Below are 72,089 nucleotides of genomic sequence, written 5' to 3'. Positions count from 1 at the left end.
TACGCAGATTTTTTTTTTAGGTCACCTTAGTCACTCAGGTGACCTATTGCTATCTGTTTTCGTCCGTCGTCGTGCGACGTGCGTTAACATTTGAACATTTTTAGCTTCTTCTCTGAAACCGCTCAACCAATTTTAACCAAATTTGACATATAGCATCTATGGGTAAAGGGGAACAAAAATTGTGAATTTCATGGTCCCTTCCCCCCTGGGGCCTGAGGGTGGGGCTAAAACCATCAAAATTAATGCAATCTTTAAAAATCTTCTTCTTTACTTCTGGACATCAAGCAGTCAAACTATTGGCATGATTGCAATAAGCATTGAGTCCTCTACCAAAATTGTGAAATTCATGGCCCCAGGGTCAGGGTTCTGGTGCTAGGGTGGGGCTATATAGATCATATAGTGAAAGTGCATTATTACTTTGAAAATCTTCTTCTCTGCTCCTAGGTATTAAATAAAGTAACTAAGTACATAGTTGTGATGAGCAAGAGTGCCTCTTCCAAATTTGTGAATTTCATGGCCCCTGGGTCAGGGGTTCTGGTGTTAGGGCGGGGCTCTATTGATTATACAGTGAAAATGCATTAATTCTTTGAAAATCTTCTTCTCTGCTCCTGGGTATCAAATAAAGTAACTAAGTACATAGTTATGATGAGCAAGAGTGCCTCTTCCAGAATTGTGAATTTCATGGCCTTTGAGTCAGGGGTTCTGGTGAAGGGGGGGGGGGGGCTCTATTGATTATATAGTGAAAATGCATTCATTCTTTGAAAGTCTTCTTCTCTGCCCCTGGGTATTAGATAAAATAACTAAGTACATAGTTATGATGAGCATGGATGCCTCCTCAGAAATTGTGAATTTCATGGCCCCTGGGTCAGTTCTGGTGTTAGGTGGGACTCTATTGACTATACTGTGAAAGTGCATAAATTCTTTCAAAATTTTCTTCTCTGCTCCTGGATATTATTCAAACAAAGGAAGTGCATGGTTATGATAAGGAAGAATGCTTCTTCCAAAATTGTGAAATTCATGGCCCCTGGGTCAGGGGTTCTGGTGAAGGGGGAGGGGCTCTATTGATTATATAGTGAAAATGCATAATTTCTTTCAAAATATTTTAATACTGGTTATAAAGCAAAGTAACAAGTGTATAGTTATGATGAGTATGGGTGCTTTTTCCTTCCAGAATTGTGAGTTTATAGCCACTGGGTCAAATGTTCTGGTGTAAGGGTGGGGCTTTCTTTGTTTAATGATATAGTGAAAATCCTCTATGCTTCTGGGCATATTCGAGACAAACAGAGTAAATGTTTTAACATGCAAGGGTATTTTTACCAGAATTTTGAACATCTGGACCATTTAGTCAAGTGTTCTGGTCCTGCCCAGGGCTGTATTAACTTTTATCCTGCTGAGCAAAGTTATTCCCCTTTGCCATTCACCTTTGATAATTAATCACTGTAAATAATGTAATTGAAAGGTTAAGAGAATATGAGAATTATGCAAGAATATTTATTGTATAATACAAAAAGTACTTTCACAGTTTTAATGATCAGGTAGACTTGGAAAATAATAGATGAATAAATGAGAAAAATAACTTATCTTTTTAAATGTTCTTCAAAGGTCCTAGAGAGGCCAATGTGAGAAGTAATAATATGGGGTTAAAAGATAGACATTTTGTTAATAGTCTGCATGGTAATAGTGATAAATGGGGGACAGATAGGTACTAGTAAGAACAATTATTTTGTTGATGCTAATCATACTATTTTTCTTGCTTTTGGGCAACAAAGCTTCATTTATCAGTTTATGGATCCTCTAAATTGTTGTATTGTACTCAGGTGACCATTAAGGCCCTTGGGCCTCTTGTTTAAAATCGAGGTCAAGACAAAATCCGCTCAAAAGCTCAGGAACAAACTTCTTTAAACTATTAAATAATTTATAATGTTTGCATAAAATATAATATGACAGATAACTGCAAAAGATACACAATGTAACCAGTTAATATACTCAGTGGTGATTTAATTATTATCATTAAAAAAATGGGACAAGCTGGGAACGGCTTTATGTTTAACCCCGATCATTTTGATAACAACCATTATTATATAGTCTATAAATAGCCCCTATATAATCTATACAAACGCAAACAGTTCATAACACTAATATTCACCGGATTTGAAGCCGTATTCACCGGAGGGTGAGTGCGCGTGCAGTGGCATTGTGACGTCACAATCAATACCTCAAACAACGTTGAGCACAATGGTTGCAACGGTCGGAGCTAGCTAGATATTGAGCAGGAAAAATTGTTTCGCAAGTCTATGGCAGGATTATTTTCTTAACATTTTGATGTCTTACACACAGCGAAAAGAAAACACCGAAGATATAGGTTGTAATCTGGACATTTGATTATTTTTCTACGACAGAAGTTCGTTAATGAAAATGGAATCGTCAGGCAGCCTTCAATGTCTTATTCATTCAAATTCTGACTATATAATAAAACAATTATGGACTCTTTTGATGGTGAATATGGTTTGTTATTCACCAGAAAAATATCAATATTGACCTCGGCTTCGCCTCGGTCAATATTGATATTTTTCTGGTGAATAACAAACCATATTCACCATCAAAAGAGTCCATAATTGTATAATGTTCATTTGACTCATTAATTAATGATCAACTTTAATAAATTCTGCCTACCAACCCCAGGAAAAGATTTCTCCAAAGGTAAATTTGTTTAAAAATTGTATATCAGAAGTGTCATTTATTATTGTCCAAACATAATCTTATAAAATACTCAAATGGATGCAGTAATTCATAAATTATATTTAAGTGACTTGTAAGTCCAACTGGCCTGGTGCAAATTTCCATATATATTGTATCCTAAATGTAATGTATGCACAATGTCACTATAATAAACAATTACTTACTTACTTACTAAAGTTACATTGAATTATAAATTTTAATACAAGAATGCGTCTTTTTTGGTACCAATACTAAATTATCCTATTAGATACCCATGCATCCAAAAAAACACTTAACACCTATAAATCTATCCAAAGTGTTGAGCAAATCTGTTGTGTACGTCAATGTCTGTCAATCCTGTGAACCTAAAATCACGTTATGACACTTTTCCCATAAAAGTCGCGCTTGTGAGACCAGATCAGCACAAATGCACCAGTGTTAGAACGTTCGTTTTAAAACAGACGAGTCACTGTAACATTTATTCTTAAAGAACTGAGAACGATAGTATTGTTCTCCCGCCTACCTCCAAGTCAATTTTTAAAAGTTAACATATTTGAATGATTTTTCACATTTATATTGATATTTATATGATTTTTCATAAAACATTACTTATTTGGGAAAACAAAGAAAGATAACTCTATATTTTTGGCAAAACTTGTGTTTTTCACTATAGAAATCAACGGAAAACGGAAAATATTTTTAAAACATCTGTCCCCACGTGAAACAAAAAATCCTTTTTACAGTTAATATGGATTGTTATTTCACAAATTCATACCAAAGCTTTTTGTGTTTCACGGGGGGGGGGGGGGGGGGGGGAGGGACATATGTTTATAGTCAAAAAAAGGCAAAAATGCTCTTTTTTTTTTTTTTTTTTTTTTTTTTTTTTTTTTTTTTTTTTACAAATTTCGAAAGGATTTACAACTTATACGTTGTATTTTATCGATTACATATGATTTTTATATGCATAAAACATAAGAAAAGTTTTCAGGAACATTTATACATATCCAAGAATATTTTAAAATAAGCTGATGCTTTCAATCCCGCGCCGATTTCAATGGAAAATATCGTTTACCCCCCTTACAAAAAGAGCTGGAATTAAGAGTAATTAACTATTTAACACTGGTATCAAAACTATTAATCAATTACCACTGAACTCTTCTTTGCATTAAACAAAGATTTTATGGCCAAATTGTCATAGGTATTGAATTAAATGGGTGTAAAATGTAGGCGGGAATCGAGAGTTAGCGTGCGTAGTTCTTTTAAACACAGCGATTTCACTTACCTATGTTTATGTGAGAAAATACTACTTAATATACGAAATATGCCGTGTTAGAATAAAACCCAGTCACCCAGTTATGACAAACTTGCTCCGGTTCAGCTTAACTAATCATTACAGAGCTAGTGGGGACATGATAATAGCTAGGTCATCGTATTAAGAGTTGCAGTAAATTTTATATGCATTTTTGTTAATTACTATCTGAACTTCGCCACATGCTAAATAATTTACTTTAGATGTCTTGGGGCGATCATACTTTCTACTGAATTGCAAGTTGTGGTTAGACATCGAGGGATAGTGTGGTACATTCCATCGATTTAAATCAGATGAAAAATAATTCTTACTGGACAACAGAGACAGAAACTCCCACATCTGATTTTATGTTTGTTTTTTTATTAAGCCCAAAGGTTTGAATGGTTTTTCAAAGTTAATAACGAATTCAAATATACCCTTTTAAGGTAAAAGCGATATCATTTCAAACAAGAAATTTATATTAATGATTTAATTTTGTATTTCATTGGGAAAAACCAGTATCTACATGTAATTACTATACTCGTATAGTAATTCTCTTTCCTTCTCTCTCTCTTTTAAGAATATTATTCTATTGTAAGTTGAAAGTGGTCAATCATTAGTAACTTGCATATACTGATTTATAATCAGGCTAAGTTGGCGAGAAACCTGTGTATCCATATAATTTAGAAAATTATAAAACTCTACCTTGACAACACTACTGTTGCAATTTTTGCCTTACAAACTTTGGTAAATAAATGTTTAATAATATGAAAAGAATTTATTTTGTTGAGTATCAAAAGTAATTGACTGCATTACATAGGTAATTGGTCCAAGATTAAGTTGCATGGCATAGAAGGAAAACATTATTGCCACATTTTTGTAATGTTTTACTTCATATGGTCAGATTTGTTTGTTTGTTTGTTTAACGTCCCATTGAGAATTTTTCGCTCATATTGAGACGCCACTACTTGACGGTGGAGACCTGTATTCGGCTCTTACGGCTTTTGAGCAGTGAGGGATCTTTTTTCGTGCCAGCACCTCCTGCAATACGGGGCCTCGGTTTACACGTCTCATCAGAAGGACCGGTCCCAACGCCCCACAGTGCGATTCGAACCCGCGACGTAAGGATTTACTCCTAACTCCAACTCAAAAGCAAACGCTCTAACCACTGAGCCACGCGGACTTATATGATCAGAATTGCAAAATGAAAATGATGACAATAACAAACAAAACGAAGGAAGCAAAACACCAGTCTTTGGAAACACCAGAGATAGGATCAATAAAAACATCAGAGGTCGGACCAGGTGTCTTGGAGGATAATATGGTGGCAAAAATTTGATATATTATTTGGAATTTTTATCTAGTCTTTCCTGATCCCCCTGATGTTCTTTTTATTTTTATTTTCGTCATTTACTTGAATAAATAATATTTTCTTTGTCAAATCTGGTCTTAATTTTGTCTGCCTTCATTAAAAAAATCAAGATTAGACGCCCTGGTCAACAACAGTAACAATTTAAATGTATTGAATAAACCCAAAGTACAAGTACTATGTCTGATTTTTTGTAAATCAATGAAATATGGAGATAACAAACAGTATAATCAAGCTTAAAAGTCCATTGAAACAATACAAATCGGGAGCAGAGCAGACACGGACCTCTAATAGAGAGCATCAGAGGCGGGATCAGGTGCCGTGGATGAGTAGGCATTCCCTGTTGACCGGTCACACCTGCAGTGTGTTTTTATCCACAGGCACTTGTGGTATTGACCGCCCCCGCCCCCCCCCCCTCTTCCATTATATATTTTTTATATTCTAATATGCACTATATATTATCAATAATGTAACTCTTTTGTTTCTATATGCTGTTTTTAAATATTTATTTAATGTTTTTTATTATGTTTTCGACTGAAACACAAAAAAGACTCTTTTTTAAGTTGAAGTTATCACGTTTATCACGTCTACCGTTAAAGGCAGAGATTTTAAGCACCGCCTTCAAAAATACCTGGTCTGTGTACCCCTGTCAATCAAGTGCATTAAAGGCAGAGATTTTAAACACCGCCTTCAAAAATACCTGGTCTTTGTACCCCTGTCAATCAAGTGCATTAAGGTACATCACTGGGTGCTAGAACTTGATTGACATTTACTTACTAGTCCCTGTATATATCCTGTACACCTTATTTGGCACTCGTGGTGACCTTCAAATTAACTTTTAATCCTTTGATATTTGCCTCACATGGAATGAACAATAGAGAAGCTGTATTTCCATGATTACTATAGAGTTTTTAGCTTGATGATATATATATATACAACACCTTTAGTATTTATTCTTTATGATAATATATATCAAAATTTGGTATACATGTAATTTTTTGTCAAAGTTCAACAAAATACTTTGAATAATATTTTTTTAATGGGTGGGGATGCTTTGACACACATTCAATTACAAATTAATAAAAATTATTGAGATTAAACTTTATTTACACCTTTTTATTTCTTCTTTAAAATCATCTCAAAATCCCAGCACATGTAAAGTCTGACTTCTTGGGTACTCTACTGTGTATTGAATGACTTCCTGTGTACATGTATAGGGATTAGGAGACAAACGGCCACAGGTAGACTGCTAGCCCTCAACTCATTCACACCTGTACAAAATAAGCCCCTCCCTCACCTGGAATTTTCCACCCGATAAAAAATCTCTGTCTTTAACTTCGTTTTCTAGTAAAATATCCAAGTATGAAACAGATGTACCAGACCCTGTAGTATCTTTTATTTCAAGTTCACTGGGATATATCGAGTCAACATATGAGTGGAAGTAACTATTGTTAATTTATAATACGTCGTCGATATATTTTAGGAATGACTCTAATTCTTGGCCAAATTATTCGAGTATAACCTGGTTTGGGTCAGTTTACGCTTTATAATCCGCGAAGCGGATTATAAAACAGCGTAAACTGACCCAAACCAGGTTATGCTCGAATAATTTGGCCAAGAATTAGAGTCATTCCTTATAATTTAATTTTAAAATCATTAAATAAGTATGGGTGTAAAATTTCGTTGCTTTTTATTCGTTCAAATTTGCCGCTCAATAATACAATCGTAGTAACGGAAGTAATGGAAGTGATGGGAAGCGAGGGGAGGTAACAACTGATACATAGGCTTAGCAGCTTGTTTACATGTGGTAAGATCGAATTATTGTTTGAAGTTAAAGGTACATTTATTAAATCTGGAATTTTCCATGAATCCCGAGGACTGGAAATGAGAGGATTGTATGGATACAGATGATTCAGCTGGTTGTCAGGGGTGTGTGTCCACATACCAAACCAGGTTATGCAGAAATAATTTGTGTTCCTTTTTGGATATAAACCAATCAGAGGCTAGAATACAAACAAAATTAAATTATATCGAAATGTCGAGCTGAAGGCCACAGCAAGTGTTTCCTTCTCATGTAGAAGTCTTTAAATAAATTCTGCTTCATATGAACATAAAAATAGGTCTGCTACTAACGGGCCGCAATTGGTACCCGTGGAATTATGACAAATTGTTGGAAGACCTGAACTCCAAAAACTACTTAAAATTATGTATGACTTAACTAGCGACATCGAATAAAGCTGACTTTGGAATACTTGATAGATATTGAAAGCTAAATTGAATAAAATAAATTTACGACAGTTTTGTCGGTGTACAATAAAATTTCTTCTTTGAAAAGAATGACTTTGAGTTTTCTTTTCGTCACATAAGACAATATGTGACACAATCTGAAAAATTAATTAGATTAGGATTATCAGTTTTTAATACACATGTAGGTCTTCGATTGAACCAGAGGTTGCATGTACTACTAGTATTTCAATATCCAGTTCATGCAAAGTAAGGACAGGAAACCTGTTTTTAGAGATGATAATTAATAAGTAGAATACAAAGGAAATGAGACAGGAACATTTTCACGGACAGATATAATGGACTTTATAAAACATAACGACAAACTGCAAGTTTGCAGTTTCATCGTAATTAGACCTAAAGAAATTAGTTCAGAAATTTCATTGCGTAGATTAAGGTCGTGAAATGATATTACAATTCATAATGTTAATTATTTAGATAGATTCTACGGGTATATTATCAACTAGTTTCCAATTAGTTCTACTGGTACTTCCCAAACCTCGAGTAATAACCTACAGTAAGAAAAAAAATAATCACATCGACAAAAAAGGACTTGGTAATTAATAATGAAAAGATAAGATGTAAGATACCATTCAAAAATGTAAAGAGGTTTCCAGAAAGCGCAGCACATTTGTTATACTTTTTCAATAATCACACCACCTCCTCTGTAGAATGTGTCAGCGACATTCACTTTGTTAGATGCCAAAAGTGAGTTGTCTATTTTTAGTTTGAATAGTTACTAAAAATAGAGTATATTTTTCTTTTACATAAAAAAAACACACAATTGAGGTCTATAGCAGAGCAGAAATTCCACATAATTTAATGCATAAAATTTGGCTACATGCAAACATTTTGGATGTATATGAGAGGTTATATCTAACACTCATTGAATAATGAATAATGTCTTGAACTTTTAGCTGTCAGTTAATATATACAATTGTATATATTTTCATTAAGAAACGACATGACATGTTCGAAGAATCGATTTCAAGGAAACCCAACCAGCAGTTGAAGAAGACTGTACTTAATTAGAAAGCAATTATCACCCAAGATAACGAATGGTATATTTATAGTCTTAATTCATTGATATCGATTTGATTGATCGATATTGAGTGTAATCTCTAATTTGTATCTTTACATAACAATAGCCTTCCTTTTGCTAGCGGGCGGAATGAAGAACAAAGCGCCACTTTGTTCAAAATCGAGATGCACAGATGTCATTGGAGATATTAGCCACTTGTAGCGTTTAGTGGTGTTGCATTTCATTCATAAATTCTGAACTAAATGTGGTAGGCGTGTATTGATCCAAGAGTTTTGTCCATTCATATTCATGGAAGGTATTATAAAAGAATTCTTGACTTCAACATTATTGTTATAGAAACTAAAGCATTTGAACCATGAATTTACACATTGATAAGATAGAATGTGTTTTTATATTATTTAACATTTTAATTGTTCATATAATTAGTGCAAAATTGACATCTCCGTACAAATTAAGAAACATTATCTTGGAGCCGTACATTGGAAAATCACAAGGCGGAATTGACAAAAACGGTGTGTCGATAATAAAGGTAAGCATTGTTAAATGGTTTAAAATATTATTTTTTGATAAGACATTAAGGGTAAAATCATTTATCTCAATCCAGTCTTCTACAGTTTTCATGCTTAACCCAGTTCACAGAAAGCAGAATATCAGAATCATTATTTTCTTTCGATTTTGTTTAATTTTTTGTTTCAAGACATTGATTTTTTTAATTGTAATTTTAATTTACTTTAATCATCATTGTCAAAACTTTGAGAAAAAGTGATTTAAAAAAAAAAAAAGTAATCCTTCATTACAACTGCACATATGAAACGTTTAATTTCTGACATTTCATAAAATTAAAAACAGAAAATAAGAGCAAAATTAACTTCCTTTCAAAACAATGCCTTCATAAAAAAAAAAAAAAAAAAAAAAAAAAAAAAAAAAAAAAAACAGAGAAAAAAAAAATGAGAAAAAGAACCAAAAATATTATGATAATTCTTAGAGAGCAGGAAAAAAATGTAAATATGTATAATTAGGTCAAATTAGTAATTTTTTTTCTCTTGCTGGGTTCATTTTCTTTATTTTTTTTTTTTAATTTTCAAGGAGACAGTTTTCATTGCATATGCTTGGTTTTGAAACTTGCAGCAAACATTCATTTCATTGCAACATCGTATTTGACGTAATAGTCGACCTTAAATAAAATTAAACAGAAAACGAAATTAATTTCATCAAATCCCCTTATAGTCTTCTATGAGTTTGTTTTAAAAAACATATAAAAATGCTATTTTTTTTCTCAAGTTAATTAAATGTAAATATCTGAAAAGACACATAAGTATTCTTTTAAGTGAATTAAGCAGACCCCATGGGGTTCTGGTGTTAGGGTGGGACTTAATTGATCAAATATTGAATATGCATCAATTCTTTGCTCCTGGGTATGTAGCAGGCAATCCAAGTTGAAAGGAGCAATGCGTCTCTATCTGTCTTAATGAAACGAAACGAGCTCCACATCTGTATTCCTGAAACCTATTTATGCCCATAAAGATATCGTATTTCAACCCATATTCAATATTTTTATCGAATCTACCTAACAGAAATCTTTATTGGTTTTTAATACATTGCAGGTCTAAATGATAATATTACATGAGGTCCTTCCTACATGACTCCAATTTCAACTTATCTAAGTGCATTGATTAAAAAGTCCCATCTTATTACATTGAAGTACTAGTCTTATTTATCGATGCAAATGGATATGAAGACCATTGAATCAATTAATAAATATTACGATTGAAAGTGAAAGATCTGATAGAGTGGTTGAAAAAATCAATTTCCTGTTAAACTATTGTCATATCATTTGAGGGTTCAGAAACAAAAACGAATATCATGTTCTCACTTCTGGTAAATATTATTCATCAATCAAACAATACTCCAGATTCTTCCGTTTACTTCTCTCCGAAAGGATATGCAATCTTTATGAACTCCACATAGGTAAATAAAGAAATGTGGCATGTATCATTTTTTGAAGGAAAAGAAAAATTGAAAATAAACTTTTAACATAGTTTTCTCATTTCTTACAGCAAATTCTGCTCTCAAGAAGTAGAAACAAACAAAATAATGAACTAGCGGAAGAAAAAACACAGCTTATTGATAAGAAAGCTAGAGGATCTCTATTGGGATATCGGGTTAGTATTTTCAAAATCCTTCAATATATTCTCTAAATTAATCATCAATATTTAGACCATTTTCATACCCTAAAAAGCGTACTAGTATTTAAAAGAATTGGTTACTGGTATTTTAATTGTATTTATTCTTATTGAAATGCTCAGGAATCCGAGTTGAAAAAATACATGTCGATGTCCTGTACATTATCATATACTATATTCCTAATATTTTCCCGGTTCAGCTAGTTCTTCAAAGGGAAAAAAACTGTGAAGAATCTATCCTTAACTTCCCCCCTCTTGCTATAGCGAAAAGCACGAAACGTTCAATTGAACACGTTTTGATTAAACAGTGAAACGTTCATGTACTAAAATTTGTAAAACATAGTAATTTTACCAAATAAATATTCTCTCTCCTTTGAATAAACACTATACAATGTAGATACCTTGAAACAAAGTTTGTTTAAATTCGGTGTCGTATATAACTAAAGAAGTACGTGATAACAATTCGAGATGACAATGCATACCAATTTTATATCAATATTTAATTGATAGACATCCCAAAGTGATTATAACACTGCATGTAAACTGTAGCAAAGGGGTTAACATTAAACTACAATACAGTATTTCCAATATCACTTTTTCACATTAAACTACAATACAGTATTTCTAATATCACTTTTTCACATTAAACTACAATACAGTATTTCTAATATCACTTTTTCATATTAAACTACAATACAGTATTTCCAATATCACTTTTTCACATTAAACTACAATACAGTATTTCTAATATCACTTTTTCTACGAGATTATAGTTAACAATCCTCTCTTTTAAAAAAATTAAATAAAATATACCGAACATACTATATTTATGCCTGCAACTGAGTTGAGAAATAGTGTTTTTCCCATGGTTGTCGAACATTTTATTTTTATGCCTGCAACTGATTTGAAAAATATTGTTTTACCCACGGATGTATGCCTAATCTGAACCAAAACTTTATAATTTAATTTTGTTTGTATTCTAGCCTCTGATTGGTTAATATCCAAAAAGGAACACAAATTATTTCTGTATAACCTGGTTTGGTATGGGGACACACCCCCCTGACAACCAGCTGAATCGTCTGTATCCATGCAATCCTCTCATTTCCAGTCCTCGGGATTCATGGAAAATTCAAGATTTAATAAATGTACCTTTAACTTCAAACAGTAACTCGGATCTTACCACATGTAAACAAAAAACATGGCTGCTATAGGACTATGTATCAGTTTTTACCTCCCCTCGCTTCCCATCACTTCCGTTACTATGGTTGTATTATTGAGCGGCAAATTTGAACTAATAAAAAGCAACGAAATTTTACACCCAGAGTTGTTTAATGATTTTAGAATTAAATTATAAGGAATGACTCTAATTCTTGGCCAAATTATTCGAGGATAACCTGGTTTGGGTCAGTTTACGCTGTTTTATAATCCGCTTCGCGGATTATAAAGCGTAAACTGACCCAAACCAGGTTATCCTCGAATAATTTGGCCAAGAATTAGTGTCATTCCTAAAATTACCCTGAATTAGATTTAATATTCAAACTAGTACCTCTTGATGCTCGTGCCATTAAGATGTATCATCAGTCTAACTCAAGATTAAGGTCAAGAAAAACATATAATTTGCTCAAGAAATCTGTGTTTTAATTGAATACTCGCGAATTAATCATTATTATTTGTTTTAAATGGTAGTAGTTTGAATTTGTTTTTACGTATACTACATATTATGTATATACTGCAAATAAATTTGACTTCAGTACTAGAATTTAAACTGATGTTCAAAATGATTTATTTGCATTTACTAGCATCTATTTACAAATTGTATTAATTTTCTTTCATTGACAAGTCAAAAATCTTTTTTAATTCTCTGTTTTCTACAGCCATACGTCCATGTGATTATAGATGGGAGAACTGATGTTACTGACGGCCCCCTGTATCAAACAGACGTAGCTCTGTCTCCTGATATGACGCTGTACAACGCCATAGCGGAAGCCAGTGTACGCTTTCGTGTAGAACATCCATGTATACAAAACCCTTACAGAATGAACGTGCAGCGTATTAGTAGTAACTGTTATAGTGTAGAGAATGTGCCAGGTGTTACCACTGATAGGAATTACAGGTGGATAATTAAAATTGTACGGAGAAGAGGCAGGGTATGTCAGATTTATTTACAATTAAGGTTTCATCCTTAACAAGTTAAAAGGCAAATTAATATTTCTGTCGTGCCGAAGAATGCTCTTGTCTGAAGCCAAAACTCTCGGTTCCTATAGTTAGCAAAAATTAACCAGACTAATGGACCGTAACATCCGTATCAGTTAAAGTGCTTTATATAAATCAACTAAGGATGCGAAAAATTCCATATTGAGTTTATACATTGGGAAACTTTTTAAATTTCATTGGAATCCGTCTGTATATTTTGACCTCATTACGCAATTATTAATTTATTCATGTTAAATCCCAAAGTAATTCGGTAGCTTTTATGCCCTGCTAGGACAAATAGGTTACTAAAATTGTACTGGAATATTTATCTATCGTGAAAGCTTACTGGAATTTTCTGCTGTTATACAGTTTTTCGTAGCGGAATGCTATGTCCCTTCATAATAACGTATACTCTTAGAAAAAAATAAGCTGTATCATACTTTATTTGAAAATCAAATTACAAAATTTTCAAACAGGGTATTTAGCATATCCTTATCAAGTTCCATTTGATCTGACTGGATGAAAAATTAGTTTCTCTATTGCCTGTATGTTACAATTTGGTGACAAAATTGCAACAAACCATTTCATGTTTTATTAAAATTTTGTAAAATTTAATGTCATTTTAAAAGTAAAACCGTCTTGTTATTTTTAACTTGATAATGTAGAATTATATCATGAAGAATTAATTTTATAGTCACCCAAGTTAAACTTATATAACCTTGGTTGGAACACTTCGTGTTTTTTGTATTAAACGCTTCGCGGTTTATATATAGTTTATTCAGAATATTAACTTTGGGCAATACAGCCCATCAGTTTACAAAAAAATAGCCTATAATAACAAAATATATATGTATATCAAAATTTAAGACTGTCAATGAGCCTAAATTTGGTATAAATTGCGTATAAAGCGCAATTATATACTGCCCCAGGTAAAGTTATACAAAATAACTTGAGTATAACTATAGTAAATTCGTTCCTTAAATAATTGTCTTTTAAACGATGTTCCGTTCTGATATTCTTATCATCAAATTGCTAAAAAGAAAAAAAAGTCGCATCATGAGACTCCTAGCCCTAATTAAAAGTTAAATAAATAGATTTTAAAAAATAAAAAAAAAATAAAAGTAACTATAAAGTGAATACACATGTAAATTCAAATGAAAAAAAAATTATTATTGTTAACAGCTTCCATGACTATCAAAGTTTTGCAATTAATCGGTGTTTTATAAAGATGTACAGAAAAATTTAATACATGTAGTTTATTAATTTTGCCTCAAAGCTATGATTTACAGATTCTGTAGGTCAGTTTTACATATCAAATTTATTTTTAAAAGATATCTTTAAATCTATATTTAAATAACTTATTCATTGCATTTTTTTCATTTATTCATTTTGTTCCCTTTTCTGAGGTAGTTAAAATTAAATAGCTGTTAGAAACATTGTTTGAAATCACTAATCAAAAAGTAATAATAAAGATAAAAATCTGTCATTTTACTTTTTTCTAAACATCATTAAGTTTACCCTATCAAGCCCTTATTTAAAACCCTTTGCACATTCAATAAAATTTAGAGTCTGTCGTATTTGTTTGCACCAATTAAAAAAGATTTAAACATTTATAAATGTTTACCATCTTAGTTCTTGTTCAAGTGATACATAAAAAGTAGTTAGAAATGCAGCCATAGACTTCACTTACAAATGCAAGAAAGGCAAAAAATTCAACGATAAATGTATGTTATTAAAGAATTGAAACTACACAGATGAAAGAGTAAAAATTTATATTTTGAATATGAATTCATTATTTTAATAACTAAATCATTTAATTTATTTGAAATGATTAATTCTACGCGCATTGATGTTTTCCGTCCAAATTGTTCTTTGATACTTTTATCAAAGATTAAATATTACACTCATTTCTTAATTCAATAGAATCTCCAAAATATTGTTGTTAAATTAAGGAAAGAATGAAATACTGATTAAAATTCGGATTATTAACTCCAATGTGCAGCTGTTCATTGCATATTGATACACTTAAATTTAAAGTTTAAAAATATTTTACAAATGTTTCTTGATACTTAGTACAATGTAGATGATTGATGTCGTTACAGGTTATATACGAGAGTGAATGCTTACCAAGTGGACGTATTTCCATGAGAGGAGGCACGACGGTCACCTTCAAGAAAACAAGCTAGAAAACGCCGGGAATATATATCTGTGTTCACAAATTGTATTATTAAAATGTTTTAATGTTTAAAGAAACGTTTATAGGGTGTATATCAAATACCAGCAGATTACATGAGAGGTAAAGTGATGCGCCATGCGTCCCAGTGTTTTGAAACATGTATTGCATGTAATATAAATTATCAAAATTCATTGCTTCTGGGTAATATTTCAATATGTCCATTTTACATAAAGATAAGAAATGGAAACTTAAAGAAATGATGGATATGTCTTCACCAAATATGGATGATTCGCACTTATGAAATGTTATTCTACTTGTGTGATTCTACTTTTTGGTATATCTCCTCCATAAATCACCCAGAGGGAATGTTATTTCTCAATCAAAAATACTAAATACTCATACAATAATAGTGGAAGTGGTGTAGCCGCAAATTGTTTGTATATGGCTTTTTTATACCTCTTACCGAAAATTACTTTAAATATGTACAAAATGATTGTAACTCTTTACATATATAACGATATGTTTTAACTTCAAGCAAATGAATAATTGTTCGAAATTATTTTCATTAAAATAAGACGATATTGGATTAGACATTATGAGTTGTTTCGTGAAAATGAATTTATAATCCACTAATTTCATGAGCAGGGTTAACACAAAATAAAATGAGCAAGAAAATATTGTACATGTACTAACTCATTTTTGTCAGAATCATTCGAGGAACAGTCTCTTTCTTTGTATTATTGCATAATAAATACTCCGATACAATCGGCAAAGCCCACATTCTTTCAACAAAAGTGTAATGCTTCATTTTCCTTTCCAGTTGTGAACCTTAATTAAAAAAAAAAACAGGGTGGGGGATTTTAAAACAAGCAAGAACATTTGTTGACTTTAACCTATCGCAGATGTTGATGAGTTCAGTCAGCTCACACTGTTTATTAAAAGGGTCATTATTCAAATCATTTTTCTTCCCAAAATTAAACTTGATAAGCACTTATTGCCAGACACAAATTTAAAATTAACTTTTGTGAAAATTCATAAGTATTGGTGTACTTAACTGCTTTGGCTCTCTAAGAAGGACAAACAGCAAAGATTGTTAGAATTAAAAGACATTGCTACATTTTCATCCATAAAAACCCTATCATCTAATGAAATAAAGTTGAGATGTTTTGATACCCCCAAACCTGTTTAATATTCATAACTAAAACAAGGTACGTTTTCTAAACTGACCGAACGAGGTCGTGATGTGTTGTGAACAGTAGTCCCTGGACGTACTCTTTGTACAGATACATGTATTTATGTGATGATACAAAACAGAGAGATGTTGTTTAAATTGAAATAATACTTATCATTGGTGTTGCATCATCTCTGTATTTTTCCAGAAATTCAACAGTTGCCCGGTGTATTTGCACTGTTAATCCAATTATAGCCAAAACTCATTATTTAAAAACATAAAGTATAAATAACGGTGTTTTTAATATCAATCACCGTATTGTAATGCGTGACAAATGCTCTCTGACGTGAATTGTCTCTACAGAAACAAGTGTCTGTGATCCCAATTGGGTAGTTGTTATATAGTTGTTATATATATATATATATATATATATATATATATATATATATATATATATATATATATATATATATATATATATATATATATATATATATATATATATATCTATCAATGAAAAACAGATGAACACGGAATCTTTGATATGATACATTTGAAAGGACATTAAAACATGTATTTGAATATGGACGCCAAGCTTAACAAGAGGCCCAAGGGCCTTAACGGTCACCTGAGTATAATACAACAATTTTGAAGTTAAATACACTGATAGATGAAGCATTGTTGCCCTAAAGCAAGAGAAGTAGGAAGATCAGGATCAACAAAATAATTAGTCTAGTATTCAGTATCAACTCATAAATTAAGTTCTAATCTGTCCCCCACTTAACACTATCACCATGCAGACTATTAACAAACTATTAGTGCTTCTGTACTATTTTTAAACCCATATTAAGACCTCTAGCATTGACCTCTCTTATGGTCTTTGAAGAACTTTTAATAAGATAAGTTATTTTTGTCTCATTTTTATTTATCTATTACTTACAGGTCTACCTGATTATTAAAACTAAGAAAGTATTTTTTGAATTATACGATAAACATTCTTGCATAATTATCTTATTCTATTAACCTTTCAAATACATTATTTACAGTGATTAATTAACAAAGATGAATGGAAAAGGAGAATAACTTCTCTCAGTAGAATACAAATTAATAGAGCCCTGCCCAGGACCAGAATGCTTAGACGAATGGTCCAGATGTTTAAAAATCTGGTAGAAATACGCTTACTCATATCATTTAAACTTCTACTCAGTTTGCTTCCAATATGCCCAGAAGCAGAGAAGAATTTCACAGGTACAATGCATTTTCACTACAGATTCAACAAAGCCTTACCCTAACACCAGAACCCAAGACCAAGGGTCAAGAAATTTACAAATTTGGAAGAGTTACCCTCATCATTATAACTATGGACTTCAAAGAATTAACACTTTTCCACTATATTATCAAAAGCCCCCCCCCCCCCTCGTTATGCCAGAACCCCTGACCCTAGGACCACAAGATTTAAAAATTCTGTTCGAAGCTCCCATTTTCATCATAGCTAAGCAATTTATTTATCAAATCAACACTAAGGAGCAGACAGGATTAATAAATGATTAATTAATAGAATTAATGCTTTTTCACTATATAATCAAAAGAGCCCCCCCCCCTCCTCAAGAACCCCAAAAACTGAGGCCATATATTTAAAAATTTTGGAAGAGGCATCCTTGTCTATCATAATCATGCAATTAGTTTGTTTAAATAATCTCCAGTGGCAGAGAAGAAGATTTTCAAAGAATCAATGCATTTTCACTATATAATCAGTAGAGCCCCACCCTAACACCAGAACCCCTGACCCTGGGACCATGAAATTCACAATTTTTAAAAAGGCATCCTTATGCATCATAACCATGCACTTAGTTTGTTTAAATAATACCCAGGAGCAGAGAAGAAGATTTTCAAAGATTTGAAGCATTTTCACTATATAATCAATAGAGCCCCGCCCTAACATCAGAACCCCTGACCCATGGGCCATGGCTTTCACAATTCTGGAAGAGACCCACCTCCTCATCATAACTATGTACTTAGTTTATCACCTTAATGCCCAGGAGCAGAGGAGAAGATTTTCAAAGAATTAATGCTTTTTCACTATATAGTTGATAGAGGCCCGCCCTAACACCAGAACCCCTGACCCTGGGGCCATGAAATTCACAATTTTGGAAGAGGTACTCTTGCTCATCATAACTATATACTTAGTTACTTTATTAAATATCCAGAAGCTGAGAAGAAGATTTTCAAAGAATTAATGCATTTTCACTATATAGTTGATAGAGCCCCGCCCTAACACCAGAACCCCTATCCCTGGGGCCATGAAATTCACAATTTTTGAAAAGGCACTTTTGCTCATCATAACTATGTACTTAGTTACTTTATTTAATACCCAGGAGCAAAGAAGAAAATTTTCAAAGAATTAATGCTTTTTCACTGTATAATCTATAGAGCCCCGCCCTAACACCAGAACCCCTGACCCTGGGGCCATGAATTTCACAATTTGGAAGAGGCACTCTTGCTCATCATAGCTATGTACTTAGTTCCTTTATTTAATACCCAGGAGCAGAGAAGAAGATTTTCAAAGAATTAATGCACTTTCACTATATAATCTATATAGCCCCACCCTGGGGCCAGAACCCCTGACCCTGTGGCCATGAATTTCACAATTTTGGTAGAGGGCTCAATGCTTATTACAATGATGCCAACAGTTTGACTGCTTGATGTCCAGGAGTAAAGAAGAAGATTTTTAAAGATTGCATTATTTTTGGTGGTTTCAGCCCCACCCCTCAGGCCCTGGGGGGGGGGGGGGGGGCAGGGACCATGAAATTCACAATTTTTGTTCCCCTTCACCCATAAATACTATATACCAAATTTGGTTGAAATTGGTTGAGCGGTTCTAGAGAAGAAGTTAAAAATGTTCAAAAATTAACGCACGACGGACGACGCACGACGACGGACGAAAACAGATAGCAATAGGTCACCTGAGTGACTCAGGTGACCTAAAAAGGGTACCTGCTATGGTTCCAAAGTTGAAGTTAAGTATTTAAAGTTTTCACGAACACATGAAGGACACGTGATAAGATAATTTTGCCTCCAACTTTAAGAGCATAGAAATCTAAAATGAATATTGATTATATACAAATATACAGTATATAATAGCAGATAACTCTTCACGTTTTCTTCACCTCCACATCAATGCCAAACACATACATCATCAAATAGAATTGGTACGACAAACTGCTCATATATGGTTGCCAAATGAAGTCTTGCAAATGCAATATTTTGTGCCCACTTATGGGGTAAAGCTTCAAATGCATGCAAGAAACAGAGAAAATACATGCACATATATCATATTTACACATTTACAAATTAAAAATCGAAGCAATAGATTGAAATCATCATGCATTTTGAAAAAAAAACCTTGATTCAAATAATTATTGACTATACTATAATAAGTTAATTTAGATATTACAAATCTGGAGCGGAGCAAACATGGGCCTCCCAAAACATCAGAGGTGGGATCAGGTGCCATGGAGGAGTGAGCATCTCCTGCCGACAGGTCACACCCGCCGTGTGCTCCTTGTCATGATCGGGAAAAATAATCATTGATGAAATATGGAAATATATAACGAACATTAATCAAGCTGATAGGTTTATTTAACAATACAAATTTGGAGCAGAGCAAAAAAAAATTAAAAGTGGAATAAGGTGCCATGGAGGAGTAAACATCCCCTGTCGACCAGTTACACCCACAGTGTGCTCCTTGTCATGATCGGGCAAACAAAAGAATCCGTAGACAATTCAGTGTGAAAAAAAGTGGCCTTACAGTTTGTATGAAAACGTCAGTCAACGTCCGACTTAATGATAAATTTATTTGCTGACATGGTCATTTTATCGACTATGGAAATGGCTAAATGTTGACTTTAAACGCGACTGTTGATATTCTTGCTTCATATCTTATTGTCAATAGCTTGCCTCGTTTTAGAAATTTTTCGTACTACAGCATACTCTTGCATATGAAACTGGGGGACATAAACTCCATATGCAGGTGATAATGGAATATTGGTATAAAAATAAGGGAGATGACGAAAGAAAAGTTGAAGTCATCATATTTACCATAAAGTTTTGTTGTTACGTAAGCATAAGCGACTTTTTCTGGTAAAATATCCAAATATGAAACAGATATGTCAGGCCCTGTAATTTTGAGTTCCAAGGGATATATCGAATCGACGTAGAAATGGAAATAAATATCGACAAAATGTCATCGATATATCTAAATGTTGAATTGAAGACCATGGCAAGAGACTTCTTCTTTCAAGAAGAAATTTTTGAATAAATTCTGCTGCATGTATGAAGTACACTGTATAAAAAATACATTATGAATACAAAAATAAATCTGCTCTTAAGGGCGCAATTAGATAAAAAAAAAATTTTTCCGGGTAATTCTTGAATTGGCTGATATACCAATATATATAGGGAGAGAAAGAGAGATTCAATGTTATGTCAGAAAACCAAGACTTATTTTCTTCAATTTACAGAAAAAAAATGTTGAGATCTGAATTAGAGTCATTATACATGCAATAAAAAAAGAGAAAATAATATAAAGTTATCTGGTGTAAACTACCTACACTGTAAATCAGCTGGCACCTGATCCCATCTCTGGTGTTTCCAGGGGTCCGTGTTTTGTCCTGTTTACAATTAGTAAATATTTACAGGATTTATGAGACTGATCACTGTTCTTTATCTTTACTTGTTTTTAATTTTCATCACATGATAAGTCTTTTGATAAATGAATTCATTTGATTAATTAATTTTAATAACCGAAAATATTCTTCAATGCCAATTAAAATGGAAACAGAGGTTTTTAAAATGAATATAATATGCAATGTTAAAACAAGGATATGGTCGAAATTGAATTCCAATACTTTAAAAGGAAAAAAATATGTATGATTATGTGTAAAACTAAATCCTCATCAAAATATTATCGATGTCCAATGCATCTTTGTCATAATGATGCGAATACTAATTGTGGAGCAGATTAAAAGGATTGAGACGGATTAATTTTAAAAGTTTTCAAAATCGTTCTTTTTGCTTGTTATATTTAAATATAAAATAGCTTAAACTAAAAGGTTTAATATCATAGCATATTTGATAAAGCTCACATACTTTTTTAAAACACTTTTTATTTTATTTATTTATTTTTTTTATTATAGTAGAAAAAAAAGAATCAGAAACATCAGCATTTATTTATCAATTGCAGAAGGACTCTTGATACTAAAGGCATTAATTATAGTCGAAATTGTGCAAGGAATGGAATGATGTCAATCATAATCAGAAATTGGGAAAGCCTAAATGAAAAAGATAACTGTGTTTTAAACTGTTACGATTCTCTTTGATAAAAAGAGGGTACACCAGACATGTGGCATCGACCTAGAAAATTCTGTATATGCATTATGAAGGTTCCAGACCAATGTGACCTGTTTAACTTAAGTCATTAGTCTCTAAGCTCATAAAGAAACATTCTGGCATCTATCATCGAAGGTCTGTAAATCATTGAATTTCTACGCAGGCCCTATATCGTGTCAAATATTTCCTGCCCCAGAAAACCACGTGTCAATAATCAGTCCTATTAAGGTCAATCTTGATTAATCCAGCCTATAAATACCCAATAAAATACAATAGATTCCCAAATCTTAAGACTAAGGTCATCAAATCTCATTGATGTAGACTATGATTTAATGTTTCAGAAACAAGATCCCGACAAGAGAGGTGTGGGTGGATTGTCAGGAATAACGTGGAGGGGATTACTGGGTTTCGCCTCAGGATTTCTCTTGGGGGTGGCAGATAACGGTAATTATATGGCGTATCTCCTTAATGATTTAGCTTCAGATGAGGGAATACGCGGATGAGAGATCACCATTCAATGTTTATACAACCATTGCAAAAAGGAGTGTCATTTTCGAATTGAGGCACTTTTTGGACGAAATACAAGTGAATGATTATTTTTACGAGCACAAAAAATAGATAATTGACCAATATCAACAGTTTTGAAGAATGATTTCTCGATTGATTTATCGAGAAAGAGTATACGATTACTTTTGTTACTGAATGCTGTAAAGTAGGGATGGCAACGAATATTCGAACATTCGAATATTCATTCGATGACTTGATATTCGAATATGAATTTAAGATTCGAATATTCGGTGTTTTTCAGATTTCATAAAAAGAAGTACTGTGATTAATAAATTTTGATTAGAACAGTGCTGGAGTTATCCCTGTTTAATTTACTAGCGATCAATTTCGATCGCCTGATTTCTTTCACTACTTTCTTATCTTATAAATCTTCTAAATTACATGTATTTTGTTTTGAGTAAGGTGACGTTGTAAAGAATTGTACAATAATGCTTTATGTATAATACAAAACGTACTTTCATAGCTTTTATTAGTTAAAGATACGATCGGATCTAGAATCGAGGACAACAAATGAAATCTAAGAATATCTAAAAGGCGCGAAGAGTATACTTATCAAAATAAAATTAATTGATCATTGAATGAATCTCCGATAGAATTAATTTGTAATTAATATTGTAAAGGGCTTAATTTCAGAATAAATGTGCAAATTACTTGATTATCTCGGGTTGTGCATAATTTATATTCATTATCGGGAAAACAGTTAATTACCTAGGAAAAATGTCTATGGAAATATTTGTTTACATTGTATCAAAGATTATAATCATATCTCTTATCAGGCAGATAATTGTAATTTATTACACGTATTGAAATCTGAACAGTATACCGTTATGGCTATCTTGCCTTTTGTGAGACGACTGGTTCCTCAGGTGTAGCTACTATAAATACACGTTTCATTTGTTAAAATTATACTTTTCTACATTTAAATCAATTATTTATTTCAAACATTGACAAATATCAAATGGAATTTCTTATTTTACATCTAAAAAAGTCTTCATACAATTTTACTTCCTATATAAGTATACCTACGAGAGTAGGATGATGCATATTTAAAATAAAACAGATTTTATTTATTTTATCGAATATTCGAATATATTCGAATACTTTCATTGAATATTCGAATATGAATTATTGACAAAATTGACATCCCTACTGTAAAGTAATGACAAAATTTGCCATTTTAATGTAACAGGCATGTTTCTGGCAAAGAGCACTGCTGTACATGGAATTCCTTTCATCAAGAACAAATAAGAAACATACATGAATGCAGAATACTAGCTAGTATAAGAGATTATTTTTACGCTTGTGCTGTAAGCAAATATGCTGTGAAAAGTAGGCCTTACTATGTACCCAAATTATATACAGTTTGTAAATTAACGTGCTAACGTGTAGTACCGTACCCTAATCGGTACATATAAATAATTTAAAATTCCACACATCACTCAGTTTTGTTTTGGAAATGAAAATGCAAATTAACAAGGTTTAATCATGTCTCAAGTCAAATCTGTCAATTCACTTAGTATTTATATTTCTGCAATCAAAAAAGTGAAAATTAATATGTAAACCCTAGTAGCTTAATTTTAACCGAAGTTAAAAGGATTTGAAGAATCGTCTGTATGATTCTGGTGATTTGGTCAATGCATCTTTAAAGTGTGCTGTCAGCTAAGTTGTGCCAATATCCATTTAAAAATGTCCACTACATTTCATACCTTATAATAAAGAGAATATTTTCGTATTTATCTATTTGTCAACTTTTGATGAAAAGATATTTTGATTAAAGATATGAATATTAAATATTTATCTATTACAGAAAAATTCTGCCCTGGATACAATATAACACGAATCAAATGTAACGTAAATCACTGTAACGTACTTCACAAAACAAATAATTATTTGGCCGTTATTAGAAAGTAAGTTAATGGGATCAGTGATAGTATCACATGAATGATTTGAAGTAAAAGGATACTAGGAAACTGACCGGTTAGTAAGGGCCCCGCATCTAAGAGAGCAGTTATAGGGATGAATTTATGTTGATTCGATAAAGAAGCTCTTTAGGTTTGTACTTTTAAAGAGAAAAGAAGCACATGGAGTACAAACTATGCAACAGCAAAACAATACAATAGTGATCATTGGATTAGTCTTTTGTGGCAATTTTTTTATTTCACACACGCCGGGAGCTTTAAGTATGATCAGGCATATAAACTATACATTCCATAGTCAAATTTAGTACAAGAACAAAGTCCTAGCAATTGGTATGAAACACGTCAGCCAAAATACGATCCAATGATAGGTTACATTTGTTAACAAGGTCATTAAAACGACCATGAATTTACGAAAAGCTGGCTTTAAACGAGATTGGTGAATTCCTGCAACATCAATTTATCTGTCAGTAGTCTGCCTCGGTTTAAAAATCGATCGTACTCAGATCATGCTCTTGGGTATCGAATAGTTTTGGAGACGTAAACACGATATGCAGATGATAATGGAATATTACCGCATAAGTCAGGAAAGTTGACGATGGAAAAACTGAAGTCGTCTCGTTTGTCAAACAATTTAGTTGTTAATTAGCCCTTTTCGTCTATAGTCAGTAAACCATCCAAATATGAAATACATGTCGCAGACTCTGTGGTGTCTTTTATTTCAAGTTTACTGAAAAAATATGAGATTATATCGAGTTGATATATGAATGAAAATAATTATTGTTAACTGATAAAACGTCTTCGATATGTCTGAATGTCAAGATGAAGACCCCAGCAAGTGTTTTCTTCTTCTCATGTCTTATAAAAATAAAAACCTTTAATAGTGAATGCAAATATCACCCAGGCTTGACCTTAGTTTCAGAAAAAATATCCCTTGGTTATCACACAAAGGTAAAAACTAATCTGAATGGGAGAGATAAAGATAAGTCTCTGGATTTTCTGCAGCAGACATGATGAATAATACCAGGGGATTCATTGTATTGCTCTCTCATATTTTTATTCCACGTCTACAATATGAATACTTTCAGCAATAACAAAATGAAGTTTTTAACAAACCACCTACAAAATGTATAAAAATTAACAGTGTCCTTTAATTTAACTAAGGCAGCAATAAGAATGTGATATCTTCAATGATATCTTTGTTCAATTCCATAAAATTATATTGAAATAAAATGTGTTTTTGTACTGCTCTTAAAAAAGGGATGTAGTGAGCCTCCTTAACTTCAGAATGAACATCCCTTGCAGATAACTGTGATTTTCCGCAAAAAAAAAAAAAAAAAAAAAAAAAAAAAAAAAAAAAAAGTTAATTAAGAGAATCCGAATCATTGTAGTTTTCACAGTTTACAATATTAGATTAGAAAAAGCAGAGAGAGATAACTAATGAAAATGTTCCTATAAATTAGAACTCTTCCCACCACCCCAGTTCCCAACTGGCCTCCTGATTCAGAACCAACATTGTAGCAAAATTTGTCTAGCTGCCTATTCAACCAACATACCAAATTTAAACTTAATAAGACAAAAATAAAAAATATTAAAAAACCCAGAAATTTTGTGGACGGAAGAATGACAGATGGACAGACAGACAGATTATCAAAGATCACCCGCAAATCCTTGCAGGGCCCTAATAACGTAGGCCATAAAAAGGTGGAAATTTTGAATTCTACACACCATAGTGGAATTTTAATTTTTAGCATTTGTAAAAGACAGGAAAAACATATTTTCTTACAAAATGATGTATGTTCAGCAAAGAGTTGTATAGTTTAAACATTGAAAGCATCGAAGGTTATACGGTTTCATTGCAGTGAATGGAATTTCGCAATGTAATTTACTGTACTTTTGCGACAATGAGATATTACAATTTTTTATTTAATCAACGCTTATCTGGAAACTGTTTTAATAGATTTTTTTCAAACTTTACATTTTAAATATTTATTATGCAGAAAATTGGCTAAGATTATATTGATTGAAGAAAGATCCAATTTTCTATGCATACCGTCACTTTGCGAAACGAGTTTTCTGAGATTTTCTTGATACTTTAATTCATGCTTCTAAATCGCATACGAGTATATTATATTTCATGATTGTTTTGCAGGTTAATATACCTTTATTCTTTTAAATAAAACACTCTTTTCGTGTATCAGGAAATATATGGAGATAACGAACAGTATTCAAGCTCAAAAATCCATTAAACAATACAAATTTTGGAGCAGAGAAACACGGACCTCTAAAACATCAGAGGTGGGATCAGGTGCCATGGAGGAGTGAGCATTCCTTGCCGACCGGTCACACCCGCCGTGTGCTCCTTGTCATGATCGGGAAATAACGGAAAAATCCGTCGACAATATTCCGTCGGCAATTAATAATGTATTAACAATTAATATGAAAAACGTCAGTCAGCATTGACTTAATGATAAATTGCATTTACTGACAAGGTCATTGTATCGACCATAGAACTTACGAAATGACGAGTTTAAACGAGACTGCTGATATTCTTGTTCCATCAACTTGTTTGTCAATAACTTGCCTCGTTTTGGAAATTGTTCATACGTACAGCATGCTCTTGCGTATCGAATCAACTGAGAGATATAAACCCCGTATGCAGGTGATGAAGGTATATTGCTGCACAAGTAAGGGAAGTTACGATTGAAAAGTTAAAGTCATCATGTTTATCGTAAAGCTTGGTTGTTAGATTACCATTAACGTCTTTTTTTAGTAAAATATCCAAATAGGAAACAGATGTGTCAGACTCTGTGGTATCTTTGATTTCAAGCTCAGCGGGATATATCGTATCGACATAAGAATGGAAATAACCATTGTTAATTGACAATACGTCGTCGATATATCTAAATGTCGAGTTGAAGGCCACGGTAAGTATTTTCTTCTTTTCACATATAAGATTTTGAACAAATTCTGCATCATAAGAATACAAAAATAGATCTGCTAATAATGGGGCGCAATTGGGATTTCCAATTGATTGTTGGAAGACCTGATCTCCAAAAACCATAGATATTGTCAATCAGAAACTCAAGCATCTTTTTAATATCAACTTCAGAGTACTCGTGTGTACATTCAGAATTGTTTTTAACAAAATAATTTTGCAAATGACCAGTGACAAGGTAAGTAAATTTCCAAGTTCGATTTTTATTGAAAAAGCAGCTGTCAATGATATCAAAAACCCTGGACTTTAATGTATTCGTGGGGAATGGTTGTATATGAAGTTGAAAAGTCGCAAGTTTTCAAGCATTTCAAAAAATTTTTTTTTGGTTTGTGACAAGAAAATTTATTATTGACATAACTGAGTCTGGACGATTTCCCCTCATCACGTTCTTGTGCAATGTATGAACCCTTACTTCTTCTTTTTGTTCATCTATCATTGCTTTTGTTTGTAAAGGCAAAACTTCTGCATGATTCATATGCACAATTATTTCAAACACGACTGTGTGATTTGGGTTAAAGAAAAGAGTAAAACTTCTTTCAAAAAGTTTTTCCCTGTCATATCCAAGATGAACCTTTACATACAAGGAATTGTGGTAAGCCGTTATTATCTCTGTCTTATTTAATAAATATACTAGAGATAAAATTAAAATACATTACAGTTTTCTCAATGAAACATCCTGCGGTTGCGACACCCACTTTCAGGGAACAATCCAATCTGGTATATAAGGGCATGGATTACTCAACACATAAATAGCAACATATGGAAGAAGTACACTACCGCAATAATAATTTATTTCGTAACATTTAAACAATATTGCACATTCAGCAAAATCATAAAATAATACATGATATCAAAAGTGACATATCTTGGTTATCAGGGAGATGTCTGAGGTCAGGTCCTCTGGTAGACACACAGGATTGCTCTGAAAATCACTGTATATCAATTGTCATTTAACTCTTCTGAATTCAACAGACATAAGCTCAATGTCCTTTGGAAAGGTTAATCCCTTGTTTTTGTAATGACTCTCAATTTTCTTTAGCAGAACATCCACCATAAATTGTGCATTTTTCATGATGAAATCGTGCTGGAAAAATAAAGACCGTGTTAATCTTGACTTGACAATTTATGGTCCAGTCACCTTTGCTTGGTGACTGAGTATGATAAACTGAGGTGTCCAATCCGAGACAAATCATAAATTGGTGCTACAATATTCAACTTCTGTGAAAACAATAACATGTTTAGAGCAGAACAAGACATCCTTTCAAATATTAGATAATATTGACGATTCCATTACCGATAAATGAAATGTTTGTCAATATCACAGAATTATCAAATGTTCTACTATTAGAGTATATCTTGTCGATATGTTGTAGCTCATATCAGGGCAATTCATAACAAGAAACTCTTCAAGGTATATACATCTTAATGGCCAAATTATTGTAAAACACAGAAAGTCCATTGATAAAGTCGTACAATGTATCACGAATTGTGTCAATCCAATGTACAAATGTAAAGAGAGAAACGTAACGGGTATCTGATCTTAAAATGCTGTGCTATTGCGGTATTCTGGTAAATACTACTGGATGGTAGCTCAAACATGATAATACACAATTAACTCTCTCTATAGCAAGTGATATTAGATATTGCATTCAACTAAATTGAATTACAAAATGATTTCCTTTTGCCTTCAAGCTTGTGCACCACCCTCCCTCCAATATTTTATCAATATTAATCTTGAATGAAAAAGGATAAATATTGCATCGCCTGATATTTACTCAATCTCAACTGTTCATTCATTATGGCAATCGAAAGGTCACCAGACTCGAACATTATTCAAACGATTGCTTTGTATGCTAGTGTTATAATCGGCATTACTTGTCGTCATTACCCATGTTGACGAATTTAATTAAATCGATCTCGACGCTGATGTATGGAACTGTCAAATAACGTAAATGACTGTATGGTCTAATTCCGTGTGGTACTACACCAGACCAGGTCTCTGATGAGACTTTAGCCCTACTGGTTTGTTCTTATAAGCATGGAAGTAAACATGGTACACTTTTAAAATAAATAATCATGTATCCTGATGTTTTTTATTTTAAATCAAACCAAAACTGTAAGACTTATAGGAACAGAATTTTAAAAGACATTCATCAAATTCTTTAAACAAAATTCACAGAATTATGAGCACTTAGGGTCATGTAAGTTCTACGATTTACAGACTGAAGGTGAAGAAACACTTTTGAAAAAGTGCTCATAAGAAATAAGTATGATTTAGTGGCTAATAAAGCTATTCTGAGTAGCTAAGAAAGCTTTTCCGAGTAGCTATTAAAGCTATTCCGAGTAGCTAATAAAGCTTTGTAAGTAATTTAAGCTACATAACTAAATGTAGTGATTGCACTGGACCTGTGAATATCAGTTTCATGTTGAAATTATTTTGGTTTTAAGACAACCAACAGTCTCTCAGCCTGAATGTAGAACATTGAATTCTAATCATCTTTTAACATTGAATTCTAATCAACTTTTAACATGACTAATTCCTAAAATCATGTACAAGTGAAACGCTAAGGGCTACTTCATAATTATGCAAATATTTTGTCCTAAATATTCACCATTTTTAAGTGCTGGCTGCTTGCACTTGGTACAGAAGAATTTGAAATATTCTTGGGAACAGTGAAAAAGAAAAGCAAAAGCCCTCACATTTCACTTTCTGCTAATTATCATGACAAGTAGTCAAGCTCTTTTTTTTTGAGTTACACATGCATTGTTTTCATTTCTATGAATTAAATATGCTTTAGTTTTCTTATGAAACCCATTTTTTTAGCACAATATCAAATTGAAGAATATTTAAATCCAAGCAACTTGTATGTGTCTGTTCATAATATTTCTAATAAGAAAGTTATTGATCAAGGCATAAAAGAATTTTAATCACTTTACAAACACTCTTTGCTACCATGGCAAGCATGGAAAAAGAATCTTAAACATTCCAGACCAGAACAATTCATATGATGTATGAAAAAAATGTACCCTAAAATCAGAAAAAGGACTCTCACCACTACAAGTAAAATTGGAAAACATAAAAAAAAACAAAAAAAAAACTTGATAAATTGTTTTTTTTTTTAAAAAAACAGTTGAGGAAAAGATAAACATGTATAAGAAAAGTATAAAAGAAACAGTTAAACTGAATCACAGAACATTCAGATGGTAATGAACTTTCACTCTGTCTTTTATTCACTCAAAATTATCTTAAGAAAAAAATAAAAATAAATTATAAGGAAAACCAGAAGTCTCTGATGAGACTGTAGCTCTACTGGTCTGTTTGTATAACAAAAGAAAAGTAGCACTTGGATTTGAAACATTGCAACATGCAACAATAATTAGAATTATGTATCTTAATGTAGTCTACTTCTGTGCCAAGTTATATTGAAATCAAATGAAAACTGTAGGAGGAGTAGTGTTTTGAAAGTATTTCATGGAAATTTCTATTTTTAGTAACCATGACCATTCACTCAAATAAAAAAACAGAAATACATATTATGTATCGTAGTGTATTCTAACTGTGTGCCAAATTATATTGAAATCAGACCAAAATTGTAGGAGAAGTAACGTTTAATGGGAATTTCACAAAAATTTCTATTTTAAGTAACCATGGCAACACTCTTCATCGAATTCAAAAACCAATGCAATAAATTATGTATCTTAGTATAGTCTTCTTGTATGCCTAATTATATTAGAAGTAGACTAAAACTGTAGCAGGAGTAGTCTTTTAAAGGAATTTCACAGAAATTTCTATTTTTAGTAACCATGGCAACACTGTCCATTGAATTCAAAAACCGATGCAATAAATTATGTATCTTAGTGTAGTCTACTTGTGTGCCAAGTTATATTGAAATCGGACCAAAACTGTAGGAGGAGTAGCGTTTTAAAGGAATTTCACAGAAATTTCTATTTTTAGTAACCATGGCAACACCGTCCATTGAAATCAAAAACCGATGCACTAAATTATGTATCTTAGTGTTGTCTACTTGTAAGCCAAGTTATATTGAAATCGGACCAAAACTGTAGGAGGAGTAGCGTTTTAAAGGAATTTCACAGAAATTTCTTTTTTTAGTAACCATGGCAACACCGTCCATCAAAATCAAAAACCGATGCACTAAATTATGTATCTTAGTGTAGTCTACTCGTGTGCCAAGTTATATTGAAATCGGACCAAAACTGTAGGAGGAGTAGCGTTTTAAAGGAATTTCACAGAAATTTCTATTTTTAGTAACCATGGCAACACCGTCCATCAAAATCAAAAACCGATGCACTAAATTATGTATCTTAGTGTAGTCTACTTGTGTGCCAAGTTATATTGAAATCGGACCAAAACTGTAGGAGGAGTAGCGTTTTAAAGGAATTTCACAGAAATTTTTATTTTTAGTAACCATGGCAACACCGTCCATCGAAATCAAAAACCGATGCACTAAATTATGTATCTTAGTATAGTCTACTTGTGTGCCAAGTTATATTGAAATCGGACCAAAACTGTAGGAGGAGTAGCGTTTTGAAAAATTGTTTACAGACAGACGGACAGACAGACAGACAGACAGACAGACAGACGGACGGACGACGGACACCTTACTATCGCATAAGCTCTTCTGGTCTCTGACCAGTAGAGCTAAAAATTACAAACAAAAAGCATGAAAATAACTAAAGTCATGATTATAATATATGTAAAATGAATAAGTTGAACAGAATAGATTTTCATTCAAAGATTCACATTATTGTTTTATAAAGTGATAAAAAAAATTATAAAGATTTATATGGGTTATTTCAGAAATGTAGAATTTTCAACATCATAGAAAGTTTACAATTTCTTAATATTTTTAAATTTAATGAATGCATCATTTACAACCAAAATAGGTCCAAAAATATATAAATCAGTCCAGGCATCCATATTTTTTTTTGTATCATCCGTCTTTATAATGTGAAAAAGAAAGAGATACAAGGGTTTTTTGCTAAAGAGGGAAGATGCTAACAAACAACCACTTTGGCTTGTATCAAATAAATATTATCTTAAAATCATACATAGATTTAAATAGATAAATAGTCTTGGCCCTATGCCCCTACCTCTTTACTGAATTCTTGTGATCTTAGGGAGGTTTTTATATGGTTAAGTTGTTCCTGGAATATTTCTGTTACTGCTGAGGTGATGAGGGAGTCGTGGTCTGAGGAGTACATGCTCAGCAGATCTCTGGACAAACCAAGACAAGCCTTAGAGAAGTTGATTGTGTTGACTGTTAGTGATATAAAGCAAACATCTGAAAGGACAACGTATTGTTTTCATTCACAAACTTGTACCAAGTAAAAGGACTGCAACTTTGAAAAAAAAATTGTACACAGATAAAAAGTTTTGGATGACAGACAGCTTGCAAATGAATGAGCTCTTACGAATTTTCATTGCTTGGGCTATGTCAATATTACTGTTAAATCACTTATTTTGAGGGTTCAAAGGATGATTCTCTATAAGGCCATTTTCCGGCCTACGATAAAATCACTTAAAAATGTGATTTTATGTAACTTTAATCATTGTATTTCATGATTTTGATGTTTGTTTTTCAACATCGATCACCTAAGTCGCGTGATTTAAAGATCACAAACGGCCGTCAAGTAAAGAAAAATTGAGGGTAGGTCTATTTACATCAAGTTTCTATGCATGTTTCTAGATGTAAATGATCAAAAATTGTTTATTTATGTCGGAAACATATCAGACTTAAGTAATAAGTGCAAAGATTGTTTAATTTAAGGCTAAAGATATTTTTTTATGGCAAGAATTTTGATGCATTCACATTTTGCATATTTTGAATGGAAATCTTTACAAAATGCACCTCGTATGATGTTGAAAAATGTTTAATTAGCATTTAATTCAAAGTATTATTTCATATATGATTATATTGTAATTGTGTATTGTTTCTATAGATGTGGTACCTATTTTACACATAAAATGCCCATGCAAGAAATGAGATTTCTAAGTTTCTATTGAACTATAAAAGTTGTGTATCAAATGTTTAAAGCATTGAATGAATTTTGTTTGTGATTAAATCAAAATTAAGTTGTAATTTATAAAATATAGTCTACATTTGCAAAAAGAAAAAAAAATAATAAAGAATTCATTAATTTACAAGATGAAAATATTAATGCAAGTACATGTTTATAGTCAGTACATAAAACTCAGAACGGTTGTGTTAAAAATATATATATCGACGTAAAATGAAATAACATCGTAAGAGTTGCTTTGATGCAATTTAATTACGCATCTAAAACAATATATTTAATTTAAAATGCTATCTAAACTATAATACACAAATGTAGGTATAAAAGTCGAGCCCCCCCCCCCCCTCCCACGGCACTCCATAAAATGGAGTAGATTTTCAACAGTTCCTTCCACTACGCATATCAGAAGTTTTAGTATATCCATGGGCTAACAGAGTTCTACAACATCCAAGGTACAAAATGGACCATAAGAGATGACACTCCTTTCGCACTCTTGAAACCTGAGGATTAAATTCTCTTTCCGTGCTGCGTCAAGAACTAAGGTGTTTAACACGGGTAGTGACAGTTCCTTTGCTAAGTCCTCAGCATTGAAAGTAAAAGTCATGGGTCTCTTGGATATTATCTTAAAGAAGGAGGTCCTGCCCCACGGTAGGTGTTGGTCAATACTGAAACCATGCATAAATCAAAATTGTGACACTTTACCTTAAGTGGATGATCTCTTTATCTGGGTAAAAAATTCTAAAATGACGTAAAGCAACATTCAATTGTCAATCACGTGACATTTAGGAACCCCTTTCCTCCTTGGCGTTTTATTTTCTAAGACAGAACTACTGTTCTCATAACTTATATTGATGCTACCAAAGAAGTGTGATGAATAGACTGAGTCCTCTCAACACCCAGTTAACAAAATACATGGATCCTATGTCACTCATACGGAAAAGTGTCCTTCTAAAAGGTCGAGGCGAGAATTTCCATTATGAAACCATCCCATCTGTAATTCTCTATCTATAAAAGTTACATGTGTTCCCATAGAAAAATTAAGTTTATAACACAAATAGCAAATGCATCTTCCCGCTACAACAAAAATAGCTTTTATCATTTCTAGAACTAATAACAAATATGCAGTACTCCTAAGGAAATACAAATACAAAGAAGTAGCATAGATAAACTAAACTATCCTTATCAATAATAATAATTATAATAAGTAACTTATATTCATGCCTTATAGTTTATAAAAAATTTCTTTATTTCTAGCAGATAGTTCAATGAGACTTGTCTTCACGTAATTTCATAACAACCAGTCATTTCAGTCCTTTGATTTTAGATTTTTTAAGTAAAAAGTTTACTTTTTTTGAGTAGACATGCATGGCTTATATTAATTCTTAGTAAATCAATAGAAACATGTACTCTAAGTGAAAGTTTATAATAAGAAATAATCTACATAAGCTGATATCCTTCATTGTGAGTAGTTAGCTTTTCCTGCAAATGTCGTAAAATGAAGCGAAAAGTTTTTATTTACATGTCATAACCACCTTTAACCAAGTTGATAATTTGGTAGTCACTTTTTATGTTCATAAGAAGTTTACATGCAAATTTTGGTGCTGGTTAAAGGTGGTTATGACATGTGTAGGAGTTACCTAACACACCAACCCTCTTGAGTTTTCCCATTACCCTAATGCTAATACGGACCGATAGTACCTTTACTTTGTGACCCTATATCATAACAAATACTTTTGTATCATTAACCAATCAACATTTATCATTAAATTGGAACATTAGCCTACTAACTCATGCAGTTTTTAAGGGAAAAAATACTATTTGAAAATTTGAAGTCATTGTAGGCCGCAAAACGGCCTTATGGAGAATGATCCTTTCTGTGATTTGAGGGAAAAAATATTGGTTCATGTAGATTTGATTTTGTGCTTGTTAGACAAACATGATACTATAGTTAAAAATTTAAACATTTCATGAAGGTTATGTTCATGTATTTGTGCATCTCACTATACCATGAAAAACATCGAAATTAGTCCTTCCACAAAAAAATTGTGAATTTTAAGTATGTTTAAACTAGAACTGTCCTAATGTAACCAATACCCCTGGAAAGCAACTAAAGAAAGGGAATGCTTTCTTAACTCTGCTTTCTTGTTAAATAATTATACTACAAAATTATACTACAAAATCCTGTGGCCTGAATCGTACTGATATTCAATGAGTTAAAGATATACCAACTCTGATCATGTGCAACTCTTCGTGTCAAGTTGCAGTCCTCGCAATATAAAATTAGTCATGGCCCAAAGAACTTCTCAGACTTTGATCTTATTCTAACAACTATGGCTAAATATCACCTCTTGGTCAGAACCTATCTTTATGTCTAACTCCTAATGCTCCTCCAACACAAAATTATGTCTTTAAATTTGATACATATAAACTTAGTGACTTGACCTAGCTACAATAGTTTTTATGAACTTTGTTTGGTGTCAATATTACATATTCTACTATGATTATTGCCCAGATCAAAGAAATGCCGCGGACATTATTCTCCAATAAATCAAGAACGTCATAAAAAAATTATCAGATCAGAAACACATGTCAAATCTGTACAGTTGAAATAAATATTTCACTGTATAATCTAATACTTATTTAGACCACATCGATGTGTCGTCTTTTGCAGTCTAAACATGTGTATTGCCTGAAACAGCTGATAAATATCCGTTTTTCTAACCAAGTGGGGCTGTTCTACGGACCTCCCCACAACATTTACACTCCCGTGATTTAACTGATAAATCAATGAAATAGACAACTGGTTTTGTTATTTTTCATTCATAAAAATTGATCAATATATGTTACAAGCAAATATATAAATAATTAAAGGATATTTTTAATCCAACAAAAGCTGAAATCGTCTGCATTTTATGCAATCGATTGACCCTCTGGTGTTCAATGGAACAGCGAAATTGCGACATGGTGACCTAATTCGTTTCTCTATAGAGAAAATGATCAACTGTATTTTAGAGCCGTTAGTAGAGTAGAAATATAGTCCTTGTTGTCGTGAATGATGCAGGATAACCTCCTCGGTCTCGAAATGTAGTCTGAAATATAAAAGCCTTGGCTAACGCCTCGGCTTTTATATTTCAGACAACATTTCTCGACCTCGGAGGTTATCCTGCAACATTCACGATAACGCAGACTTTATTTCTTAATCAAATGCTTTATAGATACCCTTGATTGTCCCTTGCCAACAAGTTCCAAACCATTAAACTATCACCCACCATAAAACTATGGCTTGACATCAAGTCCTGTGCTTGCTCCTCCCCATAAAACAGATTTAAATTCAAACTAATATCTATCATGTACCACTCACCGTAAATATATGGCTTTAAATCCAGCCCTGTGGATGCCACCTCCTCCACAAACTTGTTACAGTCTTTCTCATTCATGTGATTCATTGGTCTCCATTTGTCCTCCTTTGTAGCAAAATATTAATCAATGATTGAACTGTATTTAAAACCTACATGTAAACAATTTCACAAAACTGCACATACAAAAATCTTCAGCAATTCAAGAAAAATGTTCTATGAGTTTACATTTGTCTTATTAACACAGTATTTTACATAAGTACAAATAGTTTACAACCCCACTTTGAATTGTTACTTACCATTCTTATGAATTCCAAAACCACCAACAGTTTTTTTTTATCCCACTACAAACTATTACTATTAAAGCCTTTCTTTGAATTTCTTTGAGAAACTTTAAATTGTTTCTCTGAATTTCTCATTTCCCTGCTTCTGGATTTCACTCTCTTTGATTTTAAAAGCATTCCTCTATAGACAGTAATGCACATAAACATAATGTTTGTTCATGCAGTCACCTAAATGTTGATTTTCAGAAGTTCATGTACATGTTTCTCATTAAGATACATTCTTTTGATCAAAATAACTTCTCATCAGGATTTTTTTGTGATATTTTTTTTTTTATGAGAAACAAAACCTTTGGTCCTAAATTAAGAATGTGGAGTGTTAACCAAAAAACTTAGCACTGGTTCTATATGAAATACTTTTAGTTGTACACATCAGGATTTCATTTGAATTCTTTTTTAGATAAATACCTCAGAATTGTATTTGAATTATAAATTAAAGTAATATGAGCTGCGATTTTGACTTCGGAAATTTTTGTTGCAATGTTGTTATTAACTATATTTCTTTGACAGAAAAAAAGAAGTTTTGTAAACTTCAGTTGTTCACATCTGCAATGCAAGAACAATTTGTAAGCTTTGATTGAAGCAAAATTACATTTTTGTCGTCCTGTCCAATACTGATTTCTTAGATAATCGTATACATTCCATTGTACAGAAATCTTTCTTCTAAAAAATATTAATACTTTAATTTAGTCTAATTGATCATAAAGGATTAAATTACATACAGATTTATCATAATGGCACATTTTAACAGCAAAATAAAATTCTCAAAAATGCAGCTCATATTGCTTTAAGACATCTCCCACATAATATACCTCTACTACCTATTGTGGCTTAGTGCATGGGATGTTGGGTAAGAAATTTCCCTATAAATACAGGTATTTTGTTATCATTGCCAAATTCTTCAAAGAACATATATAGAAATCTCTGGGGCTCCTACTTCCTACTTATACATTTCCCTCCTACACCTATTCGTTTACTTTTTCTTCATAACATCCCTTATTGGGCTGTGAGATAGAATCATCAGTGTACTTGTCATTGCTTTAGTGTGGACCAATTAATTCCAATGACCATTTTGGTTGTATGCATATACATGTATGTATAAGCATATATGTCTTCCTAGAGAAGTTAGATACTAAAATCTCTTCTGGACAAAAACACATTGTGGCCTATTTTTTAATGCAAGATACTACAGCAAAATCTGTTATGTATCAATTTACCCCTACTTGAATTAGTACTAACCAATTCTGTGATTTTTATACCCTCTTTGAATTAGTACTAACCATTCCTCTGAATTTCACCCCTTCTATGATTTGCTCTTTGTTTTCCGTCACTGCTTTTTCGACATCAGCACTTATCATATTTTCAAAACAGAAAGAAAGGTCTAGTCCAATCATTTGTAGCTGGAATAATGAAAAAGAACCGAATATAATAACATTTATCAAATAAAAATTTTAAAAAAGCAGTTTTTAAAAGTTACATTTTGTTTCGAATACTAGCCCCAAGACCATAAACTGAGAACAGACGTAAGTCAAAATTTCAAATCCAAATAACTTTGGAAATAATTTTGATAACAGAACAAAATTTTTATCATATGTTTATACTAGAATATTATACTAACCTGCAAAATTTCAAGTACGTATGTTAAATAAAACTCAAGATATTTAAAATCAAAATTTTGACTTAAGTCTGTTCTCAGTTTATGGTCTCAAGGCCAGGTTTCATACTTAATTAACACAACTCTTTCAACATACATATAAGTATAATCATCTGTGAGACAACAAATGTAAAATAATTGTACATGTAATAATTATAACAGTACCTCTTTACAGCTCTGTCTTACAATGCAAACACAATCTGCCATGACAGTTAAGTTTGATTTCCCTCCAAAAACCTGTCTTCTGAAAGTCTCCACAAAAGACAGCAGCTCACTCTGGGACCACACCACAAATGCTAGAATGAAAGTAGATGTCTTGAAAATTTTAACAAGTATACATGTAAGAAGATTTATTTATAGAAATCAAACATTTTACTACTCCTGTTGAATGTCTAATTATTACCTGACATGCAGCCATAGTGTTCCTGGAATGCTTTGAGAAATTCCCTGCCTGTTTCCATCAGACTTGGAAAGAACACCCCGCAAAGACGACGAATGTACAGAGTGGTGGCCCCCTCAAATTTCAGCTGGCGAATGTTATACTTAATGATGGCACTCCTGTTCTTCAGGAACAATTCACAAGCCTGGATGAAAGAAATCATTTTAGTGCTTATAATGCAAGAAACACTCTTGGTTTTCTTAATTTTGTCAAAACAATTCTTGCATCTTATAACACCTCTTTTCATAGTGATGCGGCTCTATACTTCTAATCTGATTACCTGTGCAGATTTTCCAAGTCTGATTAACTGGGCCACGGCTCGCCTAGCAGCTCTTGGTCCCCCTCTCAAGGACCTCTCTGGTGACACCTGTAGTTCACTCATCAGTCCCTCTGTCAGTTGTTTAATTCTGTGGTCTATCCTTGATCTACATCATAATCATGATAAATAAATCTCCAACATTGAAATTTATGGTAACTGAAATACTTTTTAAATCCCTGTGTCCTTTTTTCTTAGTCAAATAAAGCAATGACATACCTAAATTCTTTTATGGCTGGAGCTTTAGGGCAAGTAGCTAAGTACTGGTTAACTGAGAAATAATGGAGTTTAATATTACCAACTGAACATCAATATTCATAGAAAAATTCTAATGTGTTTTGAATCTGATTTAGGCAACAGGACAACTGTGCTACATACCTCTCTCCACTAAATCTACAGCTCCTTCAAAGTCCCTCTGAGCGATACACATGTCAAGGTCTTCAGGCATTTCCTGTATCCACTCAGCACTCAGATAGTCCGCCTCAATAGCCGACTGAGACTCACTATCATCTTCTTCTAAGAAAGCTGTAATATAAAAACACTCTGACAAGAACAAAACATGGAGGAATTATTCAGAGGTACTCTTCAAACAAAGCTGTGATGCAGATATTTACTATAACATGGAAGACATACAGAAATATTCTTCAAATCTGTAATACATAAATGCAATATAAAAAGAGCATGGGAGAATTATGAGATTAGGTCTTGTGGTTCCTTCCTTGAGACACAGACAATTCTATTTATTCAGTAAAATACTGTTTGTCAATTTTTTCTTTCTTTTACATGTATTGCTTGATGATTTAGATCTGTTTTATTCCACAGCTTTGTCAGTTTTCTAACAATCATAAGCTTTTCCATTTTAAATTTGAACTGTTTTTTTTTTTTTTTTTTGTTTTGTTTTGTTTTGATTTTTTTGAAATTTTAGTCTACTGGGATAATAGTGATTGAGGCATAGCAAACTAAGGTGTACATATACAGGTACATGTATGTGTACAGTACAGGTAAGAGATACACATACTTGTTTACACATGTTACATAACTTTTCTTGTTTAGCAATTATAGCTTGTATGTGTTCTTGTAAATCTTTAAATGTGAAAATCTTATTTTCAAATAATTTCAAATTTTTATCAACTAATCCACTTAAATTTATAATGTACATAAACTATTATAATTAAATAATAAATATACTAGACGAAATCCCACTCAAGCGCGGGGAATTGAGTTCTTACCACTACTGACAGAACAATTCCATTAATATATATTATAGTTTTTACTGAGAGTTAATTACAGACTTATAGAAGAGAGAAATTCTTTGTTCAAAATCACGTAGTTAGTTTCGGAGCAAAAGTAGTTATACCCCCCCCCCCCCCCCCCCGGTCCCTTTTGTAAAAAACTTTGAAAAATAACAATTTCATTAATTGAGGTTTATTTTGACACCTGTTATACTATGTTATAAATATTGTACTTTGGGTGCCCTTATTCCATTTCCATCAAGGATAAAAGAAGCGAATATGCACATTTTACTGATAAAGACTTTGTCAGCACATTTTTTTTTTTTGGTTGTAAAAAATAGTTTTAACACCCTAGGTATAGGCCTACTATACCTAGTATTTGATACAGACTGTTTTCAGAAGACTGAGATGTATAGATTAAAGCAAAAAATTTGAAACACCTTTTGAACAATATCAAATTCCTTAATTGACATTTTCTCTTTACATGTACATGTAATAAGTTTATTACAAAATATAAACTGTGCTTCGGTTTCCTTGCCATGATGCTCTCAGTGGCGAAAATGCATATTTTACTAATAAATTTTTACTAATAAATTTTCAATGCCCAGTCACATCAAAGCTTTTTTTTTTTAATATTCATGTAGTAAGATTTTTAACATCGGGCTCGATGCCATATCATGCTCTAGAAATTTCCATCAAGGTTAAGATTGGTGAATTAGAAACACAGTTAATCAGTTAACACAACTTATTTCATTTATATCACTTAAATCAAGTTTTGATCGAATAATTCACTAATGATGTTTTATGAAATAAATAAAGCATTGCTTGTTGTCAGTTTCATTAAAAATTGCCAGTAACTTAGATCCGCCAACCGGAAACACCACCGTATACTCTCTTTTTTGCTATTTCAGGGTTGTTTATCGAAAATAAAAGTAGACTTTTAATTAAATTTACGATAATTACTATGCGAGTGAAATCTAAATATAGTTAACGGACATCACCTCATCCCTAGTGTATTCTTAGAGGAGTAAGTATGAACTCTAGTGCAGGCGTTTCGTTGTTTATTTGCAAAATTTATTAATTTATAAGTATAGATGCATATATTTATATTAAATTCTACTACAGTTATTGCCGAGATCAAAGAAATGCCGCGGACATTATTCTCCAATAAATCACGAACGTCATCAAAAAATTATCAGATCAGAAACAGATATTAAACCTGTACAGTTGAAATGAATATTTCACTGTAGAATCTAATACTTATTTATACCATATCGATGTGTCGTCTTTCGCAGTCTAAAACAGCTGTAATTGTCAGGTTTTATAGCTACGTTGGGCCGTTCCACGGACCTCCCCACAACATTTACACTCCGTGATTTTACTGACAAAGCAATGAAAAAGACAACTGATTTTGTTATTTTTTTCATTTTTGAAAATTAACCAGTATATGTTACAAACAAATTTATAAATAATTAAAGGATATAGTTCACCCAACAAAGGCTTAAATCGTCTGCATTTAATGCAAGTAATCAAACAAATTGACCCTCTGGTGTTAAATGGAACAGCGAAATCGCGACATGGTGACCTAATTCGTTTCTCTATAGAAGAAACGATCAGCCGTATTTTAGAGCTGTTAGTAGAATAGAAATAAAGTCCTTGTTGTCGTGAATGATGCAGGATAACCTCCTCGGTCTCGAAATGTTGTCTGAAATATAAAAGCCTCGGCTAACGCCTCGGCTTTTATATTTCAGACAACATTTCTCGACCTCGGAGGTTATCCTGCAACATTCACGATAACGCGGACTTTATTTCTTAATTATTTAATAAAGAGTTCTTATGATCCTGATATGTCAAAGCATGTTTTGAAAGTCAAGACTATAGTGTTATTTTTAAAACACTCGATCAAAAAAACATTTTCAATGAAAAACATTTAGTTCCTTACATAAGTATATCCACAAAGTCTTTTGGTTTTAGAAAAACACTCATATTGATTGAAATAAATAGCAAATTCAAAATTGTATGCTATAAGTTTGCAATTTCAAGTACTTATCATTCTACATGAATGTTGATATGTGTAGAATTTCGTCATTAATAGCAAAATTGGTGCATAATGCACAGATTTCCAGGAGGAATACTCTGCCTCACATTCAAGTACATAAATTATTACATATACACACTGGTTTGCTAAATCTCTCTACTAACTTCTTCATGAAGCAGATTACACAAACACGTACACATCAGTTTGGTACACCTCTCTAATAACTACTGCATGAAGCAGGTTATAAAACTTTATTAGAGAGGATAACCATATTTTTTTTTCTTAGTCACTAGTAAAACTACTACTGTCTCTGTATCATAAAGACACAGATTTAAATGACATAAAATGCAGTTTCTTATCTATTTGTCTGGAAAGTGAACCTTAATTAGGGTTAATCCAAGATTATAGGACTTTCTTGAGTAAAAAAAATTTAATGTATATTCTATGGGTTGTACATGTAAACATACGATTTTTCTCTTCTACTGCAGTGGCTGCTGCAACCTGGGCCTGCTGCTCCTGCAACATAGCCTCTTTTTTCTGTTTATCTCGAGCTGCTTTCTTCTTCTTGGATTCTTCTAAAATGTCTAACCACTGTCTCTGTAATATAAATCAAACACTTAAATGTCAAACAACTGTCTCCGTAACATAAAGACATACAGTGCTAAATGGCATAAAACAAAACAAATCTTGTCAACTGCATGCTGAATCAGAATAAATGGTATATATCATTAAAGTTTATTAAAAACATGCAGTCATCAGTTTTGTTTACCACTGATGATAAACATTTTAAGAGCAAAGCCATTAAGTACAGTATGAGTCTACTTCATGTACAAAATGTAAATGTGATATGGTTGTATTTTCTGAAGATGTAAGGAAAACCAATAAAGCTATAACCTGAAATGCCTCACAATAGAAAATTTTTATCAAGGGAATATTCATTTGAGAAAATTTATACAATCAAGTAAAAGCTCAATGATTGTTATATCTATATTATGGCACGTTAGTACAAAGTCTAGAACTGGTTATTAAGTACATGCATGTATCTTCCAACCTTAGACTTGGAGCTGTCTGCTTGGTACATTTTGGAGTCTGGAAACATCAGTATTTTGAAGGCATTTTTGTTTGGGCCAGCATCTCGTACATTGACCACAGCCAGACTGTCCAATTCATACAGGCCCTGGAATCGATATCTCACTGGACCACGTCTAGATAAAGTAACAATATTATAGTACATTATAATCAGTGCCTGTTTATTTTGTACACTAACTCTCTCTTACCTGTATGAAGATATCTCTCAAAAAAACTAAAAATGAATAACAGAAAAACATAAAAAGTTTAGAATCATTACTCTAGTTTAAAAACATTACAGTAACTGTAGTGGTAAGAACTAAGATTGCGCTGGAATACATAATAATTTATACTGTAAGTGTTCTGTTATACATCTATACCTGTACCGAATAGAAAATTTTCTCAATGAATTTCAAACAATGACTATGTTCATAATTCCAGTTATAACTCACCTATTTGGGAGCCACGATGCAATCATCAAGCTGTCATTGAGTAAAAAACAGTGAACTTTCTGCACTGCTGTAAGAGATTCTGGATCAAGTTCAACAAGGTCACCATTATGTATCAGTTGTCTGCCTGGGACTTCTGTGACACTCTACACAATGTATAATGAATGATATAAATATTTCTTATTAATGATGAACAGATTAAGCTGCATTACCATTGTAGGGATTAGAATCTTATTATCCTACAGTATACTGATTGTTAACTTCCAAACTAATAGTAATATGCCTACCATTTGAAATTGCAAATTCAATGCCTTATTGTTGATTTTTGAGTGAAAATTCAAGTTTGTTATTACCCTTTACAATACGTTTTATTTCCATTAGTGAACTCTTCAAAATTAGAGGCACGTTTGGTCATCTGTCTGGGACTGCATGGCATTCCGGATAATACAAATCATGCCAATCTCAATCCAATTTTAAATGTTAAATGTATTTGTCATTCAAATTAAAGAATAGAAGAACTAAAAGACATATGTCAGAGAGCGAGAACCCTAAATTTATCATCCATTAATAAAAAATACATTTCCGAGGCATGTGTATTGTATTAGATGTACCATACCATAAATAGATACATACGATCAACAATAGATATAAATTGATATCGTTGTCATTCCTACTCTTGATGTATATAAAGTCCACAACAATACAATATTTAATTTGCATTTTCTTAGGATTTGTTCATCGACATTCAACATACTGTTTACATGTTTATGTTACGTTTATCCCAGAAATCCTGCGAGATTTGTACATTTTCCGACTTTTTCACAAAAGAGCGCACTAAGAAGTATAACTCTTCCATAGTGGAAATAGAATGTACTCAAATTGCTTTTTATAATAGTTAATTTGTTATATAAGATTATGATAATAAGCAGGCTATTATAATAGCTGTTTTTAATTGGTCTGAAATCTACAACTGCTGTAATGCCATGCCCAAATATATTTCTACATGTATTTAAGAAAAATGAAAAATAAGCAAATATGGTAAACAAGCAATGAAAACAGCTCTAGGATAAACTGCAGTTGATATTTTTTTTTAAATTTTTGAGTGTAACAAGGGTGAAAAGGTGTATAAAAAAGAAAAAAAACACAATTTGGCAAAATGTACACTTTAACTTTATAGTTATAATTACAGAAAGAATTTACAATAAATCATGCAAAAAAGGTTTTGAGTTTTCAAAATCTATAAAATTTATGGTATTAAACAAGTCATATTGCCTATCATGCTCAACCCATGTTACATGTATAAAGTAGCTAATTGCACTATGTTATCTAGAACCTACCGAGCAGCCTTCCACCTTCTCAAGAAGGAAGGCCAGATTTTTCCTTGTTTCTTCTTCTGGATTTTCATCTTCTTCTTTCACTGTTGGTTCCTCAACAATAGCTGTTCAAGAAGAGACAATTTCAGATTGTTGATTCCACAGATATGTAGCTAGCTGCTTGCTACCTCCATTTAATAAATCTTGATATAGGGAAATGAAAATTTTCTTTATGGTAATTTGGGCAATCATCCATTTTAATTTTTATTTTGTATAATTATTTTTAATCCTTCTATGACACCATTATCAGAGGACACATTTCATAAGAATTATTGTGTAAAATGGAACCTGTGGAATACAACTTATCATAATTTCAAGTGTACTTATTATAATCATTGTTAAATCTCTAATCGATTGTCTAAAAGATGAGCTTTTCAGTCGATGATTTATTATATATCGAGCACTGTGACAACACTAGTTGCAGTTAAGTTTTATGAAAAAGAAGATTAGCCAACTTAACCCTAGTCTGTCTGACAAGCTTCTAACACTGAAGTTTAACTGTACTAATGTATTATTCTCAGAGCTCTGTACTATATTATGACTACTCTGGAACACTGTACAGTGTACGTACCTCTACTGTAGCAGTATATACATGTAAGTACATGTATGTACTCTGTAAGCTTTTTACTAATTATGACTACTCTGGAAACACTGTATTACATACCTCTGTCACTGACCAGGGACATCTCCATCATGGATGACATCAGACTCTTTTGTTCTGTCAACATGTGACTTAACTGGTACATCTCACCCTCCAAAACTAGGTATACATATGAATATTAATGATATACAAATCAAGAATTTAGCCTTTTACTCAGTCAATTTTACGTTCCCTTAATTACACTTGTAACTTACTCATTAGGTTTCAATTCATTTTGAATAATTAAAAATGTTTAGGTTAATTTTCTTTTATATTTCAGGACACAATTTGATCTCATCTAAAATACTTCTTGTGTATGTTTGTTTTGATAACCTATGGATGATCAACCATTTATGGTGCAAATGTCAAAAATATTAATCTTCAACAGATTTAAATAAATTACTTGAAATTTCTTTAGCTGTCTCAATGAACTGTGAGTAGTTTTTATACACATTTTTCTTCAGTGAGTGAGCTGTTTCATCGGCCAGAATCTGTACTTTCTGCTTCATTGTAAGCAGTTCTTCCTCTCCATTCTGTGACAACTTGCTGACAACTGAAACAATGTAACAACGAAAATCTTATTAAAAAGTTATTTCATTTTCATCAGATGTATATGATTTTCATATCGAAATTTCATTTGTACTGTTTGCAACTACATGTTTATAATCTGTGTGTATATTACTAACTATGTAACCAGCGAGGAGAAAAAATGCGACCAGACTAGTTGTACACAACCAAGGAAATTCGAAAGTATGACACACCCCATTGAATTATAATTGCATATTTCAAGTAACGTTAGGTAAACAACAATAACCTTTTTTCTTCCGAACTTACAATTGTCTGGATCAAATCCTTGACTTGATAGAACCCTGGCCAGGCCATGGCTGGGCTCAGCCAACCCTGTCATTTTGCTTTCAAAAGTTCACTGCTTCAGTTTCTGTCGCTGGTCAAACTGTAGCCTAGTAAACAAACCGTGAATGGTATTGATTCCGTGTCAATAAGCTAAAATACGAATTTTAAAACGTTCTTATTATCAGTGACGTATAACGTTACATCCCTGTTATTATACAACATTTCTATTCCATTTTTATTTACTTAATCTTCAGGATGAAACTTATAAAGAATCCGGAATTTACTGGAATCCGAGATTACCTTTTAAAATTAGTTTTCTTTCAACGTTTACAGTTATGTTATGCCGAATGCCCTGAGTGATGATGTTGATCTGATAAAAATTATCCAATGCCTGGATCAGAAGATGATAGCTCATCAAGTCTTCTAGCAAAAATCACAGATTTGTTAGACTCTAATGTAAAATTAACTCGGGTACGTTTAAAAGTGTGTGGAAAACATTAACAGTAACATGATTTATGATACACAGAAGAAAACAGTACAATCTCATGATTTAGCTGTATAGCAATTTGATCTGTATCTGTATCTGTACGTTGTAGAATCCAGTTATGGCCGGATTGATGAGTGATTTTTACATGCATTATTTTCAGAAGAGTTCAAGGTTGAATATTATCACTGCACCAAGGTGCGACTTTTTGAACATGCTGAAAAAATAACACATTTAAGAAAAAAGTGTGATAAAAAAGCTAAATCAAGCTATTCTGAATAGTTTATAAAGCTATATAGCTAAATCAAGCTATATAGCTAAATCAAGAGATTGTACTGGACCTGCTAATCTCAGTGAGATTCGTCGAGACTAAAAATTTTGGACAGAGTCTGTCCAAACTTTTAGTCTTGACAAATCTCGTTGAGATTAGAAAACAGCTTATTCAAGTTGTTGTATTAGCTATGTTGTGCATGGTGTCCCAGAATATATGATACCATTTCATGATTATGTAAAACTTAATGTAATGAATATTGAATTACAACAAATGCATTATGAATATTGAATTACAACAAATGCATCATGAACATTGCATATACTAGCTGTCCAATTTTATTCACACAATTTGCAGATTTGAAGAAATTATCAAAAGGAAAACAACAAAATGAGCTCATTTTGTATTATTATACCTCATTACAATTATTCTATGCAATGCGTTATCTGATTGGTTCTAGATAATCACGTGATAGGGCCATAAAACTTCATATTTCCCTGTCTTCGTCGTGCTTTTCATCATATTCAACCTCTTTGGAGACCTAAGTGCATTTTCCCACAAAAGTTATCATTCGTTAACGAAAACTCCCGAGATTACTAGACGTCACAATAGCCTGGTTCACGTCACAAAATTGCTGATGGATTTCAGTAACACTACGTTAAAACTGAAAGTAAATTTAACAGTTGTGTCAAATTTGAAAGTTTATGTTTATTTTTTGAAGTTTTTGCTTGTTTCGGTATAATAATTAAAACAATTTATTGCATGAATGTTCGAGAAACATGAAGATTTATTCAGCCGAGAAATATCATATTCCCCTCGGGTGAAGCCCTCGGGGAATATGATTTTTCTTGGCTGAATAAATCTTCATATTTCCCTCACTATCATGCAATAAATGTATAAAATGCTATGGTTTTTATACGCCCGTCTTTAGACGGGACGTATTATGTTATGGCGTTCATGTCCATCTGTCTGTCTGTTGGCTTTTCTCATGTCCGAAAGGTGGGTACTAGGGCTTTCATATTTCATACATATATTCCTTTTGACAAGACCTTTCTTTTGGTACCAACATCATTGACCTCCTGACCTTGACCTTTGAGTTTGACCTACATTAGTAAAAACTTTAACTTTGCCTATAACTTATGAACAATTGGTGCTAGGGCTTTCATACTTTACTTATATATTTCTTGTGACAAGACCTTTCCTTTGGTACCAAAATTTTTTACCTCATCACCTTGGAGTTTGCCCTTCTTTCGAAAAACTTTTAACATAAATTTGTCATATTTTTTGAATGATTGGTGCTAGGGCTTTCATGTTTCTCATGTGTACCAGTATTCCTTGAGTCAAGACCTATGTTTGGTACCAACTTTTTTGAACTGTTGACCTTGAAGTTTGACCTTCATTTGAAAATTTTTACCTTGGCCTTAAGCTCAGTAACTTTATGGGGGCTTCAGCATTGCACAAACACATCTTGTTTCAAACTACAGTTTTCAAATCTGCAACATTAATGTAAATAACTATAATTTTCCTCTTTATTTTCAGAATGTTTTGTATGGTATTGGTCTTGTTGGATTTATTGTTGCAGTAAAAAATTCAGGACTGGTATTATATATATATTCATTATCTTGATTTCATGGATTCTTTTCATTAAGCTCACTCGTTCTTTTACATATTGTATTTTTAGCTCTGATGGACTTATTTTATCCCCATCCACCCTGTTGTTCACATTTAATTCAGATACCCTCTCTTGTATTCTACCCATTGATTAATCACTCCCCTGAAAAGAAAATATCAAATACATACACTAATTTGCTGAAAATGAACTGTGAGAAATATGAATTTTAATTCTAGAATGAATTAAGATATCAATTGTAAATATCAATTGTGAATTGATAAGGGCCATAATGTAAATCTTATAACGTACCAATTTTGATTCACCAGATGAGCATTTTGACAAATTATGTCTCTTTTCAGCCAAAATGCCATAAGCAGTCACATTTCATAGTGACAAATTTATTTTTGATTAATAGATTTAAAGAAATATGTGAAAAGCTATGCCATGTGATATAGCAATTTATATAACCCACCTATTCAAAGGTACCTGAAATAAGGAGATCGAGCTTCTATTTTTGACTAACAAAATATTTTTAATATATTTAATATATACCCTTCACTAGCTTCTGGCAATTTTCTCTCATTACATGAAACCCAATAGTTCCATTTCTTTTTTTCCTTAAAATTTGTAATTGTTTGAGACAAAGGTATGCATGTAAATTCCGTACTGTTCATAAGCACATTAAAATGCTTAAAGTTTTAGATGATTTTCATCTTTTTCTGGAATCAATGATAATCTGACATCAATTCAGGAACATAAAACTTAAAAATAATAAATGCATAAATCATTTTTTTTTCTGGCTGAAAAGCTGAACAAGGCAACTACTGTGTATCAGTGTTCAAGAATTAAACTTTGTATACATGTACAAGAAAATTGGTCAATCAAAAGCATGCAAACACTTACTTAGCATAATAATTACCTATTTCAGTCTGCGTATTAATTGTAATTTTTTATAAAATGAGTCATTGTGTCACTTGCAGAGCAGAGCGACACTTTATCACTTAACCCTGTGTGTATCTGTCTGTCACACCTTAATTCTTGAGAACTGTAAGAGATATGGATTCAATATTTTGGTCATGTATTCCTTGGCTCTATGGCTTTTTTGAAATACCATGGTTACTAACCCTGAATCTTTCAAATTGACTTTTGACCTACTTTTCAAAATAGTTCATAATGCCAATAAACAGCATATTTTTGGACATTTTAGAGGTTAGTCTGTACTACAATCATGTATTTACATGTAGCATATGCACTGTCATAAGACGTGATGAAAAATACCAGCATTACAGTCCACTTGAGCTTTGACCTGCTTTTCTAAATTACTTCGAATGCTTAATTTATCTCATGTCTTCTGAATTTTGAGGTGCGGGGCTTCAATAATTATCATATATTACATGTTTATGAGCTCATTGTACTCTTAGACTGTATTATTGATATGCAGTTGCCAAACAAACTGAACTTTGAATACTATGGAATATACATATAAGGATCAGTGTTCCTAAAAGGATTAATAGTCCTTCAGATAAAGATGTAGACCGACAACTGCAGTAAAGACAAATTGAAATCTTTTTCTAGCTACGGATCAAATTAAACATTTATGAATAGAATACATGAATAATTAATTATATATAATGATTTCAATTTAAATAAATTATTCATTTTAGCTATGAGAGTTGAGGAATCATATTTCTATTTGATTGTCACACTTTACGATTAATGCTATTCTATCACTGTGACAGTCTTGATGCATGAACTGTAATACTTAAGTACATTGTAATACTATGTAAATAAATAGCTCACCACTCTTAGATTCATTTATATCTTTAATGATGCTATAGAAGGTGACACATGCATTCCTTGGAACACTATTGTTTTATCCTGCCACTTGCTTCATAATTAACCATGCTATTTTACTTATTAATTGTACTGTGCAGATATCAAGAAACTAGAGTGTTCCAGTGAATGCATGTGTCACTGGCTACAGCATCATTAAAAACATAAATAAAGCTACAATTAAGCTAAAGTGTGTGCATCTTTTAAAGTGTATGCTTTTCTTTTGAATTTATGAAATTGTAGTTCATGTTCAGTTAAATATTCTTGACAAGTAGGTCAAAGCCTTACAGTCAAGTGAATTGTAATGCTGGTATTTTTAAAATGTCTCAGTACAAGAAGTACACATGCTAAATATCACAGATATACCTTTCAAAGGTCAAAGAAAAATTAAATATGTACATATTTTTATTTATATATAATACATACAGTGGCGCCTCGTTTATCCGGACGCCTCTGTCCCCAACGAAAACGTTCGGATAAATGAATCGTCCGGATAATTGAATCACATCTCAAAAAGCACTCTCTAAGCATGTATATATGCACATTCTTGTTTCAAATGTGACAGCAAAGAAAAAAAAACTTTTAAATTATATTTTGGTTAATTGTTTTAAAAGCAGGAATTGATTAATAAAAAAACAAAATATTAAAATGTAATTTACACAATAAAAAAAAATGGGTGGGCAATTTTATGCCGAGACCTCCTTTTTTAATTCGCCTTCTCTTTGGCATGTGACTTCATGGGCTGAGCAAATTTTGATCTACTGTTGTTTTATTTTGCCATATATTAAAATTATTGAAGCTCATATGATATGACAGAACTGTTTAGCATCATCATTGAAGATGTTCAAATATAAACTAACCCTGTATATTCCCCGTATATTCATTACACAGGGTTACTATAAAATTAACTGGACACTGCAAGCTAACTCAAACAAAGTATTAAAAACATTCGTAAACACAAGCCATCTTCATGATAATCAATATTATTTTTTTTCTACAGACGCTAAGTTTGAATTTCGATCATTAAAAAATACCTTGAAAAACGTAATCAACTTCTGTACGTAACGCCAGTTTTATATGTAATGGACGTTTGTAAACGGTAGTACATTAAATAGAGATATTTCTTTAATTATGTACCTTTCTATACTGTCTTGTGGGAAAAAAAGCGTTTCAAATACATTTACTTTTTTTTTAGAAATGGAACATCGTATTTCAAACTAACGCAATCGACATGATAAAGAGCAAATACGAAATCGCTCGTTATTTATTGTTCATTTTATTTACAACTCTCAAAAATTCTCCTGAATTTGCCGATGTATATACAGTTAGCAATATGATTTTGAACGGATTATTATTTAATTAATGCACAGTGTCAGCTAAATTCTTTGAGCTTCATAATAAAGATAAACGTGTGATTGAATTGGGGTAAACACACGCTAATTATAGACGCTATTGTTTGTAGGTCACAGGTATAACCACCTTCAAACTGACTGCATGGCCAATGTTTTTACAACAATTAACACGAATGCAAGATAAGTGTGAAAATGTCGTTTCTTGACAAATTACCGTCCGGATAAACGAGTCATTTTTCAATGAACTATTAAGTTTTGTAGTAGAAATTGACCGTCCGGATACGGAACGCGAATTTCCGGATTAATGAGACAAAATAACGTGAAAAAAATCGGTTCCCCAAAAATATCGTCCGGATGGTGAAGCGTCCGGATAAATGGCGTCCGGATAAACGCGGCGCCACTGTATATTATTTTCATAAGTAGGTCAAAGGTCAAGGTTACAGTCATGCTATTGGTAACCAGGGTAATTTACAAAGGCCACTGTTTCAAGCAATACATGAGCAAAATATCAAGTCACTCCTAAAATTTTTCTCAAGGTATAGGGTGTGATCGATGTACAGACACCATCACACAGAGCAAAGTGATCCTTAAGTGTTGCTCTGCTCTGCAGGCAACAGAAAAATCTGTCGTTTTCACTTTAGGCACACCTCATTACCAGTAAATCAGACATTCCTGCTGAGTTCATAGCCCAGAAGGTTCGAATTCGGAGTTATGTGGAGGCAGTTGGAACAAGAGGAATTGTTCACGTGCAACATCGCCCTTTCCTGAACATTGTACCCAAAAAGTGGAGGCCTAAAAGCCATGGTGAAATATAATTCTTAAATCAATAGGGATTATTTCGGAGACCAGTCAATTCAACACAGCACATGTATTGTTAATATCCTGTAAACCCAATTTACTTTAAAATACATTATGTTTTGATTACAATTGTAATACATGTACTTGTATATTAAAATTCATTTTAATAATCTGACTGAATTTGACAAAGGAATGTACGGAAGCCAGTTGGTGCCAGGTAGAAAAAAATATTTTATCTGGCAGCCGCCAGATAAGTTTCTGGCGACTACCAAATAATTATCTGGCGGCCGCCACATAAATAACTTGCGGCCTCCAAATAAATTTCTGGCCGCCGCCAGATAAAAAGATCGGGGGGGGGGGGGGGGCAGATAACTTATCTGGCGGCTGCCAGAAATTATATGGCGGCCGCCAAATAATTTTATGGCGGTAGCCAGATCTTTTTATCTGGCGGCCGCCAGTTATTTATTTGGCGGCCGATAGATAAAATATTATTCTACCTGGTACATACTGGCTTCCTAAGGAACGCCATTGTAATCACTTTTCCTCTTCAGTTCAGTTAGAAGTAGCACTAGTGGACATCACACCACAGGGTGGTAAATGGCTCCAGGACACCATAAACCACAAGATTGTTTGGTTTCAGCCTCTCTCAGTAATAGATACTTCTGTCCAAGCAAATATTTTATTTCGCAAGGTAAAATTTAATATATCGCATTAACCAGTTTGTCACATGGTAAAATAAGCTATATGCATCATCTACGTAAATAGCAAAGTGTTTCTAATGGTAGCCAAGTGTTTCTGATCATGATCGACCAAACATTGAGTGTATTTCAAATCTATTAGATAATTACAAAGTCTTTGTCTACTTTATAGTTCTTGGAATGAACAGCAACGATATGAAAGATAACATGCCATGCTAATTGATAATGTATTGCTATAACAAGAAATATACTGTACATTGTTTACCTACTAGAAAACTGCCTTTTTCTTAATAAGTGTGCAAAAGGGAAATTATTCAATTTTCTTTTTAAACTTGAAAATTAGGAAATGGAGTTATTCCCCTTTCAATATGAATAAAATTGATCAATGCCTCAGATCTTGACCCAAATGTGGCTGTGTCTGCGAAAATGATTTGGCCATATTCATTTACTTTCAGTATTTGACAAAACAGAGTGTGAATGTGACTTTGGTGGGACAGGGAATTTGTAAGATTAAAGACTTGACCCCTGAGCAACTGAAATCCCTCTCTTCCCCTCAAGAGGAACTGCTGAAGACATTATTACATCATCAAAAGACAGCTTCAGAAAAACAAAGAGGCATGTGGAAAATTCAACAACAGAAGAAAACATGGACTGCATCTGCCATTATTAACAATATTGTGGCTTATCCAATCCACTTATGGAGGAAAATGAGAAGAAAATCCTCTAAATAGTGATACAGTACAGGAAATGTAAAGAAATATAAAATGTTGAATATGTTTTGCTATGTTTTTCTTGTTTCATGTCATGTTTTGTTTAACTTACCGGTAATTCAAATACAATTAATGCAAAACTCAGAAATTGCTTTAAAATTTTTATTACATGCAATATAGCAAATTTCACACATGTATTACTTACAATATAAAATATGCTGACTATATTCAATGCATACAATTGCAAAATGGATGCAAGATTAAATAATGCTTTCAGTCAAATGTCAAATTTTTATTTCTTCATGTAAACTTTTAAAGCAAATTAAAAAAAACGCCTTGTAAAGATTCACAAAATAAAAAAAAAAGTGCAAGAAAAATTCTTATAATGCCCTGCACAATTAAACTGTTAAATATGGGGCTAGTCTGAAAAAGGACATGGACTTGTTCTAAAACAACCTGCTTCAGTATGTAAATGAGAACAGAAATGCCTAATGACATGAAGCATGGTGGACAACCGAGTTAATTAACATTTCCCCATAGATCTAAGTAAAAGAAAGTTTTGCTTTAAAAGAAATTTCCCCCCAACCAGCTCAAGTTTCTGTTACAAACATAACCTAAAGAAGAATTTCAGTTTTTCATTGAACCTGACCCAGTGGTTAAAGATCACTGCTGTGGCAAATTGCTCATCATACTTGTATGCTTTTTCTGCCAGTAACCCTGGGGAACAGTTTTTCACCCTCGGATTTAATGCATTTTTTTAAAAAAATATATGGGTAACCACACCCAAACCCTATACCTACATTGTAAATTTGTAAACATCTAATTTGTGCAGTAAAAAAATATTAAACCTTATTCATTGAAACAATGACATTTCTATCTTTAAAAAAAAAAAGCTGGTTTTCAATATTTAATATCAGAAAAAATATAGCCACAACATTTACATTACACAAATATGTCATAAAATTAGGAGAAAAAATAAGATAATACTGCATGTTATTTTTTTTTAAAGGGATTTGGTGAATGTTTCTCGCTTAACTTCAATAAGCACATCAATTTTTCAATGATTTCATACAAGAAATTTGAACACAAAACTCATTTCTCTTTTTAAATTATATCTTGTACTAATTAATCTAGTATATTTTTTTTAAAAAAAGGCTACTAATATTTAAAGCAATTAACTTTTACATTAAATAATTACAGGTATATACTGTATATAAGGAATTGATGCATTTTTTCACTACCACTTGCAACATGCATGGTCTTAAATTATTAAAATTATTAAAATGATGCATCATGCATATTGTTCATCACACATTAACATGTAGGCAGATTTTTAGGTAAAAAGTTTGGAAGAAGAATTCAAGATTCTCCTGGACTTCCGTCGACCTTGAATTTAAGTAAAGGATGCCCAGCTAATGCTTCTCCCATTCCATCATCTTTGACTCGTTTCTGGAATAATTTGACCCTTTCCTGGTCTGCAAGGACAATAAAATAGTCCTTCTTGTGAGAATCTGTTGATTCAGGTCGTACAAGCTGTAGTATGGCATCCATATTGCAGCAGGTCATGACTTCATCAGGGTTGCTTTCAAACAAAGTGTGAAATGCACATATGTAGATAAAGGGATGCCAGAACACATAAGTGGCTGCTTCCGGTTGTATACCCTGTTGTTTCTCTGAATTCTTCATTCTTATGTATTTTTCCAAAGCTGGCATATTTTGTTCAAAGCTTTTCTTTGAAATTTCAAATTTAAGTTTTTTTACTATTCCTTTTTCTAAATCTGCGGACCTTTTATGCTCCCCTTTCAAACAGACATACATGAGACACTGGTATAACAATCCATCTGTGTCTTTTAAAGATTTAAAATGCTCCTTCAGTGTCTCTTTTATATTCTTCCTTTTAACAAACTCTGCAATCAAGTTATGATGATTTTCCAAAATATTCATTTTGAGGGGAATTCCAATTTTATTTTCCTTTTCTTTTGTCAACATGTCAAACTTCAAACTTTTGCACTTACAGCTCTTGTCCTGACAAACACCTTTCACTTTATCATTAAGATAATCTTCATATCCTTTATCTCGCAAAAAATTCACAGTATCCAAAGATATTGAATAGTGTAATAAATTATCCTCAAATTGTTCTAAATCAGAAGCATATTTTTTGTTCACATCAGATCTCATTCCTATAATAAATTTGTTTTTCTTTCCTTTATGGGCATTTGTAAGAGTATTGAATGCCAGTATGACTGCAGGTAGATCACACGGGTTATCATTCCAAAGTCCAAACCATCCATACACGAAGTAGATGGTCTTTGGATCAAATCTGACAGGGAGTTCCTGGTATTTACAGTGTTTGGTTTTCCAGCCATCATTCTTTCGAGCAAATTCATTCATGATGCTGTCTGCTGTGCTGGTTACAGCAGTACCCAGCTTCCCAGTTATAAGGAGTGAGTCATGTTTCTTCAACACTGCCATACCCTCCATGACATGGTGAGCTTTTACAACTTCCCGTCGAGAAGTTTCATTACCTTAAATAATAATTACAATAAAATTTCAAGTATGTTCATGATATTGAGGCAAACAAGATTAAGGTTGTGTCTGCAGTTAACATTACAGGACTGGCAGGGATCAAAAACCTTTACATAAAAGTATTGGAAGATATATTTGGATACATAATTTTTCCCTTCATCTTTTTTGAAGAGAATAGAAATCTGAGTGAATCAATATTATACTTACAAAATAAATGTTCATAACAAAACTCATTTTTTAATTGCCACAGAAATTATTTTGTGAAAAATGAAATCTAACAGGTACAAAATATATCCAAAAAGAGGCCCTTGGGCCTTTACAGTCACCTGAGTATAATACATCACTGTAAAGGATCCACAGAAGTATAACTTAAACTATATAAACTGAAAGATGAAGAAATGTGCCAAAAAGCAAGAGATATAGGATAATCAGGGATCAACAAAATAATTAGTACCCCATTTTTTTTCTTTTTTTCTTTTTTACTTGCCTGTACTTGCCCTTTTATGTCACTGTCACCATGTAAACTAAACAAAAAAATAGTGTTTAAGCACTTTTAGTAAACCCATCTTATTTCCTTTGACCTCTTTTGGTCTTTGAAAAACATTTAATGTACAAATATAAGGTATTTTGTCTCCTTTTTTATTTTTCCTTTATTCTTAAGTCTCCCTGATCTGTAATAACTCTGAAATATTTTTATATATTATAAAAAATCTTATATAAATCTCTTAAAGAATTGACCTTTCAATTACATTATTTACAGTGATTAATTATCATACATGAATAGCAGGGAAATACATGTAACTTCTCTCGGTAGAATACAAATTAATAGTTCTGCCCAGCACCAAAACACTTGATCGAGTGGTCTCGAATGTCACAAATGTGTTAAAAATACCTTAGCTTAGCATCCTTGATGCCCAGGAGCAGAGCAGAAGCTTTTCAAAGAAATATATAATATTATATAGAATGCATTTTCACTATACATTCAAACAGCCCCGCCCTAACACCAGAATCACTTACACATGGGTCATGAAACTCACAGTTTTGGAAGATGCACAAACACAGCCCCGCCCTAACACCAGAATCACTTAAACATGGTTCATGAAACTCACAGTTTTGGAAGTTGACATTTGCTCATCATAACTATGTAATATAGTTTATCTGCTGAATACTTAGGAGCAGAGATAGAATTGATGCATTTTCACAATATAATCAATAAAGCCCCGCCCTGACTCTGTGGCCATGAAATTAAAAAAAAATTTGGAAGAGGCACCCTTGCTAATCATAACCATGCATTAAGTTTGTTTGCTTAATACCCAGGCCTAGGACCAGAGACAATTTTCAGATTTAATGCATTTTCACTCTATATTCAACAGAGCCCTGCCCTTTTCAAAAAAACTTAACCCAGGGGTTATGAATTTCAAAATTTTGAAAGAGGATGCTTTGCCCATCACAACCATACAATTGGATTATCTATTAAATACCCTGAAGCAGAAAATATGATATTACAAATTCATGCATTTTCACCTTCTGATCTCTACATCCCTGCCTTAACACCCAGGGGCCATGAAATTAACAATTTCGGAAGATGCACCCTTGTTCATTATAACTACACACTTAGTTTGTTTGCTTAATAACAGGTGCAGTGAAGAAGACTTTCAAATAGATACAGTTGAACTTAGGTATCTCGAACACTGATATCTCGAATACCATGGATATGTCGAAGTGATTTTGAAGTCTCATGCACATACATGTATTCTTTTATGTATATTAACCTCGATATCTCGAATCTTTGGATATGTCGAAGTTTTTTCTCGGTCCCATCGAGTTCGAGATAACGAGGTTTGGCTGTGTATATATTCACTTTATATTCAACAGAACTCTACCCACCAGGGTTCCTGACCGAGGGGCACCCTTCCTCAACATAACTTTGCTCTATGTTTTTTTTTTTTTTTAATACCCAGGAACAGAGAAGTATATTTCAAAGAATTTATGCATTTTCACTATATAAACAACAGAGCCCCTGCCCCCAGTACCCCTGACCATGGGGCCACAAATTTCACAATTTAGGAAAAGGCATCCTTGCACATCATAACCATGCACTTACTTTATCTGCTTAATTCCCAGAAACAGAGAAGAAGATTGTCAAAGAATTAATACTGATACATTTTAACTATATAATCAATAGAGCCCTGTCCTGGCACCAGAAACTCTGACCCAACTGCCATAAAGTTCATAATTATTTTCTATTTTCTATTTGCATTGTATTATTTCTTATTTGTTGTATGCAATAATTTTTCATTTGTATTGTATCCAAGGGATTGTTTATTTATTTCAGTACGAAGGATTTCATGGTCAAGTTTTGGTAAATTAATCAACATTTAAGTGTAATCATAGTATAAACTCAATAGCAATTCAATTATTGATATGGAACAAATTTTAAATTGTTACCTGTAGGCATCAAAGGATGGCCTTCAACATCTTTAGGGACATAATTAAGCCCTGAAATGAAAAACAAGTGAATATTAATCTGATTCTCTAGTTTTAAGTTTTGTACTCATTTGAATGTGAAATATTTTATTCAGCAGTATCTACCATTACAGTAATGTAAATTAAGCTTTATATTTAAATTTAATTGCAAACAAGCAGGGGCCATAGCAAGAATAATTTTGTTATGTAATGAATAGTTTTTTTCTGACAATACCAGGTAAATTGTGCTTCTTAGTATTTTATACTTCTCCAAAAATGAAAATTATCCATATGTTGAGTACTTCAGTGTTTGTAATAGCTACATGTAAGTGATATTTTTATGAAGACCGAGTTTTAAAAATTGATAATTAGCTTAGGTTCAATGATGCAAGAAGTGATTGAAATGAACATTAAAATTTATTTTCAGGAATTATTATTATTACAAGTATTTTACTTACCCCTACTCCTTCGATACATGATGAAAAGAAGAAAGATACTTAGTAATAGTAAAACTAATACAGCAAAGACAATCCCTGCTACTGCCCCAGGACCAATATCCTGACCATTCTCATTCTGCCTACAAATAAATGGGTTCTGTTTCTTGTAACTGAGTATAGCAGTATCCACCACATTTTAAAAGCTTCATTTTTGGCACAATTGTGGATGTTGGCACTCATCTGGAAAATCTAGGTCAAATCCAGCATCCGAAGCAAGTGTGGGAGTGTCTATCCCTAGATGCATCATCCATGCAAGTTTGGTCCAGGTAGGGCTTATAGTTACTTGGGAATGGACCTGCTCCAAAAACTTTAACCTGGTCACTCATCTGAAAAATCTAGGTCAGATCCAGCATCTGAAGCAAGTGTGGTAGTGTCCATCCCTAGATGCATCATCCATGCAAGTTTGGTCCAGTTTCGTTGAGGTGAGCTAAAAATCTTCAAAACTCCTCTTCTCAACAGCAAATCCATGATAAATCATTTTAATGTGGAAGCATCCTCTGGTACTGTCGATTCATTTTTGTTCAAATCATGGCCCCTGTGTATAGGATGAAGCCACAAAAGGCAATCTTAAATACATATGAATACATGTATTTGGGAAAAAATCTGATGCAGAACAGTGGGGACAAAGTGACTAAGGTGAGTGTTGTGGCCCATGGGTCTCTTATTTAGTATACTTATAATCTTGAACACATAACTAAGTTGTGAACCAACTACATTTAACTCTGATGGACTGACAACATAGCTAAAGGAAAGAAGCAAGAAGCCCATTGGCCACATCACTCACCTGAGGATTTGAATAGAGAAAAACAGAAATCAGTTCAGTATCTAAACATTTAAATATATCAGTGGTCCACTCTATAAATTCCTCTCTAAAAGTTTGATTTCCTATTGTGGCCTCGTCCTACACCTGGGGTCATGATTTGAACAAACATGAATCTACACTACTTGATGATGCTTCCATATTAATATGATTAATCATGCCTTTGCTGTTCTTGAGGAGGAGATTTTTTATAGATTTTTCCTATATATTCCTATGTAAAACTTAATTGCCCATAGTAGCCCACCTTACCCCTGGGGGTCATGATTTAAACAATCTTGAATCCACGCTTTGTAATGAAGCTTTCACATAAGTTTCATCTTTTCTAGTGCAGTGGTTCTTGAGAAGATTTTGTTTTTAAAAGATGCCATTAAATTTTCACTAATTATTAATTATCTTCCCTTGAAAGAAGGCATGGCCCTTCATTTGAAAAAAAGTAATCCCCTTCATCCAAAGTAATCCCCTTCATCCAAAGATGCCTTCCGACACAACGTACCAAATTGAACAGTATACTAGGATATTCACAAAAAAAAAGATTTCTTGATGGACAGATTGACAGACAGACAGAAATAGTGATTACTATAGACACCTGTAAATCCTAGTAAGGCTCTATTTCCATATGGCAAGTAAAGCTAGTTCATGTAGCATACAAACTGAAATAAAATTCAGTTTAAATATATATATTTATATTATGTATGTCTTTAACTGCTGGACCAGTGTATACTAAGCAATTATATTTAATCATTTTCCTTTAATTTTACATTTAAAAACTTAGAAAGCATTATGCAGAACAAATTACATACTTTATTGGAGATGGTGTGTTGTCTCCAAAACAGAATGGAACTGAAAAATCAAAGATAAAAATCATTACAGTTAAACCTGGTTATCTCAAACTCAATGGGACAGAGAAAAAAACTTCGGGATATCTGAGGATTTGAGATTATATCCAGGATAAAAACTTTAAGAATAAGGGGATGGGACTTCAAAATCACTTCCACATAACCATGGCATTCAAGATATCAGTGTTTGGGATACTGAAGTTCAACTGTATTTGATAATTTAAGATACATTAAGATAAAAAAATTCACTTATCAAGGAGATGGATAAGAAATATTTCCATGAGCCTTTGAGTTTTATGCAATAACTTTATTTCAGAACAATTAGTATCATCATAGCATTTTTTTTCTTACTCAGTTACACCTTTGAAAATCTTTAAACCCTTAGCTTGGTTAGCCAAAGAAGTTTACAAATACAAAAATATGTATATGTCAAGAGGAGATTTCATATTTTGAAAATTTTAACAATTATGTAATTACTAAACAAGTGGATGCTGCATAGCATTTTTTGTCAATGTATAGCCTTGTTATTTCTGAAAAGATTAAAAATCTTAACATACAAGACATGAACACCCCCTCCTTATATACACACACATATACACATTAGTGGTCCAAAATAATCCTGCTTGACAAGGTCAAAAGGCCAAATAAAAAAATATGTGTGGTTCCGGTTACCCGACCTTCCCTATTTTATACCCCCGACCCTAAACTTTTTTTTGGCAATTTTCATATTTTTTCCAGAATTTTCCCCAATTTCCATCAATGGCTCCGGTTTAAGTTTTAGTTTCAGCAATGACGGCCCCTTGCACAACATAGTGCGAGTGTTTATTAGTGTTAAATCCAAAGCAAGCTAGCATGTAGGTGTTCCCTACCAATATTGACTAGTATATTATCACACCACATCTAAATGTCATTTGCAATGTAGTGATACATGTAAGTATTATTTAGAAAAATTAAGAAAATCATTTTATTAAAAAAAAAAACCCTTCCTACCTACCCTAATTTTTTTGGAGGTGTAACTGGAACCACACATATTTTTTTGTTTGGCCTAATTTCTACATATTTTAAAGTTCATTACATGTGGAAGATTCCATTAATATATAGATTACCATTTTACATAGCTTTGTGGTTCTTGAATTTTTTTCAGTAGATTTAAAATTATTTAAAGAATAATACATGGCAAAATCTGTATTACACCCCATATCTACCCAAGACTTTAATATCAGCCCAAGGGCCGAAGGCCAGAGGGCTGATATTGGTTGAGGGTTGATTAGAGCTGCAACGAATACCAAAAATCAATATTTGAATATTCAGGACTACTGTTCGATTCATTTTCGAATATTTGTCCATGTTATATTTAAAGTAAATCTTTCTAAAATGTTAAAATACCTACATGTAAGTATACCATTTGCAGACCAAAGAAAATTTGAAATTGATAACGATAGTTACTTGACATTAAACTGCCCATTGTTAAAGCTTTTCCTCAAAGAAAATGTAAAACAGACAATATTTTTTCGATGGTGCGGATCTCGCCCTATTTACAGTATCTAGACCTTATTTTATCACGCAAGGTTAGGTTGATGGGTTTATGTACTAAATTAGGACACTATCTTTATATGCTAAAAATAAAAATCTATGCATGGAAAATACAGAAATGTCAGTGTGATGGTAAGAATGACATAATAATGCTCTAGAAAAGTCAAAAGTGCTTAAGGGTTGATATGGGGTGTTATACAGATGTTGTCACATATTGTTGTTTTTATTGTATACTTGAAAATAGTGTCAAAAAATCACATATATTAAACTTGTAAATTAATAATTACTGAATACTAAATAATTGAATGTCTTCTGTTTCAGGGCTAGACAAATAGCATTGCCCGACGCCCGGGACAACCAATTTTGTTTGGCGGGCAAGTTATTTGATAAGTGGTACCTGCCCGCGGACAAGTGCTTCTCCAGTTAACAAAAAATCAAATGTTGTCTGTTTTATCGCTGTTGAAATGTAATGAATCACAGTAGAGCACCTGTTTTTCGCTGCTGTTCATCACTAGATCGAATACTCGGTCGGAACTCCTCTAGAATTTACCCATTCAAGTGTAGTTAAAATATACACAAGACGTAAAACATAGCAGCTATCGATTCCATGTCAAAAGAGTTGAAGAGAATTTTAGACCTTTTTAGGTATTGTAAAAAATAATGTAAAAATTCTGATTATTCATGCCGTGAATACAAACGTTTTATACTGATATTAAAATTGGAGCTGTTGACTGGCGATCACTGAAAGTCACAATCAGCATGCAGTGGTGGTTTTCACAATCAAATACTTTATAATATTTTTTGTTTTCAATTAAATAAATACACATTATTTTTGAATAAAAAAAAAAGGGAATACCTCATTAATGAATTTTGAAGAAAATAGACTGAAACTTGACTTTACCAATACCCCGAAAATACGGAAAGAAATCTGAATCTTAAATGTAAAATTTTACTACTAAAATATTGAACTGTGATCATGTATGCATATTATGCAGGATATGAATTTTTTTTTTTCAGTTGAGAAATTGTAAGTTGTAAATATAAACTTTAATTCTAATGCTTGATATTCATATGCCTTGCAATTGGAAATCATCAAATGATTTGTAGTCTTACTTTTTTCTCTGAAAGTATTTTTGGGATGTTTAAGTAATAGAGAGAAAAGTTTAAATTTATATGCACACTGCATAAGCTAAGAAATCTCCCTGGAACAAGACTTACCCCTAAATTTTAAGTGATTTTGTGTCTAGTTTGGTCCCCATGTAAGGTATCAGTTGAGAAATAATTTAATGTTCAACAATAATGCTTTAATTTTGTGTTAATTAAGAGAAAGGTGGGACAAGCATATTTTTTGGCAGGACAAGTAATTTTACGATGGTAACCTGTCCGAGGGCAAGTACTGAAAAATTCTATTTGTCTACCCCTGTGTTTCTGTTGAATTTCCTTTTCTCATTATTTTTTCCAGAGGCAATTCATTCGGCAATAAGAAATGGAACAATTATAATCATGATAATTTCAACAAATAATTATTTTGAATAACATAAAATATCTGATGAATAAAATACAATTTAAATAAACTTCATAAACAATAGAGAAAAAAGATTCCAGGTACTCTGAATGAAAAATACAGAGATGTTACAGAAAGGTTTAATAAAGGGTCGTGAAATAAAGGGTGCTGATACAGGGTGTGCAATTCAAGGCACATGTCTGTGTTCATATCAGGGATGCAAAAATGCTGTATAATATAAAAAATATATAATAAACTACAGTATTTGTTTTCTATATTATTGCATGAGATCTGCAATAGATTAATGACCCAAAGATAAAGAATGCCTGAAGATTTTTCCTTTAGATAATTTGTTCATCATCACTTTTTTCCAAGCAGATAAATCATTGTAATGACAATCAAATTTAAATCTTACATTTGTAGACTTCATCTGAGATATAGGTTGTATTGGGACATCCTGGAGTAGTAAGGTTACACCGATTCCAGTCCACAAAGTTTTTATGTGTAACAAGAGGGCAGTAACCTGAAACAAATCTCACAATTAAATCCTGAAACACTTAAATTTGTCAAACAATTTTATTTTACAGGTATTCTGCTTTCAGATTACTACAGAAACTTTATTAATAACACTTTTTAAGTTAGCTATATTTACATTAATATATGTAAGGATGAAAATGGTAAAAATAAAAGGGGGAGCAGCAACCTGTATACAGTAGTCCTTGCAATTACTACAAAAACAAAAGTTCAGCTTGTAATACACTATTCAAATGTCAATGACTTACATACAAGATTTTCACTGACCTGGATTGAGCAGGGATTTCTCGACGCACACTTCCCTCTTCTTGCCGTCCTCATCCTGGAGGCAGTGATACACACTTCGTCCCCCACAGCTGGTGGACTGTCTTGAAGCTCGCTTCTTCCATGCCGCCTCAGTGTCAGGACAAGTGTCTACAACTCCTGCATTGGAGGTAATTCCCCTGGAATTTGTTAAAAATTGAATAACAACTTATTTTTGTGATTTTTGTGATCTTCCCTTTGTTAAAATTAAGTTTATTGAGTTTTAGTTTTCTTTTTTATTTTGGGGAACAAATAGGGTATAGAAAGCTTTCTTCATTTTTTGTATACATATAATTATATATTTTAATCACCTTTGGAGTTATCTCAAATATATATATATAGCAAACTAACAATATACAAAAGCATGACTTGTAAGCTCAAGATGTTTTTTTGGAAGATGATGGTTGTAAAATCACAATGCAGTAAGTAGTCATATATAGAATACAAATGACATAGAATAAAAATACCATTTTATAAACTGGTATTTTTTCAGACAATAAGTATCAATTACATCATTAGTAAGACTGCGGTAGGATCAGTACCTAGATGATTTAAACTTGCATACATACACTTATAAGCCACCAGTCACTTACACAAGGTTGTCCCCAAGACTCCGGGGGCTGGGGAATTTCCACACCTACAGTGATGTAATTCCCTGGTTATTTTGGTATTCCCCCTAAACTCTCCATTAGGAGAGGAACCCCAAACCCTCGTCTACTTATTTAATGTCCCCTTCTATTTCAATTCTTAGGGACAACCCTGCTTACATGTACTAATTTTCTAATATTCTTATTATCTTATATCCTTTCAGCAAAAGTGACGTTGATCATGTGTGGTAGATAATGAACTCCGACAAACAAAATATGCTGGCATAATCACGGGCAAGTGAGGATCTTTCCCTATGTATAGTAGTGTGCATCCTTAAATGTATCATCAAAGCAAGTTTGGTCAACATAGGGCTTATACTTGGAAATGAGACCTGCTCCGAAAACTTTAACCTGCTCCAAGAACTTAAACCTGCTCTAAAAACATTAACCTGTCATTCTTCAGCTGAAATTGCAGCATCTGAAACCTTCACTGGTACAATGAAACATACTAGAAGCATCCTCCATGCATCTCTGATTAATATAGGGCAATTAGAAGTACTTGAAAGAAATCTGCTCTAAAAATTTTAACCTGGGACGCCGAGGGTATTACATAAGCTCCCCAACTTTTTAAAAAAAAAATTGAAAAGTTTGACCATGTGAAATTAGACAAAACTGATGATATATACACTAATGATAGACACAGAATTGTTGGGATGCTTAAAATTTTGAATTGAAATATCAAATTTGTTGTATTCAATCACTTTCATCAACTGCAGGCCTGTTGTACAACAGGGGTCAGCTATGAGGGGGGCTCCCACTGTTTTAAGAATACTGTTTTGCTGTAGATCTAGACTTGATATAATTGTAATATTGTATAGAAGCCTATCATTCAAACAACAATTCTACAGATCAATTTCATAGAAAGCTCAGCTCCATCCCGCCATGTATGAGATTGATCAACCCAATATACATGTATTTCTGAAGACAGTCAGTAACAAACCTTATAAGTAATAGTGCTTTTCTCATAAAGAATGTGAAAATACTAAGTTGGTTGCATTAGAATTGGAAGAAAAAGACACAAGCTTGATGTAGATGTATTTACTTAGCAAGTATTTAATTCCTTGTTAATTAGCTTCAATCAAAAGTAATTAAATAACTAAAATTAGATTTGAGACTTTTTGTTCGGCCACTTACCATTTACACAGATATGTGAGTATTATAATTAAAATTCCAAACAGTTCAACAGTGGATCTGGTGGCCATTTAGGCCTACCTACAAAACGAAAATAAATATTTAACAAATTTCATCACCTTTCCAGAGGCTACGTTGCCTGTATCAGAACACAAAGAACCCAGAGTCAGACAAAAAGAAGATTTACTGGTACTAACATTAGGGACTGGCAAGCTAAAATCTTTTTTTTTTTTTATTTTAAACAGATATAACGTTACGCCTATTAGTATATCCAGGCATGTTAGTTTATAAAAAGATATTGCTTTATAAACAATAAAACATTATGCCTCAGATAATAATTGATAACACGGGGAAATTATTGAATCTATGAAACAATAGAAACAACATGTTTCATGTTCATCAGTCTATGTGTGTAATTTATTCACAAGTTTCATGATGGCCGACAATAATGCGACGCTGCACTGTATCAAATTAGTAGTTGATAAAATATTTTCAATGTGCAAAGGACTTAACAGAATTAACACTTTTTATTAAAATGTACATACCTTAGTCCTCAACACCTACTTCGTCTATTTTTTTTTCTAATTCTTTCTTACGAAAATTCCATTCCTATTCCATTTCTATTGTTCATGTTTCTTAATTTAGCAGGAGGGATTCCACACTGTCTAAATTTAGATTAGTGTATGGCGTCGTGCTTCAAAATATTCATAATGTTGGCCAGAGAATATCCATGGCCGTAAGATTTATACAAGTATATGTTAATGTGGTTGTATAAAATAAATGCATATTGATGCATATTGATTAAGCACTTTATGTTTAGTTTATTTTTTGTATAAAATATGTTGTATGTGCCGCCTAAATCAAATGTATACTTGTACTTTAATGCTATAAGATAAGTTCAGATAACCAAAAGGTTATTGATTAATTACTTTATATAAAGATAGGACAAAAGATAACACTAACTGATTTATTTACAGACTCCACCAAAAAAAAAAGCAAACAAACAAACAAAAAACAAAGTTTAATTCAATTTAATTACAGCAGAGACATATGTCTCTGATTACACTCGGACACTTGTAAGATTAATCAAGTTAAAAAAAAGAACCCACAGTGAAAATATTATTTTGAACGAAAAAAACATATATTATATATCATGTATATCTACACTCAATCTCTTTTATTATTAGAATTGACTTTACATAATTGTTTACTTTGAATCACTATCAATCAAATTCTGCTATGCCTTTTAGTTTATTGTCTCCTATTATTACATAAGTATATAGTATACACAACCCCTTAGGTAGGTAATGTTAGTTACCCGGGAATGTTTACACAAACACGGTGCCTCCTCTGACACCTCAATCACAACCAATTAACGGTATTGCACACAGAGAATTGTGAGATTTTTAATTTGCATTTGAAACATTTCTGGATGTATACAGATTTACTGATCAAACCCTCAAAATTCTCATATTCACCAAATATACATTTACATATGAAACTTTAATAGTTTTATTTATTTATTTATTTATATATATATATTTTTTTTTTGGTCAATTTTTTTATTGTTCCTAATCCCTCCATTAATGGCAACATTTATTCTCATGTAAACTGAATTTTATAATTTTCTCCAAACTTATGTCAACCTATGAACGCGCTTTATTTATACAACCACAATAACATAATACCAGATTTAACATGTACAGTAATGACAAAAATAGTTATAGCTTCCCGGGGGCCTAAAGTGTTAGTCTCCTTTCCTTGTAATATCTAGCTGGGAGTAAGGACGTGCAATGAGTGAAAACTTCATATAACATATTCAGTTATATTGCAGTTACCCCCGATGTCCAGCATTATCTCCTCCCAGAAGCTCCTGAAGGAACTTGAGGCACAGATATGAAAGGAGGTGTATTTACATGTAAAAATAAATAAAACATGTACTTTGTTGTCACCGTTAGGTATCCGTACATGTTATACTATACCTGTGCAATCAAAAGCTGTTTAAGTTTTCGAAAAATAATAAAAATATTTTACAGCATTACATTTTAAATATAGCCAAAATTGTCAAATATGACCCCAAACAGCTTAACAGATTGTCATTTCCAGACGATGATATTACAAGTACAAATAAATTTTATTTAAGAATGTTTATTACCTAAGAAAAAAGGATTTGAACGATGACGCGATTGAAGCGAAAAACCGACAGAAACGCGCTTTACTCATCGTGATAAGTAAGCAAAAGATAAGGAAAACAGAAAAAAAATGCCATTTTAAAAAAGGATTTTCTTTTAATTTTGAGACGATAATTTGACTGAAGTCCGCCTATCAGCAATTGAAATACACCAATGATAAATGATATTCGTATTTTAATTTACATATAACCAATAAAATGAAATATGAAAATATGCATAACCAATCCACGCCGATAGACTCGTGCAACTTAATTCCAATTTAATCATCACTTAGTGTATGAACGACACAATCAAAGAGTAAATGAAATGTCATTTTCTCAAAAGCCATTTTCTTCTTTTTTCATAGATTAACTATGTGTAAATATGGACTACTTTTGAATATACTGTAACTTTTCAATATTGCACTATATGGTTTTTAATTGGATAGTTATTCTATCTCTATCAAATACGAGTACTTGAAATACCATTTTTAATGCTATAATAATAATTTATCTAAAATTATTAAAAGCATCTTAATAAACAACGTAATTCACTGCTAAAATTACATTAGATTTGTTCCATATGTGTGCAGAATATAATTCCTTCTTTCAATAGCTACAATATATGTTTTCTGTTCATTCGAATATTGTTCTATCAAAATTAAAACATTTCCTTTTTTTCCGTGTTGAAAATTCTCCGCCTTTTTTTTTTTTTTTTTTTTTTTTTTTTTTTTTTTGAAACGGTTTGGGGCACTTTAACTGACTTTGGATGCTTACCGATATATAAGATAAGATATGATAAGATTTATTGATACCAATTTGGGGCCCATCAGGGCATACAAGTAAAGAAAAAATACATATAAGAAGTTTAAAATTGATAGCAGCAACATGTCGATATTAAAAGAAAAAAAACTAACAAAAGAAGATATTGATGATTATAGCAGATGGGGATTCCCTATAATAAATGCTTAAAAACAGGCATTCAGAAGGTAGCTGAAGAAGTTGGATGCTGAATCAGCAATAAAGAAGTTAAGGTATTCAATCCCTAATAGCAACAGATTCAATGAAATTGAATATATAACAGATATGTAGGTGTTTAATACTCATGCAGTATATTTAGACTATATTTAGAGATAATTCCCATTTATCACTATTAGCATGTAAGGTTGGGATGTGTCCTAATTTATGACCTTGAATTTTGGTAAGGGTTATCTTCCTCTGTTTTTGATTAATAAAAAAAATCAATTTTAAAAAAATTATCTGGTAAAAAAAAGTCGTTTTCAATTGTCATTCTATTTCTAATTTTTAATGCATCTTTCCACCACCGTATTTATTGATATTCTTATTATTTGAATTTTTATTTTAAAAAATCGCTTGTCCTCATAGACTTCAATGCAATCTTTGTTAATTGGTTACTTCTTAGCTAACATTTTTGAAACTTTCTCTTGCTAAATCCTTTTCTACTGTGAAATGCTTGTACATAGGAAATATCTTTAAAATCTTCTTCTCAAGAACAACTAAGCCATTATTAGTCATATTATACAGAAGCAACCTTTGGTATTGTAGAATCAAGTTTGTTCAAATCATGGGGGCATAACAGAGGGTCAATTAAGTTTTACATAAGAAAAAAATATAGGAATCATCTTGAAAAAATCTTCTGCTCAAGATTTACAGTGTAAATATTTAGTGTTTGGTAGTTTAGTAGTAGTGCTAGTTGTTTTTGTTTCTCTATTTCCTTTGTTTTTATGACTTCTTAACTTTTTTCTTTGTCCTGAGGAAGGGACAGGTCGTCCCGAAAATTTGACAATTATTATTGCTCGTGTCGTTGGTCATTTTTAGTGCTTGATATAAATTTCAATCCGTGACCTTGTATCTACTTAGTAGATTCGACACTTAGGATATACAGTGTTGTTGGTTTTTAGTGCTTTGTACACACACACACACACACACCCTCCCTCACACACACACACACACTCTCACACACACACACACACACAAACACACACACACATATATATATATATATATATATATATATATATATATATATATATATATATATATATATATATATATATATATATATACACTTCAGGAGTTCGACATTTGATGTTTTGCTCCCCAGCATAAAAAAAAATTATCAGTATATGATTCTCTGATTTTTATTTTGGAAAATAAAGATACAAAGAACATTTTTACCAAATATAAAGATTTTTTTCAATTACAGCGGTTGTCTGTGTTTCAGATTTATATTGCTATGGTCAGGAGAGCAACGCAT

General features: G+C 32.4%; 4 protein-coding genes across 5 annotated transcripts; 2 read left to right on the top strand and 2 right to left on the bottom strand.

Moving 5' to 3' along the window:
* The first annotated feature begins 9,055 nt into the window (after positions 1 to 9,055).
* Positions 9,056 to 15,443, top strand: LOC133171669 (uncharacterized). Its single transcript, XM_061306456.1, has 4 exons — positions 9,056 to 9,229; positions 10,758 to 10,862; positions 12,758 to 13,030; positions 15,179 to 15,443. The coding sequence occupies exons 1-4, from the start codon at positions 9,056 to 9,058 to the stop codon at positions 15,260 to 15,262; spliced, it is 636 nt and encodes a 211-aa protein (XP_061162440.1). The 3' UTR covers positions 15,263 to 15,443.
* Positions 15,444 to 28,066: 12,623 nt separating this feature from the next.
* Positions 28,067 to 47,168, bottom strand: LOC133205154 (exocyst complex component 8-like). Its single transcript, XM_061340899.1, has 16 exons — positions 47,069 to 47,168; positions 46,638 to 46,787; positions 46,259 to 46,354; positions 45,559 to 45,659; positions 44,225 to 44,367; positions 43,756 to 43,909; positions 43,172 to 43,301; positions 39,813 to 39,959; positions 39,654 to 39,705; positions 39,399 to 39,543; positions 39,083 to 39,263; positions 38,845 to 38,975; positions 38,306 to 38,425; positions 36,690 to 36,792; positions 32,405 to 32,595; positions 28,067 to 28,376 (listed from the first exon to the last, which is right to left on the bottom strand). Exons 1-16 carry the CDS (start codon positions 47,139 to 47,141, stop codon positions 28,239 to 28,241), a joined length of 2,055 nt encoding a protein of 684 aa, XP_061196883.1. The 5' UTR covers positions 47,142 to 47,168; the 3' UTR covers positions 28,067 to 28,238.
* A 263-nt stretch (positions 47,169 to 47,431) lies between these two features.
* Positions 47,432 to 54,992, top strand: LOC133204830 (protein C3orf33-like). 2 transcript variants are annotated; one of them, XM_061340574.1, is made up of 5 exons: positions 47,432 to 47,557; positions 49,381 to 49,440; positions 53,280 to 53,442; positions 53,988 to 54,127; positions 54,590 to 54,992. In XM_061340574.1, exons 1-5 carry the CDS (start codon positions 47,474 to 47,476, stop codon positions 54,863 to 54,865), a joined length of 723 nt encoding a protein of 240 aa, XP_061196558.1. In that variant the 5' UTR covers positions 47,432 to 47,473; the 3' UTR covers positions 54,866 to 54,992. The 2 variants fall into 2 exon arrangements, with proteins under 2 accessions (XP_061196558.1, XP_061196559.1); XM_061340575.1 differs by lacking the exon at positions 49,381 to 49,440.
* On the bottom strand, positions 54,762 to 68,243 carry LOC133204829 (uncharacterized). The gene is made up of 8 exons (XM_061340573.1): positions 68,187 to 68,243; positions 67,645 to 67,722; positions 65,828 to 66,003; positions 65,442 to 65,549; positions 61,954 to 61,993; positions 60,295 to 60,413; positions 59,819 to 59,869; positions 54,762 to 57,369 (listed from the first exon to the last, which is right to left on the bottom strand). Exons 2-8 carry the CDS (start codon positions 67,710 to 67,712, stop codon positions 56,204 to 56,206), a joined length of 1,728 nt encoding a protein of 575 aa, XP_061196557.1. The 5' UTR covers positions 67,713 to 67,722; positions 68,187 to 68,243; the 3' UTR covers positions 54,762 to 56,203.
* Between the last annotated feature and the right edge of the window lie 3,846 nt (positions 68,244 to 72,089).

The sequence above is a fragment of the Saccostrea echinata genome, unplaced genomic scaffold (genome assembly GCF_033153115.1).
Source record: "Saccostrea echinata isolate AGI-Se365-2 ecotype Australia unplaced genomic scaffold, CSIRO_AGI_Sech_v1 ptg000054l, whole genome shotgun sequence".
Taxonomy (NCBI): Eukaryota; Metazoa; Mollusca; class Bivalvia; order Ostreida; family Ostreidae; genus Saccostrea; species Saccostrea echinata.
Note: the sequence above shows the minus strand (reverse complement) of the source record. Positions and strands in the feature narration are given on the sequence as shown.

Excerpts from the sequence above, each read along its gene's own strand:
- LOC133171669 (XM_061306456.1), top strand. The coding sequence starts at position 9,056 with ATGAATTTACACATTGATAAGATAGAATGTGTTTTTATATTATTTAAC. Across the intron at positions 9,230-10,757 it reads ACGGTGTGTCGATAATAAAG|CAAATTCTGCTCTCAAGAAG; the intron begins GTAAGCATTGTT and ends CATTTCTTACAG. Across the intron at positions 13,031-15,178 it reads TTGTACGGAGAAGAGGCAGG|GTTATATACGAGAGTGAATG; the intron begins GTATGTCAGATT and ends ATGTCGTTACAG.
- LOC133205154 (XM_061340899.1), bottom strand. The coding sequence starts at position 47,141 with ATGACAGGGTTGGCTGAGCCCAGCCATGGCCTGGCCAGGGTTCTATCA. Across the intron at positions 44,368-45,558 it reads AGAAGGTGGAAGGCTGCTCG|AGTGTCACAGAAGTCCCAGG; the intron begins GTAGGTTCTAGA and ends TACATTGTGTAG. Across the intron at positions 38,426-38,844 it reads TAAGACAGAGCTGTAAAGAG|CTACAAATGATTGGACTAGA; the intron begins GTACTGTTATAA and ends TCATTATTCCAG.
- LOC133204830 (XM_061340574.1), top strand. The coding sequence starts at position 47,474 with ATGCCTGGATCAGAAGATGATAGCTCATCAAGTCTTCTAGCAAAAATC. Across the intron at positions 49,441-53,279 it reads CAGTAAAAAATTCAGGACTG|GCACACCTCATTACCAGTAA; the intron begins GTATTATATATA and ends TTTTCACTTTAG. Across the intron at positions 53,443-53,987 it reads GTGGAGGCCTAAAAGCCATG|TTCAGTTAGAAGTAGCACTA; the intron begins GTGAAATATAAT and ends TTTCCTCTTCAG.
- LOC133204829 (XM_061340573.1), bottom strand. The coding sequence starts at position 67,712 with ATGGCCACCAGATCCACTGTTGAACTGTTTGGAATTTTAATTATAATA. Across the intron at positions 65,550-65,827 it reads GAAATCCCTGCTCAATCCAG|GTTACTGCCCTCTTGTTACA; the intron begins GTCAGTGAAAAT and ends GATTTGTTTCAG. Across the intron at positions 57,370-59,818 it reads CCATCCTTTGATGCCTACAG|GTAATGAAACTTCTCGACGG; the intron begins GTAACAATTTAA and ends TTATTATTTAAG.